General features: G+C 35.1%; 5 protein-coding genes and 1 pseudogene across 5 annotated transcripts; 1 reads left to right on the forward strand and 5 right to left on the reverse strand.

The window, feature by feature from the left end:
• Positions 1 to 9,013: 9,013 nt before the first annotated feature.
• Positions 9,014 to 9,919, reverse strand: LOC133333029 (antigen 5 like allergen Cul n 1-like). Its single transcript, XM_061541364.1, has 3 exons — positions 9,788 to 9,919; positions 9,333 to 9,727; positions 9,014 to 9,269 (listed from the first exon to the last, which is right to left on the reverse strand). The coding sequence occupies exons 1-3, from the start codon at positions 9,917 to 9,919 to the stop codon at positions 9,014 to 9,016; spliced, it is 783 nt and encodes a 260-aa protein (XP_061397348.1).
• Positions 9,920 to 19,840: 9,921 nt separating this feature from the next.
• LOC133333028 (antigen 5 like allergen Cul n 1-like) lies at positions 19,841 to 20,589 on the reverse strand (annotated as a pseudogene).
• Positions 20,590 to 26,873: 6,284 nt separating this feature from the next.
• Positions 26,874 to 27,783, reverse strand: LOC133333030 (antigen 5 like allergen Cul n 1-like). Its single transcript, XM_061541365.1, has 3 exons — positions 27,661 to 27,783; positions 27,201 to 27,595; positions 26,874 to 27,135 (listed from the first exon to the last, which is right to left on the reverse strand). Exons 1-3 carry the CDS (start codon positions 27,781 to 27,783, stop codon positions 26,874 to 26,876), a joined length of 780 nt encoding a protein of 259 aa, XP_061397349.1.
• A 19,123-nt stretch (positions 27,784 to 46,906) lies between these two features.
• Positions 46,907 to 47,809, reverse strand: LOC133333031 (antigen 5 like allergen Cul n 1-like). The gene is made up of 3 exons (XM_061541366.1): positions 47,684 to 47,809; positions 47,232 to 47,626; positions 46,907 to 47,159 (listed from the first exon to the last, which is right to left on the reverse strand). Exons 1-3 carry the CDS (start codon positions 47,807 to 47,809, stop codon positions 46,907 to 46,909), a joined length of 774 nt encoding a protein of 257 aa, XP_061397350.1.
• A 5,176-nt stretch (positions 47,810 to 52,985) lies between these two features.
• LOC133333032 (antigen 5 like allergen Cul n 1-like) lies at positions 52,986 to 53,887 on the reverse strand. Its single transcript, XM_061541367.1, has 3 exons — positions 53,765 to 53,887; positions 53,312 to 53,706; positions 52,986 to 53,241 (listed from the first exon to the last, which is right to left on the reverse strand). Exons 1-3 carry the CDS (start codon positions 53,885 to 53,887, stop codon positions 52,986 to 52,988), a joined length of 774 nt encoding a protein of 257 aa, XP_061397351.1.
• Positions 53,888 to 69,899: 16,012 nt separating this feature from the next.
• Positions 69,900 to 70,670, forward strand: LOC133333033 (antigen 5 like allergen Cul n 1-like; the record flags this gene model as incomplete). The annotated part of the gene is made up of 3 exons (XM_061541368.1): positions 69,900 to 70,019; positions 70,171 to 70,565; positions 70,625 to 70,670. Coding segments are annotated over exons 1-3 (561 nt in total), but the record flags the coding sequence as incomplete, so codon positions are not given.
• Between the last annotated feature and the right edge of the window lie 24 nt (positions 70,671 to 70,694).

Below are 70,694 nucleotides of genomic sequence, written 5' to 3' on the forward strand. Positions count from 1 at the left end.
CCGGAATATACGGAACAAAAATCATTAATCGATTGCCAACCAATCACTATTACTACAGTTCTAAACAAATATAAAATAACCAAAAAGGCTATTATTCCCATATTCAAGGAATTTAAGAAATCTGGGAACTTAACGTTTCTAGTTTTTAGATTCCATAATTATTTTGACGGACTACTCGGGATAGACGCTTTAATACAACTAAAAGCTAACCTAGATTTACACAACTTAACATTAACAACACCGGAGACTACCTTGGTTCTAAAAATAAAACCTAATTTTACTTCAGACAAACACATAATTCCTCCTAATTCAAAAGTCATTATTAAACTCCCCGTAGATATCCAAGACGGTGACATATACATAAACTCTACAATGTTAACACCACACCTACTTGTTTCCGAAGGCCTTTATACTTCCAAAAACTGGTTTAGCGAAGTGGAAATCCAAAATAATTCAAACACAGAACAGATATTATTCCTAGACCAACCCATTAAAGTAACACAATATAAATCGGACGACTTTGTTGAAATAAATAATTGGAATTTGGAGAGTCCTTCAGCATCTTCTTTTAGCACCATTGCAGAATCAATTCGAGTAAACCACTTAAATTCAGAAGAAAAGAAAAAAATTATGAAATTATGCAAACAATATAACGATATTTTTTTTAAAGAAGGCCAAACACTATCTTTCACAAATGAAATAAAACATACTGACAACATACCTATATATACGAAATCCTATAGATATCCATACGTCCATAAAGAAGAAGTACAAAATCAAATACAAAACATGCTAAAACAAGGAATTATTAGGCAAAGTTACTCGCCGTGGAGTTCCCCAGTTTGGGTAGTTCCGAAAAAGAAGGACGCAAGTGGAAAACAAAAATGGCGTCTTGTTATAGATTACAGAAAGTTAAACGAAAAAACCATCTCTGACCGCTACCCTATACCAAACATTACTGAAATTCTTGATAAGCTTGGTAGAAGCTTGTACTTTTCAAAATGTACTTAAAGATCTAGTAGGGAAAAATTGCTTAGTCTATCTCGACGATATAATCATTTATTCAACATCTCTCCAAGAACACCTTAATAACTTAAAAGAAATATTCCAAAGATTACGAAAAGCTAACTTAAAAGTACAACTTGACAAATCTGAATTTTTAAAAAAAGAATTAGCCTTTTTAGGTCACATTGTTTCCACAGAAGGCATTAAACCAAATCCAGACAAAATTGAGGCCATCAAACGATTTCCTATTCCAAAAACTCAAAAGGACATAAAAGCATTTTTAGGATTATTAGGCTACTATAGGAAATTTATAAAAGATTTTGCGAAATTAGTAAAACCACTCACCGTTTGCTTGAAGAAAGGACGATCCGTAGCATTAACTCCACAATATATAAAGACCTTTGAATTATGTAAAGACATCCTGACAAATGACCCAATTCTCCAATATCCTGATTTTACCAAACCATTTATTTTAACAACTGATGCCAGTAATTTCGCCCTAGGCGCGGTACTGTCCCAAGGAACTATAGGTAGTGACAAACCTATATGTTTCGCTTCCCGTACTTTATCAGATACAGAATGTAATTATTCCACAATTGAAAAAGAGTTATTAGCTATTATTTGGGCCACCAAATATTTTAGACCTTACTTGTTTGGTCGAAAGTTTCAAATAGTCACAGATCATAGACCATTAACATGGCTAATGAGTCTTAAAGAACCTAATTCCAAACTCATAAGGTGGCGCCTGAAATTAGAGGAGTTTGACTATACCATCGTATACAAAAAAGGAAAAGCTAACACAAATGCCGACGCATTAAGTAGAGTAAAAATACCAAAGCATGACGATATACAAACCGATCTTAACATAAATGAAATTGCATCAGATCAAGGAACACAAGGTACAACAGTACATTCGGCAGAAGAAAATCTAGATGATGGAATATATATTTCCGAAAAACCTTTGAATGAATTTAACTTGCAGGTTATACTACAAAAATCAGATTCAGGTTCACCAATGACTTTAGAAACAATATTCCGAAACAAACAAAGGAAAACCATTCGACGTCAATATTTCAATGAAGAAATAATGACAAATATTTTTAAAGAATATATAGTGCCAAACAAACTAAATGCTATATATACAGATGACGATATATTTAAAATTGTACAACAAACATATTCCAAACATTTCTCAAGTAATAAATTATTCAAGGTTATACGTTGCACAATAAAATTGACCGACGTAAGACATGACGACGAACAGGAAAACCTCATTAGAGAATACCACATAAACAATAACCATCGAGGAATAAATGAAACATATTCTCATTTAAAAAGACAATATTACTTCCCATTTTTAAAAAATAAAATCGCAAAAACAATTAACCATTGTGAAAAATGCCAGACACTTAAATACAATAGAAGTCCTCCAAAGATTAAATATGAAATACCAGAAACACCCAAAAAACCACTTGACATAATACATATTGATCTTTATTCTATAAACAATTGCCATGTTCTTACAATATTAGATAAGTTTTCCAAATTTGCCGCCGCATACTCGATTCCCAATAGAACAAGTTTAACCGTAACAAAATCATTACAAACATTCCTCAGACAATACGGAATTCCTAAAAAACTAATTTGTGACCAAGGTTCAGAGTTTTCTAGCAACATCTTTAAGGATTTTTGTAGACAATACAATATAGTATTGCACTCGACTTCTTTTCAACAAACAAGTAGCAATGGTCCAGTTGAAAGACTGCATTCTACCATAACAGAAATATATCGTATAATTATGTCTAAACGAAGAGAACTTAGACTAGAACAAGATCACGAAGAAACATTATCAGAAGCGTTGATTACATACAACAACGCTATTCACTCTGCAACTAATCTTACACCTTACGAACTTTTTCATGGACGAACTTATAAATTTGACAGGGATATTCAATTCAATAACGAACATGACTACCTACGTAAACTTAATGAGTTTCAGGAAACTCTTTACCCTTACATTAAAGAAAAACTGGACAGACAGACAGGAACCCGAAAATTTTGAAATTGACGAAGACATTTACAGAAAAGAATGCAGGAGAAATAAAATGACACCAAGATTTTCAAAACACAAAATTCAAAATAACAATAGAGTAACAATAATTACAACAAGAAATCAAAAAATACATAAATCTAGATTAAAAACTAAAAAGAAAATGTAATTATATTTTTAGATTTCCGTTAGTACTGACCCAACTTATAGAAATATTACCTATCAGACCGGACCAAGCGATAGTGCAGGTAAATCTCGGACAAGCAAGAATCATCGAAAATTACAAAAATCTCATTCACATCGTAAATTTAAAAGAATACGAAAGGAATATTGAAGAAATCGATCATGTGTTAGATATATTCCAAAAACGAGGAACGTTAACCGATTCCATTAAGATAACTAATCTCAAACTAAAAGAGTTACACAACAAACTAACAACCCTCACTCCTTCCAAAAGAACAAAGAGAGGACTTATTAATGGACTAGGTACCGTCATAAAATTTATAACCGGAAACATGGACGCTCAGGACGCACAAGAACTAAATAAACAAATAAGAAAATTAGAAACAAATAAACAAAACATCAAAACCACCATTGAAAACCAGCATAACCTAAATACACAAATGATTGAACGGTTTCAAAATTTGACATCCCATATTAATACAGAACAAAGAAAAATCGAATCATATTTAGCACAATTATCACAAGAGACCTCAAACAAAATTCGTAAAGAAGAAAACATCCTACACGAAATGCAATACTTAGAAGAAATAAATTACAATATCGATTTGCTTAGCGACCATTTAACTAACCTAGCCGAAGCTATAGTTTTAGCCAAATTAAATATCATTTCTAAATTGATTCTTGACCAAAATGAAATGAAATTCATTTACGATGTATTTACACAGCAGTCTATTGAGATTATCTCAGACGAACATGTCTATGAACTTCTTGGGCTTCAAGCTTATTACAATCATAGCAGCATAATATTCAACGTTAGAATACCTGTCCTTTCGGAAATGACATACCAATTCAGTCACATTATTCCTTTACCAATTAACTTTACCAAAATAATCGTAACACAACCATACATAGCCCACAACGAAAAGAGTGTTCAGTACTTTACAAAAGCCTGTCCCAGGATTGAAAGCACCTTTTATTGTCGCTCCCCGCTGTATAAAGAAGACGTGAGCAACTCATCCTGTGTTGGAAACCTGCTGAACCACAAACCCCCCAAATGCATATTTAACGATGCCGGACCAGTGGAGTCAATAATACCACTTGAAGAGAATTATATACTTTTTATTAATATTAAACATGCACTAATAAAATCTACTTGCAGTAAAAACCCCCATGAAGTAAAAGGAACTGCACTCCTGCGATACAAGTCCTGCGAAGTCGTCATCAATGGAACTCCTTACTCGGACAACCATAGCATGTTCTGGGAACACACCCACATAGCACCACCAACATACTCCCAAATTGAAGAAGAGGCGACAATAGAAACTTTAAACTTGAGGAAGCTGGAAGAATTTTATGTCGAAAATAAGGAAGCTGTCCTAACTTTGGAAAACGAAACGGAAGACACTATGAAATTTACCCACTTGGCCCTATTAATCCTAGCAGTCATGATGATCATTCTATTCTTCTCAAGGAGAACAACACAAGCAACACCGAACGTCGTCGTTCCGGCCATACCAACCTCCAGTTCTTTATGGCCGTCACTCTACTCTAAGGGGGGAGGAGTTACGTTGGCCAACAACCCCACAGGCTGACGCAACATGCTGATACAACATATATTGGCCATCAACCCCACAGGCTGACGCAACATGCTGATACAACATATATTGTCCACACGCGTTTCACTCAGACATGCTGACACAACACACTCATACACAACAATTACCGTTCACACGCGTTTCACTCAAACATGCTGACACTACACTTCACACTCATACACAACAATTACCGATCATACGCTGACACAACATAATTGACACACGCCACACCAAAACTATATCATATTACACAAATCAATAACGTAATTAAAATAACTGTTTGTCTTTTGCATAAATACATATTTTGTAAATTAATTTGAAGCATTCTTACAAAAAACCGAAAAGAGGACAGAAGTCCCAACAAATCAATTTTTTTATTTGAATCAATGGAAACAAACTCGTAACTCCAATGAAGACCCCTATTGTTTTTGGAAAAGATCGGTTAATATTTAGGGGATGTAATGGACCAAAAACTTTACTTTTGTCGGTTTTTATGGTAGCTCTAGAAGCCGCAATTATTTCCCAAACACCGCGAAGGGGTGGAGAAGGGGATCGAGCCAAAGAATAAGCATGCCTGTTTTGATAAAGATCGGTCAATATTTAGCGGGTCAAATGGACCCTAACTTTGTGTGAAAAATTAAAAAATTTGTATTCTATAGCGTATATATTTACCACTGAAGGACATAGACCCGAGAAGTTGATAGTATATCCAAGAGGCGTGGTTGACCTTTAAATTGATACCAATTATATTGTCGTAGGTACTCGGATGCGGGAGTTATACTTAAATATTTACAGGTGCTTACGTATTCATATATTATTTAGTAACCTATTACCACACTGGAGGGCGGAAATATAGCGCTGATCGCTTTGAAATGTTCCATGAGGTTGCAGTTATGGTCAAGGACAACGCCTAAAATGTTAGGTGATGATCAGATAATATTTTTCGGATGAAGTGGACCGAAAACTTAATTATTTGCACTTTTCGAGTCGAAAGCCGAACATCACAATACAACCCACGGTGAAGGGAATCTGGACAAGTAATTAGAGGTGCTGTACTGATTATTAGTAACATTTGCTGACCTCTAGCCAGTCAAAAGTGTGCAAATATCGCGAAATATTGCCCAATCTCAGAATATAGAACCACAGAAAGTTAGATTTTCATGGAAGTTGTGTAGGGTATCGTATGGTCGGCCCCGTCCGACTATACTGCTCCGCTCACTGGTTTATATTAAAATAGTTATCTGATTTGTTCCGGGGTTGTGCCCTCATTCTATTCTGCCATAATATGGGGGGGGGGGGGGTAGTGGTAGTCGTTACTGGGAATACTCAGTTTTTACCCTACAAAGACGATTAAGCCATCTGTTGTAATCATCCCCCTTCTAAAGATATCGTGGAAATAAACTCAAACCTTACAATAATTTAGGCATCTCCTCCATATAATGATACCTCCTGAGAGAAAGAATTGATATACAAAATTATTGAAAATTTGGTTTAACAAAGCATTTACGGGTCCTTAATTAGGCATAGCCCTCATATGATGATGTCCCCAAATATTCGATACTTCTTACACTATGTAATCAATATTGATCCCTCTTTAGGCATAGCCTATATAACTTTATAATCTAAATTACAATATATAATTACAATATATTACAAAATTACAATAAATTACAATATATATATACTTTATAATCTAAATTACAATATATAATTTGTATTTGGTGTACATTATGGTTAACATAGTCTGTTTGTAGAAATATTTGTATATGTCCACGTTTTGGTATCTTCCCTATATTTTTATTTGAAATACCTGTCAGTATACCTATGGTGGAGGGTATCCAAAGTTCGGTCCGGCCGAACTTAACGCTTTTTCACTTGTTTATTATTATTAAAATTTCCATGATTAGCTTTGTTTACGAATAATTTTCCACACTCTGCCGGACTTTTATTTGAATCATTGGGTATTCATTGAGTATTCTCACATTCATCTCGTGTCTTACATTTAATAAACATCGCTCAAAACATTTATCGTGTTCGCACTATTTATGGAAAATCCCTTATGCATTTTAAATGCGAAGCAAAGTTTTTATGAAGTGTTCATTTTTGTTTTGCATTCATTTACAATCTAATTTATTTTCATAGTTTATTGATCTTTTTTAATTAATCATAAATATGCACTCAGTCACTTATCTAAAACAATTGTGTAAAAATAATTGAGGAAGATTTGTAATAGTCACTTAATCTAATGGAATATAGATATAGAATATATACAATGGAAATATTCCTCATTTTTAAATAGAGGAGAAGCTTGTGCGAAATAAGTGGATATTGTCTTTAGTAAACAGTAAAAGAAACAATTTATTTTTTGCTTCAAAGATAACCTCAAAACCGGTAAGGAAAGAAACAAAGTCGTCTGTATGATACCCCGAACTGAATTCGGAAGTGTATTCAAATATTTAAAATCGAGTCTGGTGGTTACATCGTTATGTAGAAGGATTGTACCAGAAGCAGATGTGGAGGACTTATATCCTTGTTACACCTGTCTGTCCAGTACAGACTATAGGTAACCATACATTTAATGTATTGGCGGAGCAGTCAAGTGTGGAGCCTGTCGAGTTGTAGACTGCATTATTTACCGGATATTAGTCATAGATTTAAATACATTATGAGTTATGTCATTTGTCCTAGATACTGACCAGATGGGAACAGTGCTGGCCAAGCAAATATTTTCTTCAACATTTTCACGGTAAATGAGGATGCCACCATAAGAATAAGGGAAGATCGCCACAGTTCGCCAGAAATCACGATAGTGGTATCGGGTCGAACAAATGACATAAACTGGTAAACGCATCATGTCCCTCTATTAAGAACACCTCCATTAACATCGTCTCTGACTTTATTATATATTTTCTGAACCATGGCGAGATTTCAGAGATTTTTTCAGTCAGCGCCCCAGAGAGCTGCCCAAACTCGGGTAGCTGAAGCGAATTTCTATTGAGTCGTCTCTACTGCTGCCGCTTGGTGTATTCCTGCTGGACGAAAAGCCGATGTAAGAATTTTTTTTTAAGCAAAGGCGTTGGTTTTAGCCCGTGAACGTGTCAAGCTTCGCTATTCGACCACGGAAGGTCTAAAGGTGAGAGAATTTACTCTTGTTGCAAACAAGCCAGATCACCAAATGAAAACTGCCTTGACCACCAGACGAAATCCAACATTGTGACCGGGAGAAGTTAATTGTGTGCTCTTGAACCCTGTGAAGAAAGGCGACAGGTCACATTTAAATATTTTTAAATGTGATAGATCCGAAGAGTTGTAAATCCGGAGTTAAATACTTAGTACATCAGTTGTTAACCACCCACATAGTTCCTAAAGCCTGGAAAGTACTCAAATATTAGTACAAGACTGAATGAGATCGGACTGTACATCTGGACTATTATGGTAACTCTTGAATTGAAGGCCTTAGATATCTTCAACCATGAGGACATTGAGAAAGCCAAGAAGTCACTGATGGACGTCAGTCATATCGGAAATTCAGAAACAGGAAGTCAAAGACCCGTATCGTGAAACAATGAGTTCGCCATAGACATGGAAATATTCGCCAAGAAATCTACTGCCACATTGTTCACACTTGGACGACTGAAGTGTAACTCTCGCTGTGGGAGCTTTATATGGGTTCAAAACATGGACCAATATTGCCAATTTGCTGCGAAGAAGATGTCACGCTCTAAGTACCTTCAATGTCACCTTATATCTCCTTTAATTGCAAACGATGGGTAGATCCTTTACCGGGGATCTATGTCTAAGCATGGACCTATATGAGCATTTTCTGCAAATATATTTTTAGTACAACAGGAGTTCGGACTGCCAAATATCAGTCACTTTTGTTTGGAATAGGCGACTAAATGTGGCTAAACCTTCATATGGTCTATGCCAAATGTCCTGATATAGAAAATTTTGGCACGAAGTGGTTTGCCACCCTCTATAAACATTAATTGAAAAACTATGACTCCATCCATTTCCAAATGCTACTAGAACCTTCATAATACAGAATTTTGGATAGGACTTTGATCTGATAATATTTTTGAAATTTGTTTTTAACCCTCCAGGAACCCGGAATGCCAAGACAAATTTGAAATTGAAGATTTTTATTTGAAATCAATTTTTCTACATTCCACTTAAAATTTTAGAACCATTTATTGACAGCATACTCTTCAGAGGTGGAACACAAATTTGGATACTGGTCATTGGTGCCGGTTGTGCAATCCTCAGCTGCCTTATCACAACGTTTATAAATGGGGAAATTAATCATGTTGGTGGTGGCATAGTTGCAGGTTACCAAATACGCCCTGTATTCTTCATTCTCAACGGAGTAAGTGGCAGCGGCACAACCCACACGAACATTGCGATCAGCTACCATGACGGTGAAATGACCAATTGCTCTGAAACCCAACGCAAAAATATTGTCTCATATAAATAACACACATTCCCTCAGGAATACTTACGGTCCAGTATAGTTCTTGGGATACTTGTTGATATATTCCATTTTACTATCGGCCACTTCACTGTACCAGAAATCAACAGCCTTTTCCAAAAGTCCAGCATTATTAGCTTCACCGTGATAACCCAACCAGGCAATGTTTTGACCGGAATATTTGAAAGCGTCAGTATTGCGGCATTTGTCATGTTTCATATCACACTGGAGGACATTAAGGGCAGCTAGTAGGGCCAATTCATCATCCCATTGAATAGTGGCCATACGGCAAGCAGGATCATGATCGTCATGTTCACCACCAGCAATTAGATTACGTTTGGCATTGTGGGCATTGACCAAGACTTTCTTCAGGTTATCATCGATTTCGACCAACTGGGCATCGGAAGGACAAGCCTCAGATAATTTCTAGATAGAGTATAAAACGTTATAAAATTCTGTGTTTTTCGTAAAATGTTTTCAACTCACCCCATCATGTCCACAGGCAATATGGTTAACTCCTTCCTTGCACAAGGATTTTGAACAATAATCGGTTGCCTTTACCAAGGCTAATGAAGCCACCAAAAGGCCAGCCAACAAAGTCAATGTGAGATGTGCCATTTTTTCAAATATCCAAGCTTGGTTCTATAGTTGAAGCTATGTGCTGAACAACTGATGCCTATCTTCGAGTCGTGTTACATCTTTTATACAGAATTCTATGTAAACATAGAAATTATTACACAACTGACATCTGCCACCTAGGTAGATGATGTAGTCTAACGGACAGTTGATGAATATCAAATAAGTTTTCACTTTTTATTTTCAATTGTAAAATCGAACAAAAGTACAAGTGAATTCATACACGCTATTCGGTACGCCGCGTTGTTAAAAATATAATCTATATGTGGGAGCTATATCTAAATCTGAACCGATTTTAACGAAAATTAACACACATCTCTCTAGACTTAATTCAGTACGCTATGCCAAATTTTGTGCAAATCGAAGCATATATACCTTGGTGCACCATTTACATAAAATCGGAAGAAAATATATATAGGAGATATGTCGAAATCTAAACCGATTTTCCCGAAACTCACCACTCATCATTCTAGACTCAATTCGGTACGCTATGCTAAATTTCGTGCAAATCGAAGGATATAAAGGGACTTTGGTGTACTACTTACCTAAAATCGGATGAAAATTTATATGAGAGCTATATCTAAATCTCAACCGATTTTCACGAAATTTAACACACATCGTTCTAGACTTAATTCAGTACGCTATTCCAAATTTCGTGCAAATCGAAGTATATATAAAGACTTCGGTACACCATTTACATTAAATCGGACGAAAATAAATCGGACGGACATGCATAAATCGACTCAGAAAGTGATTCTATGCATATTCTCAAAAGGAACCATGTGTCTATCTCGTTTCCTTTTGCCTGTTACAAACATATGGACAAAGACATAATACCCTGTACCACAGTGTGGTTAAGGGTATAAGAATCAACCAGGCTTACAATTTATTTACTATATTAAAATAAAATCAATCGAAAAAGGCGAAATGTTCGGCCGGGCCGATTTATACTATACTATAAAAATTATTTGTAAATAAGCTATTGATTTTGAAAAGTGTGCCTGAAATAGGGAATATAAAAATCTACCTATTTTTGAAGCAAGCAAAGACTCTAAATTTTAATAAAATTTAGTTGGATTCTTTCCGAAAAACGCCAAAACGTGGACTCATACTTATACTTTTTGTACAAGTCCATCAAAACCCAAAAACCTTTATATGTAGGCTATACCTAAACAAATACCAATATTGATTACTTCTGGTAGGACTAGTCATCTTGGTTTGAACCCGTTTCTGATTTTACACATCCCAACAGATATCGCATTTTTGAAGGACCGATAACATGAAATAGGATTAACTAATATATGTTAGCTTTATTTAAATGTGAAACAACTTAGATCAATCCATAAAAATGTCACTCCGCAACCTATACTAAATTTTTCATGTGGACAGATGTTTGTTTTAATATCAGATCTTATTCCGTATTTCTTTCGCACAGAAACGTTAATGCTTCTATCCTACTAAATCGAGTACAACTTACTTATTGTATATTTTCTGTAAGTTTACTATTTTCTCGATCCTCCCGATGGACTGATGTAAAAAGTTCTATAATACTGTGTTAACCTTTTTTGTTCCTTTCGGTAATTTAATACTAATGGTAAAATATCTAGTTCGTTTTAGTACTTTTAGTAGTACCCTTATAGTACAAATTACAATTTTGCACAGCGCATCATTTTTTATGCAGATACCTGCCTTTATGGAGAAGATTTCCATTAAAATTGGAGAAATTTAGTATTTCTGGTGCGTTACGTATTACAAAATACTCAATGGAATTGTCGGTATTTTTAGTATCAAATCATTACATCAAAAGGTCGATGCAGTATAATATATTTCCAGTGTGGTTGTAAACATCAGTATTGTTATTGTAGAAAATTTTGAAACTTTAGCATTTAAAATTGCCTACACTTTAGTATTTGTGATGTTCAGCGGCTTGTTTGCATAGTTTCACTTATTTGTATTTGAAGTCTCGCTCGTTTTTCACTACATTGGAAATTTTAACCAAAATTCACATAATCATTCTCTGTAGTATAGATTCATGTGGGATTCGAAACTATATTTCATATAACCGTTAATAATTTTTATTAAAAATTTTTAAAAAATATTTCCATAAAACATTTTATTTCCCATAGTCAAAGAGTAATACTAAAATTCGGATATCTTTCTCTAACCTTTTCTATTTAGTACTTTTAACTAAAAATTAAAAAAAATACTTTTGTTAATTTGTTTAAACAAAATATACATACAAAATTTTAGGACTCTACCTCTACTCGTTCTGTCGTATACAATATTTAGTACTTTAAGTAGAAATGTCAAACAAAATTGCCAAAAGAATTGTTTTTTTTATCCACCCGTACCGCCGTATACAATGTGTTGTACTTTTTAGTACATTTTCGAACTTATTAATGCAAAATATTTATGTATAAATTGTTATTGTCATAGTTCCAGATAATTATTTAACCCTTTGAGCCCCGATTTTTTTTTCCATAATCATAGAACAATTTTCGGTTCACAGATTTAATACAACTATCCTATATATGATATGGGCGAAATTTGACATCGCTATATCCTTGCATTCGGGAGATACAGTACATTATTTCTGAAAAATAAAAGCCCAATATCAAGAAAGTCAAGTGCAGAATCGACGAAAAAAACATTTTAAATTATTTTCTATATTCTGTTTTACAAGAATCAAGCGATTTAAATAATTTGGATTGTATACACAAAATAAGTCCTATACACATTTTTGGCCTCTTCTTTGTATTAAAAGGCTCATAACTTTACCAAAAAGAATGAACATCTACTAGCTGTATAATAAATATAAGCTCTAAAACATTTTGTTGCCTGTGGGCAACATTGGGCCACAAAGGGTTAATAACAGGTTCCTATCTTCATCCATTCTACCGAACATAATATTTAGTACTTGTATTCGATTCGTATTCTATTTGTTTATAATATACAAAATAAAAAAAAAATCCCACACTGTGCAATATTTTGTATTTTTGGTGCCATTTAGTACGAATTTTCAATAAACCAAGCCTGTTATTTGTACTAATAGTTGGACATTTTTGTACTCTAAATTTACATTTATATTTTTTACCATTCACTATGGTACAATATTTAGTACAATTTTGTGCATATCGCTCTATTTGTAATAGTTAAGCTACATACTAAATTTCAGATCTCAGTGACTTTTCCATTATATGTTAATATTCGGTACCATTTTAGTACAAATTTCAAAAATATATTAATATGTATTTGTAATAATTAAATCTATGTGCCGCGTTTCAGATTTTTATTCTAATTCTATTTGCAATAGAGTAAGCTACATACAAAATTTTTGATTTGTATTTCTACCAGTTCCATTGTATTTAATAATTTAGTAATTTTTATTGCAACTTTAGTGCTAAATTCAAAAAAAAAAAAAAAAAAAAAAAAAACATGCATAGTATTGTTTTTGTTATATCTAAAGTTATATGTGAAATTTAAGAAATTTTTAATATATTCTAGTACTAATTTAAAAAAAATATATATGTTGCCCATCATTCTACTTGTAATAGCTTAAGTTACACACCAAATTTTAGATATCTATCCCTACCTGTAGTATAATATTTAGTACTGTTTAGTACATGTAGTACTAATTTCCAAAATTTTTGATTTGTTTATCAACGACAAAGCTGCACACCAAATTTCAGAGTTGTAGTTCGAACCGTTCCGGCGTAATACAGTTTTTAGTACTATTTAGTACCATATTTGTTCTAATTTCCAAAAAAATATTTTTTGCACATCATTTTATTTTTAATGGCTTAAGCTACATACGAAATTTTAGATATCTATCCTTTTCCATCGTAGTATAATATTTAGTACATTTTAGTACCTTTAGTACTAATTTCCATAACTATTTCACAAATTCTGATTTGCTAATCACTGACAAAGCTGCATATCAAATTTCAGAGTTCCACTTCCAACCGTTCCGGAGTAATACAGTTTTAGTACCTTTTAGTACTAATGTACAAAAAATATTTTTGCACAGTATTCTCTTTGTAATAGCTTAAGCTCCATACCAAGTTTCAGATATGAATCTTCACCAATTCCGTTCAAATACAATATTTAGTACTTTTTAGTACATCTAAGTACTAAATTCCAAAATTTTTTCCACACATTCAAGTCCGCTCGCCATAGACAAAGCTACGTGCCAAATTTCAAAGTTCTACATCTAACCGTTCCCACGTAATACAGTTTTTAGTACCTTTTAGTACGAATTTCCAAAAACACCGCCTTATCACACGCCTCCGCACCAAACCCGACCTACATGCCGAATTTGAAGTTTCTAGCTTTAGCCGTTTCGTCTGGGCGTTGATGATCAGTCAGTCACTTAGAACGCAACTCTTTTATATGTATAGATATGTGGAATCTATATCCAAATCTGAACCGCTTTCAACGAAACATGCCACAGGTTAGGTTGGGTCCTTAGCATCATTTACATAACATCGGACGGAAATATATATCTTAACTATATTCAAATCCGAACCAATTTCAATGAAATTTGTCACACGTTAGACTACACTAACTTCAGTACGTTGTGCAAAATTGTGTGCCAATCGTCTTAATTTTTGGACTTTGGTGCGCCATTTTACTTGTAGGAGTTAGAGAGAGATTTAAAACTGAAATGTTTATATGTTTACATGTGGTACGAACTTTTAGTGGTTAGGGTAGTATATCATAGAGTCGGTCAAGCAGGATTTTCATCCATTCTTTAAGAAAACATTATCTATTAATGATTATCGTTTAGTTGTTAGGCAGATGGTTGCATCTATTACAATGTGTAATAAAACGTGCCAAATTGTAATACAAAATACGACTATATATTTAAACAATTGAAACTATAATCGATTATAATTCTAAATAATAGCGTCTATGTTTATTTTACTTTTATATGGGAAATTATATAGGTAAATATCGTCATAACGAATGGGATATTGGAGAAAGACAAATTTTCGCAAACATATTTTACAAAGCAATAACTTTAATGGAAAACTGTCAACATCGTTCCATTTTCTTGGTAAAAATGCATCTCAATCAATTGGTGTATCATCTACATGAAATTGGACAAAATATGGACCGAAAACAAACTTGACAAACATTAGTTATTTGTGAACGAGATCGGACGAATAAACATACAGAAGCTATGTAATATATCCTTCACCACACTGTGGTATAGGGTATTATGTTTTTCTGCATATGTTTGTAACAGGCAAAAGGAAATGAGTTAGGAACATGATTCCGTTGAGAATATGTATAGGCAGGCGGGATCATGCTCATCATTTTCACCACCAGAAATTAGATTACGTTTGGTATTTTGGGCATTGACCAAGACTTTCTTCAGGTTATCATCGATTTCTACCAACTGGGCATCGAAAGGACAAGCCTCGGATAATTTCTAGAGAAAGATAAAAAATTATATATATATATATATATATATGAATGAATTTACATATAGCTCACATATATAGTATCCGATTTTAAGTAATTGGTGCACCAAAGACCCAGGCAGATTGGCGCAACATTATGCACAACTTACTGAAATTGGTATAGCCTAACGTGTGTAAAGTTTTGTTGGAATCGGTTCAGATTTAGATATAGTTCTCATATATAGATTCGTCCGATATTAAGTAAATGGTGCACCATAGACCCAAAGTTAGGCCTATTGGCACAACATTTTGCACAACGTACTGAAGTTAGTATATCCTTACGTGTTTTAAATTTTGCGCAAGGTACTGAAGTAACTATAGCATAACATGTGTCAAGTTTTGTCGAAATCGTTTAAGATTTAGATATAACTCCCATATATATTTCCGGCCGATTTTATCTAAGTGGTGCACTTAATACCCAAAGTTTGTCCGATTGTCATGACATGTTGCATTGCTTAGGTAATTGACTTTAAAATGAACCATTTATGAGTTTTTTGACATCTTAGGGCGAAAGCTTTATGCTTAAATCGGTTCAGATTTCGACATAACTCTTATATATAGTTTTGATTGAGACGAAATTTGTGCGGAGTGCACATAGGGGAAATGTATATATATTAGGCTGGGGAAAAAGAAATTACGCCGATCGTCGAAAATTTCGATAAAATCGAGAAATGATCGAATTTGGTCGGCCGTAACATTGCCCAGGAGCAAAAATAGACCATTAGACCGACAATATGATAGCCTTCACCACTTTGGGTACATACAAGAGATGTTAATATCTAAAATATCCTGTAGATAGAACAGACATAGAATCTTTGGAGGGCCATTGAGAAGTGCTATATAGATAGATATTTGAACCAATTGAAAACCCCCATACCATTCTGAAATCAATCAAAAATTGCATATCAAACGCTGCATGTCAGACTTGGATACTTTGGTGTACCTTTTGTATGAAATCGAGTAAAATTATGTATGGGAGCTATATATAAACACATGAACCTAATTGAGCAACCGTTGCATACACCATTTGTTTTTTGTTATCACTCTAAATGCAATTTAATACCCTCTGCCAAATTTCGTGTAAATCGAACAAATATAACCCCATTCAGTGCGCCATTTACATAAAAGACCTATATCAAAATCTGAACCGATTTCAACAAACCATATCAATTGCATTCGATATGCAAAATTTTGCTCAATCGGACAAATATTGGGAGTTTGGTGCATCATTCACAAAAAAACGAACGAAACTATATATGGACGATATATATAAATCAGAACTGATTTTAACAAAACTGCGCAGCATCACTCTGGATCTAATTCAGTATTCTGTGCAAAATTTTGTTCTAATCGGACAAATATTGAGAGTTTGGTGTATCATTCACAAAAAATCGGACGAATTTATATATGTGAGCTTTATTTACATCTGAACCGATTTGAACAAAACTTCGCAAACATCAATCTGGACCAAATTCAGAACTCTGTGCAGAATTTTGTCCCAATCGAATAAATATTGGAAGTTTGGTCCATCATTCGCCAAAAATCGGACGAAACTATATATGGGAGCTATATCTAAATCTGAACCGATTTCAACATACATAAGTATGGACCTAATTCAGTGCGCTGTGCAAAATTTTGTCCCAATCGGACAAATATTGGAAGTTTGGTGCATCATGTACATAAAATCGGACGAAGATATATATGGAGCCAAGGGTTCGTCCTTGGGCCAAATATAGTGAACTGTACCAAATTTCATCCAAATCGGATCATAATTGCGACCTGTACTTTGTTCACAAAAGGAAATGAAGCAATGAAGATAGCAATTGACAGGAAACGACCAGAATTGGCCAATAGGAGAGGTTTCGTGTTACACCAAGTCAACGCTAGGCCACACACATCTACAGTGACTAGCCAGAAATTTCAGGGGCTTGGTTGGGAAGTTTTAAAGCATCTGCCATACAGTCCGGACTTGGCACCAAGCGGTGCATATTTGGCCCAAATCGGATATTTCTAAGCATGTTGAATAAAGTCCTATAGTTCATATAAAGATAGTGGATTATTTTTTGTCCAACCTAATGCAATATTAAAAGTTGATTATAGCACGTAAAACTCACATTTATTGTCCGATGCATATATAAAATTTTGCCTGCATCATTGTTTTGCTTCTAGCGCTAACTCTGTAGAAAGTAAAGAAAATTCAACCAGATTTGAATGCAGTTTCCGCATGTATTATGACCCATTTTGTTTTTATACCCTTCGCCACACTGTGGTACAGGGTATTATGTCTTCGTGTATATGTTTGTAACAGGCAAAAGGAAAAGAGATAGACACATGGTTTCTTTTGAGAATATGCATAGATCACTTTCTGAGTCGATTTATGCATGTCCGCCCGTCTGTCCGACTGTTGGTGTTAAATTGTAAACAAAGTACAGGTCGCATTTATGATCCGAATTGGATGAAATTTGACACAGCTCAATTGTTTTGCCCAATGACGAACCCTATTGAAATTGGGAAAAATCGGTTCAGATTTAGCAATAGCTCCCACATATATTTTCGTCCGATTTAAGGTAAATGGTGCACCAAAGTCCCTATATACCTTTCGATTTGCACGAAATTTGGCACAGCGTAATGAATAAGGTCACGAATGATGTGTGCAAAGTTTCGCGAAAATCGGATCAGGTTTTGATATACCTCCCATATATATCTTCATCCGATTTAAGGTAAATGGTGCACCAAAGTCCCTATATGTCTTTCAATTTCCACGAAATTTGGCACAACTACTAAATTAAGTCTAGAATGATATGTGCAAAGTTTCGTGAAAATCGGTTCAGATTTAGATATAGCTCCCATATATAGCTTCGCCCGATTATATGTAAATATTCCACTAAAATCCTTGGAAATCTTTTGACTTGCACGAAATTTGGCACAGCGTAATGAATAAGGTCTAGAATGGTGTTTGCCAAGTTTCGTGAAAATCGGTTCAGATTTAGATATAGCTCCCATATATATCTTCGTCCGATTTAAGGTTAATTGTGTACCAAAGTCCCTATATATCTTTCGATTTGCACGAAATTTGGCACAGCGTACAAAATGAAGTATAGAATGATGTGTGCTATGTTTCGTAAAATAACGGTTCAGATTTAGATATAGCTCCCATATATAGCTTCACTCGATTTTAGGTAAATAGTCCACTAAGGTCCCTGGATGTGCACGAAATTTGGCACAGAGTTATGAATATGATCGAGAATGATGTCTGCCAAGTTTCGTGAAAATCGGTTCAGGTTTAAATACAGCTACCATAAATATTTTCATCCGATTTAAGTTAATAGGTGCACCAAAGACCCTATATATCTTTCGATTTGCACGAATTTTGGTATAGGGTACTGAATTAAGTCTAGAATGATGTTGCTAAGCTTCGTGAAAAGATCCATAGCTAGGCCGATTGACACAACGTACTGATGTTATATGAATTAGTCTCTGGCAAGTTTCCCTGAAATCGGTCATATATAGATTTATAACAAAACGCGTCGTCTGTTAGGATACATATGTAAAATATACCGAAAGTGGTGAAAGGTATCATATAGTCGGCCCAGTCCGACTTTACTACTTTCCTTACAGGTTTTTTTTGTTATCGCGTTCACGCACGCAAAAAGTTAAAATATATTTAACTCCGAATCTCAACGCACATCAACTTGAATCGTTAGTGTTATCGTTTCCTTGTGGATGTTTTATTTTCGATCACACATAACGCGACTTAGGAGTTGGCAAATGATTCCAGTATATTTTTTCACATTTCTATGAAACTTCCATATTTCACGTACCTTGTAGAGAAAACAGATTTTTTCGTAATGGGGCAAATATGCACAATGTATGTCTGGATTGATTAACATAGGTTCATATATATGTATAGATCACATAATTAAATGGTCTTCCATAGCACCTGTTTTATCGAAAGGATATTGTAAACATATTACCAAAATCATTAGGTACCTGCCGATATGTCTTGAACATATTAACACCAATTCAGCCAACTTTGGAAAATTTTTAAAGATATTTTCACCACAACAACAACCTTTGACAGAAAACGTAGTTGAGAGGTTGTACATTTCTTGAAATTGGACTTCTGGATGACCTTATATTTGGATCATGGATGATAAATACCTTCAAAGGTTTGTCTAAATCGACGTAGATGTTTATTCTGTTCAAGAAAATGTGTATAGGGTCTCCGACGAATATATTAACGTATTGCATAAATGGTGTCAAATGTAATATATAACCCACTTTATGGTGGTTGGTATAAAAATCAACGCTATGATATCCGTTAACAAATATATATTATAGAACCCACGCGTATGTTTGATTTAAAACCTGTAGTTATACATTTGATATTTAATCGTTTTTATTTCAAATTAAATTTGGGTACATTCTATTTGTAGTTTTAGAACCATTTATTGACAGCATACTCTTCAGAGGCGGAACACAAATTTGGGTACTGGTCATTGGTGCCGGTGGTGCATTCCTCAGCTGCCTTATCACAACGTTTATAAATGGGGAAATTAATCATGTTGGTGGTGGCATAGTTGCAGGTTACCAAATACGCCTTGTATTCTTCATCCTCAACGGAGTAAGTGGCAGCGGCACAGCCTACGCGAACATTGCGATCAGCTACCATGACGGTGAAATGGCCAATTGCTCTAAAAACCAATGAAACAAAATTGTATCATACAACGAACACATATTTCTCCCTGAATACTTACGGTCCAGTATAGTTATTGGGATACTTGTTGATATATTCCATTTTACTATCGGCCACCTCACTGTACCAGAAATCAACAGCCTTTTCCAAAAGTCCAGCATTGTTAGCTTCACCATGATAACCCAACAAGGCAATGTTTTGACCGGAATATTTGAATGCGTCAGTATTGCGGCATCTGTCATGTTTCATATCACACTGGAGGACATTAAGGGCAGCTAGGTGGGCCAATTCATCATCCCATTGAATGGTGGCCATGCGGCAGGCAGGATCATGCTCGTCATGTTCACCATCCAACTCACTCCATCATGACCACAGGCAATATGGTTAACTCCTTCTTTGCACAAGGATTTTGAACAATAATCGGTTGCCTTGACCAAGGCCAATGAAGCCACCAGGAGGCCAGCGAACAAAGTCAATGAGAGACGTGCCATTTTCTTTTTCCGGATTTTCGAATATTCAAGTTTTGTTCTATAGTTGAAGCTGTGTGCTGTTGAACAACTGATGGCTATCATCGAATCGTATTACATCTTTTATACAAAATTCTGTGTAAACATAGAAAATATTACACAACTGACATCTGGCACCTAGGTAGATGATATAGTCTAACGGACAGTTGATGAATATCAAATATGTTTTCACTTTTTATTTTCAATTTTTTAAATCGAACAAAAGTACAAGTGAATTCGGACCAGACGTTATTGTTGTGATAATTATATAATTCGCTAACAGACTTACATTTACTCATAAAAGTGAACACACTTACATACATACATACGTAAAAACGTAATACAAGTCGAAACTTATTTTACTGCTAATAATTTGCATTAGGTGTAACATTTTTTAGATTTTTCAATTTAGTATGTTCTGAATAGGACCGTACCAATCAATTTTTACCAACCAGGCCAAACAGTTTATATACTACATAAAAAACAATTAAAAGGGCAGGAGAAAAAGTAATACCAAACTACAGTCACTTAGGTTGAGCTATGACCTTATTCATATCAAAAAGATGTCTGAAATCATCAAACCCGTTGAATCGTTATATGGGCTGTTTTAACTTGTTTTAAACTTGACCAATATTCGAATAAAAAATATCGAATAAAAGTAAATCGATATATTTGCAATTTTGAACATCCTTGAAGTATTTGAAGCGCAAAATTGCAGAACTATATCGTAAGACGGACCGGCCTAAATCGACATGTGGTTTCAGACGTTTATTTCAGTGTTTTGTCGAATATAGTCGACATTTAAAAGTACTCTTTTTATTTGCGATTTTTCGGTTATCCTATGTAGGGGAGAGGGGGGCACCTTTGAACACTTTACTTTAAAATAACTTTTTTTGTAGAAAATATATTAGTTATGTTTGAAATAATTGTTGGAATGCAAAAAAAAAAAAATGTTTAACGAAAGAAAACTATCACTGAATTCTTCCTGCGCCCTTACAACCAAAAAATTAAAAGTTTACAATTGCAGTGCGAAAACACAGTCACTCATTTAAATTTTGTCGACAACTGAAAAAGCTAGCCAAAATGGTTTACGCAGATAAAGAACAAGATTGGCATATTAAAAAATTTGGTTGCGGGTCGAACAAATTTTAAACCGAGATTTTAAGAGCGCTGTTCAAAGGTGCCCCCTCTCCCCTACCGTTACTATTGATGTTTTTATACTCTTCACCACACTGTGGTACAGGGTATTATGCCTTTGTGCATATGTTTGTAACAGGCAAAAGGAAACGAGATAGACACATGGTTCCTTTTGAGAATATGCATAGAATCACTTTCTGAGTCAATTTACGCATGTCCGTCCGTCTGTATGTTAAATTGTAAACAAAGTACAGGTCTCATTTATGATCCGATTTGCATGAAATCGGACCAGATTTAGATATAGCTCCCATATATATTTTCGTCCGATTTAAGGTAAATGGGTCTCCATAGTCCCTATATATCTTTCGATTTGCACGAAATTTGGCACAGAGTACTGACTTAGGTCCAGAATGATGTGTGCCAAGTTTCGAGAAAATCGATAGATAGTTCCGTCTGATTTAAGGTAAATGGGGCACACAAAATCCCTACATATCATTCGATTTGCATGAAGTTTGGCATAGAGTACTGAATTAGGTGTAGAATGATGTGTACCAAGTTTCTAGAAAATCGGTTCAGATGTAGATATAGCTCCTATATATAGTTTCGTCCGTTTTAAGGTTAATGGGGCTTCAAAGTCCCTATATATCTTTCGATATACACGAAATTTGGCATAGGGTACTTAAGTGGTGAAGGGTATCACATAGTCGGCCCAGCCCGAGTTTACTACTTTCCTTACTGTTTTTTTTTTTTTTTTTTTGCTGAATGACAGACGAAACTGGCCAAGAATTAAAATGAAAATTGCTATTATTTCTAAACTTAAATACAAAATTTTAGATTTTTATTCCGACACTGAATTTTGCGAACACATACCAAAAGAAAAATTAAAAAAAAAATGATTTTGTGGCAAGGTTATAGTTGCTTGCAAAAATGTGTACAGTATCATTTTGTGTATACAGTCTAAATTATTTAAATCGCTTCGTATTCGAAATGCACGAATTGTACCCTCCAAACTATTTTTTATTTTTGTAAAAACGATTGATATTGGACTTTTAATTTTCAGAAAGAAGGTAATGTATATTCCGAATGCAAGGCTGTTGCGACTTCAAATTTTGTTCATATTCTATTTAGGATATTAGCATTACATCTGTGTAGAGAAAACATTTCTATAGTCATAGAAACAAATACGGGGCTCAAAAGGTTAATATACACTCTACCTTATGGTGAAATGTAAGGTTGAACCTAACATAAAATCGGTCGGGACCTATGCATGGCGACTACGTTTAACCCTTTAAGTGTTTTTGTCGAATATATTCGACATTTAGATTTTAGATTTTTATCCCGACAAAAATTGCTGCCATATATCCTTCGGGAACATTAAATGCCAAATTACAGTCTGAGAATGGAAAATTTGTAACCAGGAAATTTGACATATCCAAAATGAGAGGGGTCTAGGCCAAGGCATGGACCTATATCGACCATTAACTGAGACTAAGTTGTTTATCCACCAATAATCCACAAATGCTAAGTAACAACATATAAATTTCAAAGATGTATCTCTATTGCTATTTCAACAGACGGCCATGGTTACATCGACATTACTGTTCGTGAGGACAGTAAGGAATTCTACATTGCAGTTAAGCGCCCCTTACGTGAATATGAGTGAGTTTTTGGCTAAATACAAAACTGAAGACGCACCGATTAAAAGAAAACGTTTTGCTACGATTGAGGAGATAAAGGGGAAATCGGAACAGGAGCTGCAGATCATACCAAAAGCAGTAAGGAAAGATAAAAAGACGGACAGAGCCGGTGAATATACCCTTCACCACTTTGAGTATAGAAAGGAGATACTGCAAAGATTCTATTGTAAGTAATATATCGACATAAACTAAGCGTAACAAACATACTTCTCTAATGATTTTGTCATCATTGGAGGATAAGTGACATAATATCGGAAGAAATTATATATGCGATCAATATAAATATATGAACTATTCAAAACAATCCATACACATTTCAAATTGAAATCTATTTTAATAAAACAAAATTATTGGGCTAAATACATAAGCTGTGCCAAATTATTCGTAACATAAATACGACCAGTACCTTGTTTACAATTTTGCACTGATAGCCAGACATTATACCCTGTACAGTGTGGCTAAAGGTATAAAAAGCGTTTCGAATGTTATAAATGTTATGAGTATAACGTGCATATATTTGATGCTGTGTAGGGTATCATATAGTTAGCCCCGATTGACATTGATTTTTTCCTTACCTATTTGGTGGGTTCTGTCGTTAGGGTTGTTGCGAAGCTATACACAAAATCATTTATTATTTAGTTGTTAGGCAAATGTTTTATCCAACACAATGTTATAATTAAAAGTGTGCACATTGTAATAAAAAATACGACAATAAATTTAAACAATTGGTCATGTGCAGTTAATTTTTACATTATTATAACTATAATGAAATAAAACTGTATAATCGATTATGTTTCCAGATAATAGCGTCTGTGTTTGTCTTATTTGTCAATGGGAAATTAAATATTGAAATATAAATAAACAGAGACGTTACAACGAATGGTATATTGAAGAAAGATATTTCAGGATATAACTCTATAACATTAAGTTTAAATAAAGATTAAAAAAATCTAGCAGTTACGGGACTGTCTATTGACATTTGGTTCATACATTGCTACTAAGCATTTAGAATTTTATATGGGATAAATCTGCCCATGTTTTGTCATAGCCCCCCTATAAAGGGAATAGTTTTTTAACCCATATTCACCAGAATGACCTCTAATTTGCATTTTGGGTTCTTTATATTGACAAATATAAAAGTCCTGCCAAATTTTTACTATTTTGAGCGTCTGTAAAAATCTTAGGACCCATCTTTTGACATAGACCTGTTTAGTGTCCTTTGATACGGTAAAAATATCCTAATGGGGCTTTAAATCCCATGTTTCTTTGAACCAAATCCATTTCAGACAATTTGGACTCGATATACGATATCTGCCGAAGGGTGTAACAATTTCCACTCAAACATTGTTCATCCTAATATTTCTTTCAAGTTCGGAAATGGAAAATATCGGTCCGCTCTTTCTGGTGCATCCTTCACAAAATTATTAAAATTTTTCTGAAAATTAATTTTATAACATAACGCGGACGGACTATCTGATTTGAAATAAACTTTGCACAACATAACGTTTCAACCATTTCTGTATAAAGTTGTAAGAAGGGACTTATCGGTCCACTCCTTCTAGTACTTCCTCCATAAAGGGTAATCATTTTGAAAATAAATATCCAATTTCATCGAAGCATTGAACATCGTTATATGTTTACCTTACCTAGATTATGTCTGAAGATGCATATGAATATCAAATTTCATCGAAATTTTCACATCGTAATATGTTTACCTTACCTAGATTATGTTCAACCAGTAAGGAAAGTAGTAAAGTCGGGCGGAGCCGACTATATGATACCCTTCACCACTTTGGGTATATTCAACAGATAAATCCTAACTGACGTCGCATTTTTAAAGGACCAGTGAAATGAAATTGGATCCATAAACATGTCATTCTGCAATTCATTACGCTGTGCCAAATTTCGTGCAAACCGAAAGATATTAGGGGACTTTGGTACAACATTTACCTTAAACCGGACGAAAATATATATGGGAGCTATATATAAATCTGAACCGATTTTCACGAAACATAACACACATCATTCTAGAACTAACTCATTACGCTGTGCCAAATTTCGTGCTAATCGAAATATTTAAGGGACTTTGGTGCACCATTTACCTTAAATCGGACGAAGATATATATGGGAGCTATATCTAAACCTGAACCGATTTTCAGGAATCTTAACACACATCATACTAGGCCTAATTCATTACGCTGTGCCAAATTTCGTGCAAATTGAAAGATATATAGGGACATTGGTACACCATTTACCTTAAATCGGACGAAGATATATATGGGAGCTATATCTAAACCTGAACCGATTTTCAGGAAACTTAACACATATCATTTTAGACCTAATTCATTACGCTATGCCAAATTTCGTGCAAATCAAAAAATATATAGGGACTTTGGTGCACCATTTACCTTAAATCGGACGAAACTATATATGGGAGCTATATCTAAATCTGAACCGATTTTTCCCAATTTCAATAGGGTTCGTCCTTGGGCCAAATAAGTGACTTGTGCCAAATTGCATCCAAATCATAAGAAAAATACATGGACGGACGGACATGCATAAATCAACTCAGAAAGTGATTCTATGCATATTCTCAAAAGGAACCATGGGTTTATCTTGGTTATTTTTGCCTGTTACAAACATATGCACAAAGACATACCCTGTACCACAGTGTTGTGAAGGGTATAAAAATGGGACACGTCGATTTACTCCTTCTTGTACTTCTCCCACAAAATAGTCAAAATTAGTCAAATAAGAACGAACTATCCGATTGGAAATAAACTTTGCACATCCTAACATATTAACCATGATTGTATAATGTTAAACGATGGGACTCATTGGTCCACTCCTTCTAGCACCCCTTCAAAACTAGATCAAGTCCTAAAAATGGAACCATCATTTAAATGACCTTCTCGTGACCTGTTGCAAGCATTTAATCTTTTGAGGTATTTTTCGACCAATGATCGACACATATTGGGCCATATGCCATTCGTAAGTTGACAAATGTTGATTTTAAGTGCTAAAAGTTGATAGTTTATCTATCACGAAGCCAAGTAAAAAAGTCTAATTGTGTCAAATCGTATTATCTATCACGTAGCCCCCGACCAGGAAATGTCTCTTGCAATAAAGCCCCACATATTCCCACATATTCTCCAAGACGTATTCTTCAATAGTAGAAAACAAAAAAACGGTTATCATAATACCATAATCCTCCGAATTGTTGGTGACAGTCCTTTCATCGTCATTTTCGAAGAAGAAAACTTCAATCACATCTTCGGACAGAAGGACGCACCAAACAGTCACATTGAAAATCGTAGCACTAACTCATGTACCTCTCCCGTATCTTTAAGATGTAAATATCCAAACACATTTTATGAATATCAAGTTTTTATTTTCAATTTTTTTTTAATATTTTTCCTCTTCTATTTCCATCGCTCACGATGGACGCCAATTGTTGACATTGTAAACTTCTTTGAGGGAGCATAAATTGGGAAATTTCGCATTTTTACCGGTTGTACATTTAGCAGCTGGTTTAGCACAACCATTATAAATGGGATTATTTATCATATTTGTTGTTGCATAATTGCAGGCAATTAAAAATGTCTTATAAGAAACTCCAGGCGTAGAATATGTGGAGGCGGCACAGCCCACGGCAATGTTACGTTCACCCATTAAAGCGGTAAAATGGCCAATGGCGCTAAGTAGAAAAAAAAGAAATTTATTCTCTTTGCTTCGAAACTACGAACGTCGATGTTTACTTACGGTCCATTATAATTCGATGGATGTGACTGAAGATGTTCCCATTTGGTATCCTTAAATTCGGAATACCATGCATTAATAGAAGCCCTTGTCAATTCTTGAAAATTCGGTGTACCCGTAAAAGATCTCCAGGCTAAATTTTGTCCCGAAAATTTAAATTTTTGCGTATTGCGACATTTATCGTGAGACATTTTACACTGCCGGACATTGTACGATGCTATTTTAGCCAATTCAGGATTCCATCTCATTGTGGCCATACGACAGGCGGGCTTAAATTTGGCTACCTTGCCACCGGCAATAAAATTACGTTTGTTATTGTGAACGTTGACAATTATGTTTTGCAGTGTTTGTCCGATTTGTACCATAGCTGCATCTTTGGAACAGGTTGAATCGAATTTCTGAAACAAATTGATACTTTCTTTATAGTTTATGTTAAATTGTCGATTTAGATTTTAGTCCATACCCCAGTGTGATTACAGGCGACATGTTGAACTCCAGCCGGACACAATGTTGAATCACAATAGTTAGCTGCTGCCAAACTTAAACATCCGGCAATAGCTAATGTTATTAGAAAATATATTTTCATATTTTATTTCGTGTTTGTTTTACAACTATCGAAATCCGTCTAGTCTTGTGTGCTGAACTTTAGTCCAAGTTGAATTGAAGATTGGTACTTTTTGTACTCGGTTTTGTATACAGTTCCAATTTTTTGTATTTCCGGCACAACTATATTTGCATAGAAGTTTAAAATAATATTTGTGCTCAAATATTTTTGAAATAGTCGTTCTAATATGCTTGAATCGTATTTTTAAGAAGTTCCAAAATAATCTAAACTTTGGTAATGTGTTGTTTCGATATTTATCACGTTTTGCGTATGATATTCGGCACTTGAATAAACAAAAACAATCTTCTGTGTGTCAATATGGACAATTGGCCTATTTCGTATAAATGTTATTTGAAATAAACATAAATAACAGTTGGACACACTTAAGATGATCATTGTCGAAAACAACAAATTGGTCCAACAAAAATGAATGGCAACCACATGTATCCTTAAGGATCATATTTGTACCCTACACAACTATGTTGTCAAGGTATTAAAGCTTTGTGAGGCCCAAGAGCTTGTAAAGTCGCGAAATGTTGGTCCTAGACCCACCTTTTAGTATACCTATCATATCTCGACTAGCTGAGTCGATCCGTCCGTCTGTATATTATATTTTGTAAACAGGATACAGGCCACAGTTATGAACCAAACGTCACGAAATTTTGCAAGTGGGATTGGTTCTGGCCAAAGAAGAAGGCAATGATTCTTTAATATTTAGGGATAGATAGACCCATGGTTGCTTTTGAGAATATGCATAGAATCACTTTCTGAGTCGATTTATGCATGTCCGTCTGTCCGTGTATTTATTAACAATTTTTGTTAACAATTTAATTGGCCCAAGGACGAACCCTTTTGAAATTGGAGAAAATCGGTCCCCGTTTAGGCATAGCTCCCATATAAGTGTACCCCCAAATTTTCGGTATTTTGAGGTTCTTGAGCGCGTTTTTTAACTGAATTCGCTGAAATTTGGTACTTTGAGTTCTTATTGGGTAGCAAATCTCCCTACCGAAAATTATAAATAAAGGTCCATTTTTCGGATAGCCCCCATATAAGGGTTCCCCCAATTTTCGGTATTTTCGGGTTCTTGGGCTCGTTTTATAACTGAATTCTCTGAAATTTTGTACATTGGGTTCTTATTGGGTACCAAAATACTCCACTAAAAATTATAAATATAGGTCCAGTTTTTCTGGTAGTCCCCATATAACGGTACCCCCAAATTTTCGGTATTTTGGGAGTTCTGATCTTATTTTTCGACCGAATTGACTGTAATTTAGTATGTCGAGTTCTCGAGCAAATCTCTCTACTATAAATTATAAATATAGGTAAATTTTTTCGGGTAGCCCCCATATAAGGGTACCCACCATTTTTCGGTATTTTGGGGTTCTTGAACCAAATTCTTCTTATACCCTTCACCACACAGTGGTACAGGGTATTATGTCTTTGTGCATATGTTTGTAACAGGCAAAAGGAAACGAGATAGACACATAGTTCCTTTTGATCATATGCATAGAATAACTTTTTAAGTCGATTTATGCATGTCCGTCTGTCCGTCCATGTATTTTTGTTAACAAAGTACAGGTCGCATATGTCATCCGATTTTAATGAAATTTGGCACAGTTCACTTATTTGGTCCAAGGACGAACCCTATTCAAATTGGGAAAAATCGGTTCAGATTTAGATATAGCTCCCATATATATTTTCGTCCGATTTTTTGTACATGGTGCACCAAAGTCCCTATATATCCTTCGATTTGCACGAAATTTGGCATAGCGTACTGAATTAGACTTAATTCAGTACGATGTGTGTAAAATTTCTAAATTTCGATATGAAGAAATTTGTTATTGGAAAACATTCAAATAGGGAATTTGTAGAGAAGCCTGATGATTTTTTTGAAATCCTGAAGACTGTAAAGACTGGGCTTCGATTGCCAATAGCAGGTCATACCTGAACGTTTTTTTTTTTGGTGCTCACGGAAGACCTGAGAGTCTCTGTTGTCGTTAGAAAAACTGAGGACTTCAGTTGTCTGCAAAAGGCGCTAGGGTCTTCCATTGTCCATTGAAGACCTAAAGAGATTTTTTGTCTACACCAGACTTATATTGCCTAGAGAAGACCTGAAGTTCGTTTACTGCATACAGAAGGGTTGGTATTGCCTACAGAAGACCTACTACTTATAGAGAACATTAAGAAGCTTTAAATTGTTCATTTTTTCTACAGCAGACTTGATGATCAAAAGAGCTTCTATTGCGTATAGTAGACCTGAAGAGCCTCTACAATAAAATGGCTGAAGGTTCTGTTCTGTTTCATAGGAATGGGTTTTGTCACACACTAAGCTGCGGAAGTTCTCTAAAGATATAACCCCTTCAAAGTAGTCTTGAAGGAGTTATTTGATTAGAAGACGTGAAAAGCTAATAACAACTGAAGGGCTTCTATAGCCTTTAAAAGGCCGTAAAGTCCTACATTATCTATAGAATACCTGAAGGGTTTAAATTGTCTAAAGATAACCAGTAAGGGTTCTCTAGAAGACTTGGAAGACTTGTGTTGTCGGAACACCTGAACGACTGATTTTATTAGAAGATGTAAAAACATTTAAAACCGGAAGATTTTCTATTGCCTATAGAACCCTTAAAGAATGGGTAATGGTTCAATAGAAGATGTGGATGGCTTGTGTTGTCGATAAAAGTCCATACCATTTGTATTTGGCGAACTGGAGGAGCTAGAACTCTGAAAATTGGTTTGGTGGTCGTTGATGGAGTGTAACATAGATGTACCAAAGGGTTTTTGCAAATTAGAACTTGAAATTTGGAGTGTTAATTAAGGTACTATATGGTACTATATTTGGTACAAATTTAATCTATTCTAATAAAAGAGTAAAGTGATTGACTGACAGACTGATTTAACGATTCATCAACGCCCAAACGAAACGGCTGAAGATAGAATCTTGAAATTTTGGGTGAGTGTCACTCTTGGTTCAAAGGTGACAGATAAGGCTGGGTTATTATTTGTATTTGGCGAACCAGTAGAGCTAGAAATCTGAAATTTGGATTGAGGACCACTGATGGAGTGTAGAATAGATGTAGCAAAGGAAATTCGAACTATAACAGCCTGTTTTTGTAAAATTCTAAACGAACGAATTCGAGTGACTTACGACCAAACAGTTTGGATTTGGGTGATCCTATAGAGCGGGAACAATGAAATTTGGAGTCAGGAATTTGTGTACTAAATTTGGTACAATTTGAATTGTGAGTGAACCGATAGAGTTGGAATCCTGAAACTTGGATTTGGGATCACTGTGGGGGTGTAGGGTTGGGGTATGTACGAAGTTTTAGAAATTTGTACTAAGTGTACTAATTTTGGTACAATTTAAATTGTGGGTGAAGCGATAGAGTTGGAATCCCAAAATTTTGATTTAGGATCACTGTGGAGGTGTAGGATTGGGGTATGTAGGAGGGTTTGTAAATTGGTACTACTATTTACTAAATTTAGTACGATTTAATTTTTTGGGTGAACCGAAAGAGTTGGAATCTTGAACTTTTGATTTATGAACACTGTGGAGGTGTAGGATTGGGGTATGTAGGAAGATTTGGAAATTGGTACTACTATGTACAAAATTTAGTACAATTTGAATTGTGGGTGATCCGATAGACTTGAAATCCTAAAACTTGAATTTAGTATCATTGTGGGGGTGTAGGATTGGGGTATGTAGGAAGTTTTGGAAATTGGTGTAGTACCAATTTCAAAAACTTCCTACATACTAAATTTGGTACAATTTAAATTGTGGGTAAACCTATAGAGTTGGAATCCTCAAACTTCGATTTAGGATCACTTTGAGGGTGTAGGATTGGGGTATGTAGGAAGTTTTAGAAATTTGTACAACTATGTACTATATTTGGTAAAATTTGAATTATGGGTGAACCAATAGTGGGTGGGTGAATTTTGGCATTGGAGGGTACTTATGGAAATAATGTGTGCTAAATGAAAATTTGTTAAAATTTGGATTTGGGTAAACCTTTAGAGCTCGAATCATGAAATTTGGTACTAAATGGTACTCAAATTAATTTTTGGTCGATATTAATGTGTGGATTATTTTTTTAGACATATGCAGTTTCATCTAAAAATAAAATAATATGTTAATACATTATTAAATATTTCCTACATTCGCTAACGAAGTTGCGGGCGTATGCTAGTTATCAATAAAATACCTAAATCGTTTCTATTTTCTGTATAACACCTGAGGGGTTTCTATTGCCTATAGAATATATATTGGGCTTCTTTTGTCTATAGCAGGCCTGAAGGATCTCTATTGTCACTAGATGATATTGGTATGTAGAAAACCTGAAGGGCTTCCATTGTCAATAGAAAATATATAAAGGGCTAATATTTTTGTATAAAATCTCGGGACTCCGGACTATTGACTTTAGAATATTTATATAACGTATTTTGCCTATAGCAGATCTGATGAATCAATAAATGATCTTAATATGTGGAAGATCCGATGTCTTCCATTTTATGTAAAAGATCTAAAAGGATTATATTATATGTGAAACTGAATGGCTTTTATGGAATGAATACCCTAAGACCTTCTATGGTCTAGAATCACAATTTCTTTTTATACCCTTCACCACACTGTGGTACAGGGTATTATGTCTTTGTGCATATGTTTGTAACAGGCAAAAGGAAACGAGATAGACACATGGTTCCTTTTGAGAATATGCATAGAATCACTTTCTAAGTCGATTTATACATGTCCGTCCGTCCGTCTGTCCGTCTGTCTGTCCATGTTAAATTGTAAACAAAGTACAGGTCGCATTTATTATCCGAATTGGATGAAATTTGGCATAGGTCACTGATTCGGCTCAAGGACGAACCCTATTTGAAATTGGGAAAAATCGGTTCAGATTTAGATATAGCTCCCATATATATTTTTAACCGATTTAATATAAACGGTCCCTATATATCTTTCGATTTGCACGAAATTTGATACAGCCTAATCTTTTAGGTCTAGAATGATGTCTGCCAAGTTTCGTGAAAATCGGTCCAGATTTAGATATAGCTCCCATATATAGTTTCGTCCGATTTCCCAAAGTCCCTATATATCCTTCGATTTGCAGGAAATTTGGCATAACGTAATTTATTGAGCCTAGAATGATGTCTGCCAAGTTTCATGAAAATCGGTCCAGATTTAGATATAGCTCCCATATATTGTTTCGTCCGATGTCATGTAAATGGTGCACCAAATTCGCTTTATATCCTTCGATTTGTACGAAATTTCGCATAACGTACTGAATTGAGCCTAGAGTGATGTCTGCCATGTTTCGTGAAAATCGGTCCAGATTTAGATAAAGCTCCCTTTTATAATAGATTGATTTTAAGTAATTGACGCATCAAGGAACCAATAGGAACAAAACGTTCTGAAATTAGTATAACCTAACCTGTGACAAGTTTGTTTGAAATCGCTTAATATTTGGATAGAGCTTCCATATATATTTTCGCCTGATTTCAAGTAAATTGGGCTTCAAACTCCTCATGTTAGTCACATTGACATCAAATTTTGCACAACGTACAAAATTGAGCATAGAATTACATAGTTGCGTTTTCTAGAAGTACAGACGACATAGCCCAACGGATGACCTATTTATATTTGTTTGAAGTCGATTTACATACTTTATGGATAGATCTAGGTAGATTCACATTTAGATAAATATCACATATTTTATTTCATCCAATTTCATGTTAATAGTCCTGTTTCCTTACTGGTTTTTTTTTTTGGAAAGGAAAATTATTATTTTTTTATTTTCTTACATAAAAAGTTTCTTTAATTAATATATAGTCAGAGATGTTACCATTTATTAACATTGTAAGCTTCTTTGGGAGCGCATAAATTTGGAAATTTCGAATTTTTGCCAGCATTACATTGGACAGCAGGTTTTGCACAACCTCTATAAATGGGCTTATTAATCATATTGGTTGTGGCATAATTGCAAGCAATTAAAAATGTCTTATATTTAACACCCTTGGTAGAATAGGTGGAGGCAGCACAGCCCACGGCAATGTTCCGTTCACCCATCATGGCTGTAAAATGGCCAATTGCTCTATAAATACAAAGAATTATTAAAAACTGTGGGAAAATGATTCATAGATATACGTACGGTCCCTTGTAGGTTGCAGGATATGACTGAATTTGTTGCCATTGGGTGTTTTTAACTTCCGAATACCAAGCATTAATGGCTGCTTTTACGAGTTCTTGTTTATTCGGCGTTCCCGTAAACGATCTCCAGGCTAAATTTTGTCCAGAAAATTTATATTTTTGTGTATTGCGACATTTGTCATGAGACATTTTACACTGGCGTACATTGTACGATGCTACTTTAGCTAATTCAGGAGCCCATCGCATTGTGGCCATACGACAGGCGGGCTTAAATTTGGCCACTTTGCCGCCAGCAATAAAATTACGTTTGTTATTGTGAGCATTGACAATAACGTTTTGCAACGTTTGTCCGATTTGTACCATGGCAGCATCCTTGGAACAGGTTGAATCGAAATTCTGAAAAAATCGGCGTTTTCATTGTAATTATTGTATAAAATAAGTGTTTGAGGTGGCTTACCCCAGTGTGATTACAGGCGACATGTTGAACACCTGCCGGACACAATGATGCGTCACAATAGTTAGCCGCTGCCAAGCTTAACAATTTCGCAATAGCGAATATGAATAGAAAATATATTTTCATTATATTGCAAATATGTATTAAATCCCCACTAGTACTGTTCTAGACCTTACTCGGAGCTTGATTGAATATACGATCTTTTATGTAGAAGTTTTTAATTATTTATTTGCAATTCCTCATCCGGAAGTTAATTTCGTAAAACTATTTTAAGTTTGTTTTTTATTTAAATGTCAAATAATATATGTATGTATGTACCATGGTATATATGTATAAATGAAAACATGTATTTTGGAAAGTAAGCCCAAGGTTGACTATATTCCGCACTTGAATACACAGCTTTAAAAGAAAAGCTGGTCTAGAATTAAAAAAGCTAAAACACATGCAAAACTGTCAGCAGATTTTGCTGACTGAAATATGTTGGCTCTATAGCCTATAACTAATAGTTCTAATGGTGGTAAACTCAGCGATAAAGTTGAGCAGAGGCTATAGTCTGCGAGCGATCAATCCCGAAATGTTTGGAGTTCAACTGGAAATAGTTAAGAAAGCACGGGTGTCAGGGGCTCCTTTGGGTGATTTACTCCAAAAATGCCGGGGAGAGTTTCTGTTCCAAGTAGAGTTGCATTGCAACCATGAGTCCGACACATAGAAAGGCAGGAGTTTTAGATGATGTCCTTCCGCATCCAAGGAGGTGATCACGTCCAAATACGTGTGATCGATTGGAACTATATTTCAGTGTGGGCGTTGGTTGACGCTTTGTTTTAATTGGTTTAGGTAAGACCATATGTTAGGTACCATAAGTATCTCTTTAGGGCTCCAAATTTCGGCATAGTAAATATTTCATTTTATTAATCAGCAAGTTTCTTAGAATTTATTTTTATATATTAGTCCTGATTAGATTAGGCGAGTTTACTTGCGGCAATTCTTGTCGTTCTCTTTTGAACTTGCTTCATGCGTTTATACAAGGCAATTCGGTTTCCAAAATATTTTTCTATTTGTTGTTTTTTCACATTTAAATCTATATAAAATGTCAACAAATACGAAATACACAAAACGAATTGTCAGAAAATTGTCGGTACGAGCAATTTTTTTCATTTCTATTCCCCTTGCCCCTCTCTCCTACAAACAAAGACTTGCCGCAAGTAAACTCGCCTAATCTAAATCAAGACTTATTACAATTATTTTGAGATCCTACCATTTATTAACATTGTACGAATCTTTGGTAGACCATAAGTTAGGATACTTCAGCTTTACATTGGCCAACTGGTTTTGCACAACCTTTATAGATGGGCTTGTTTAACATATTGGTTGTGGCATAATTGCAGGCAAATAGAAATGATTTGTATGTAACACCTTTGGTAGAATAAATGGAGGCAGCACAGCCCACTGCAAAATTACGCTCATCCATTAAAGCTCTAAAGTGGCCAATTGTTCTGAAAATGTATATAACAATTCATACTATTATTACTGATTTTTATACCCTACACAACTATTTTGTCAGGGTATTATAGCTTTGTGCAGCCCCAAAAGTTTGTAACGCCGCGAAATATTGGTCCTAGACCCACCTTTAAGTATACTGATCGTCATATCTCAACTAGCTGAGTCGATCTAGACATGTGTGTTCGTCCGTCCGTCCGTCTGTCCATTATAATTTGTAAACACGATACAGGCCACAGTTATGGACCAATCTTCACCAAATTTTGCATGTATGATGGGTTCTGGCCAATGAAGACCCCTATTGTTATTGGGAAAGATCGGTTAATATTTAGGGGATGAAATGGACCAAATACTAAATTTTTGTCCGTTTTTCTAGTCGCTCCAGAGGCCGCAATAGTGGCCCGAACATCGTGAAATTTTCCATGGAGAAGGGGATCAGACCAAAGAATAAGCATGCCTGTTTTCATAAAGATCGGTCAATATTTAGCGGGTCAAATGGACCCTGACTTTTGTGTGAAAAATTACAAAATTTGTATTCTATAGCATAGATATTTACTCCTGAAGGACATACACCCGAAAAGTTTTTATTATATCCAAGAGGAGTGATTGACCTTTAAATTAATACCAATTATATTGTTGTATGTGCTCGGATGTGGGAGTTACACCTAAATATTTACGGGTATCTCCGTATTCGTATATTATCACTCTACAGAGGGGAATTATAGCGCTGATCGCTTTGAAATGTTCCATGAGGTTTCAGTTATGGTCAAGGACAACGCCTATAATTTTCGGTGATGACCAGATAATAATTAATTTGGAATGAAGTGGACCGAAAACTTAATTTTTTGTGTTATTTTCGAGTCGATCTATAGACCACAAATGAAAGCCGAACATCACAACACATCCCACGGTGAAGGGAATCTGGACAATAGCAGTACTGAATACTCGTAATATTCGAAAAATATGTCAGTGTAAGGACAATTGCTGTACTGAACAATAGCTGTACTGAATACTAGTAATATTCGGGAAATATTTCAGTGTAAGGAAGAGGTGCTGTTTACCTCCAATCGGGTAAGAGGGTGCAAATATCACGAAATATTGCCCAGGCTCGGAATATACATCCGCAGAAAAATTGAGTTCCGTGGTAGTTGTGTAGGGTATCGTATGGTCGGCCCCGTCCGACTATACTGCTCCGCTCACTGGTTCTTATTTGTTATCGCGTTGAATACCCTTGTAGCACTATATCCAATGATATTTTATATTTCTCTGTATCTTTTTTTTCAGCTTTAAACCATATTGTCGCAGACGTACGATGTTTTCCACTTCCCAATAAAAATTAACACCATTAAGTAAATTAATGGAAATTAATTAAAATATATAACAACAATAGAGTGTTTGTTTATAAAACTCTTAGTTTAGTTATGTTTTTGCTTTATTTATTTGTTTTATTAGCATTCCCTACGACAATTACTATTTTAATCAACCCTAAATTTTTCATGAATTTCTCTAAACTAGAGAAATTCAAGAACGCGACAGCAAACCTCTCGGGACTTTGTTCACTTTCTTGATCTTCAGGTTCCATTCTATAATAAAACCAGTAAGGAAAGTAGTAAATTCGGGCGGGTCCGACTATATAATACCCTTCACCACTATGGGTATATTAAAGAAGACCATTAACATGAAATTGGATGAACTAAAATATGTAATACTTATCTAAATGTGAATCGACTAAGATCAATCCATAAACATGCCATTCGTTTGTTACGCTATTCTATGCTAAATTATGTACGTTGTGCAAAATTACATGTCAATCTGAAAAACATGAGGAGTTAATGCACCATTTACTTAAAATCGGACGAAAATATATATGGAAGGTATATGCAAATATGAACCAATTTCTTGTCACTTGTCACAAGTTAATTTATACTAATTTCAGTACGATTTGTTCCTATCAGCCATATATTGGTTCCTTAGTGCGTCAATTACTTAAAATCAATCAATAATATATAAGGGAGCTATATCTAAATCTAGACCGATTTTCACGAAACTTGGCAGACATCGCTCTAGGCTCAATTCAGTACGTCATGCCAAATTTCGTGCAAATCGAAAGATATATAGCCACTTTTGTGCACTATTTACCTTAAATCGGACGAAAATATATATAGGAGCTATATCTAAATCTGAACCGATTTTTCCCAATTTCAATAGGGTTCGTCCTTGAGCCAAATAAATGAGCTGTGCCAAATTTCATCCAATTCGAATCAAAACTGTGACCTGTACTTTGTTTAAAATTTATGACGGACATGCATAAATCAGAAGGTGATTCTATGCATATTCTAAAAAGGAACCATGGGTCTATCTCAATTATTTTTGCTTGTTACAAACATATGCACAAAGACATAATACCCTGTACCACAGTGTGGTGACGGGTATAAATATAAAAATAAATTCAACCAATGACTATATGTACGTATTTGGTTGTTTAAATGGCATTTGTGAATTGATCAACTGCATTACCATTTTTATGAACACACATCGAAAGATAGATAGGGACTTTGCTGTACTATTTACATTAAATCGGTCGAACATATATATGGGAGCTATATCTAAATCTGAACCGATTTTCAAGAAATTTTACACACATCATTCTAGACTTTATTCCGTATGGTATGCCAAATTTCGCGCAAATCGAAAGATATATAGGGACTTTGGTACATCATTTACCTTAAATCGGACGAAAATATGAATTTTCATGTTTTATGCCTTTTTATAGCTAACAGTACGTTTACACTGTACCGGATTTCGTTAACCCAGTGGGTTTCAGTTGTCAATTCCATTGCATACTTGTCATATAAATCCTCATAGAGTAGGTCAACCCTGTAAAAAGTTGTAATGTAAATGCCATGGTACAATTATAAAAGGTAACAGCAAATCCCAGCTGATTTGATTCCAACGTAATACTAGTGTCGATATGAATTTGACAAATTATGTTTTTAAAAATCACCCAACAGGAAAATTGGGAACGCATACAATTTGAAATTGTTCTTTATTAATGTGCTCCCGTATTCAATTTACTCAATCTGCCTGCTGGGAAAGTTTGAGGAAGCAAATCTTTCTTGAAGAAATAACTCGCTATTCCCAGCATTTTCATACGTGTTACACATATATATGGCAATGGCTCAATTAAAGGAAAGATGTGGAAGCGATAGAAATACAAATTTGATAGATTTTCATTCATGTTTTTCAATTTTTATTTTGAGGATTCGAAAATATTTCATTTTCAAAATAAAAATAATTTGATGATAATTTGTTTGTTTGTTTACATTTTTCTGTCAAATGAGTTGACACTAGTAGAACTTACAACAACAAATTTCCATGTGGTTGTTGTATCGTTTTTTGTACAACAACACTTGCTGTTACCTTTTATTATTATACCATGTGTAAATGCAGGCAAAAGGAAACGAGATAGACACAGGGTTCCTTTTGAGAATATGCATAGAATCATTTTCTGAGTCGATTTACGCATGTCCGTCCGTCTGTCCATGTTAAATTGTAAACAAAGTACAGGTCGCATTTATGATCCGAATTGGATGAAATTTGGTATAGGTCACTTATTTGGCCCAAGGACAAACCCTATTGAAATTGAGAAAAATCGTTTCAGATTTATATTTAGCTCCTATATATATTTTCCTCCGATTTAAGATAAATAGGGCACCAAAATCCCTATATATCTTTCGATTTGCACGAAATTTGGCACAGAGTACTGAACTAGGTCCAGAGGGATGTGTGCCAAGTTTCGAGAAAATCGGTGCAGATTTCGATATAGTTTCGTCCGATTTAAGCTAAATGGCGCACCAAAGTCCCTATATATCATTCGATTTGCACGAAATTTGGCACAGCGTACTGAATTAGATCTAGAAAGATGTGTGCTAAGTTTCCTGAAAATCGGCCTAGATTTATATATAGCTCCCATATATATTTTCGTCCGATTTAAGGTAAATCGTGCACCAAAGTCCCTAAATATCTCTCGATTTGCACGAAATTTGGCACAGCGTACTGAATTAAGCCTAGAATGATGTGTGCTAAGTTTCGTGAAAATCGGTTCAGATTTATATAAAGCTCCCTTATATATTTTCGTCCGATTTAATAAGGTAAATTGTGCACCAAAGTCCTTAAATATCTTTCGATTTGCACGAAATTTAATACAGCGTACTGAATTGAGCCTAGAATGATGTGTGCAACGTTTCGTGAAAATCGGTTCAGATTTAGATATAGCTCCCATATATATTTTCGTCCGATTTAAGGTAAATGGCGCACCAAAGACCCTATATATCTTTCGATTTGCACGAAATTTGTCATAGGATACTGAATCTACTCCAGAATGATGTGTCCTATTATCCTAATTTAGATAAATGGTGCACCAAACTCCTAATTTTTGTCCGATTTGCACAACGTATCAATTGTGACAGCCATAGCTTCCATATTTATTTCGAACGGGTGTCTGAAATTAATTTTTTTTTTGCTATAAATCGTTTTCCATAAATTTGTCCATTGGTACGCAGACTACTCTAAATCTGCCCGAATGAAATTAAATTTATCATAGGTTGCAAAAAGACCATACTCATGTTCCTTCGAAGGAACATTGACATACAATTGATATATGGTACAATATATATGTGTACAATATCGGCCCCGTTTACATTGGACAGCTGGTCTTGCACAATCTCTATAGATGGGTTTATCATTCATATTGGTTGTGGCATAATTGCAGGCAACTAAAAACGTTTTATACTTAACACCTTTGGTGGAGTAGGTGGAGGCAGCACAACCCACGGCAATGTTACGTTCACCCATCATGGCAGTAAAATGGCCAATGGCTCTAAAAAAATTCAAACAAAGTTATTAGTAATCGTCCAATTTTTAAAACCTTTATTTAAACTTACGGTCCCTTATAGTTGGGTGGATACGATTGAATTTGCGCCCATTTAGTATTTTTATATTCTGCATACCAGGCATTGACAGCTGCTTGCATTAGCTGAGCTTTATTCGGTTTACCCGTGAATGATTTCCAGAATAAATTTTGTCCCGAAAATCTATACTTTGGTGTGTTGCGACATTTGTCGTGGGCCATTTTACACTGTCGTACATTGTACGATGCGATTTTGGCCAATTGAGGATCCCATCTCATTGAGGCCATACGACAGGCTGGCTTAAAATTGGCCACCTTGCCGCCAGCGATAATGTTACGTTTGTTGTTGTGAGCATTGACTATGATGTTTTTCAATTTGGATCCAATTTGTACCATGGCAGCATCTTTTGGACAAGTCTTAACAAATTTCTGAAAAGGTAGAAAACCTCAGTTTAATTTTAATTGAAAATACGTAGAAGAAATTCCTTTTACCCCATTATTATTACAGGCAATATGTTTCTTGCCGTTAGGACATAAATTTGCCGCACAATAGTTCGCCAAGGCGATACTTAACAAATGCATAGCAATACATAATATTAGAATAGTTCTCGACCTCATGCTGTTCCGAATACTATGTGGAGCTAGTTCTTGCTTGAATTTAACTAAAGTTTTGGAGTCTGAGGCCCATGTTTTTGTACGAAGTTACTTTGTTACAATTTACTCAAGAGCGGGGTTTCTTCCGAAACGGCTGTTTTTGCCTGACAGAATGTTTATTCTTAAATATTACTAATATTTTGTTTTTTTTTTCTAAATTAAGAATCCCAATGATATTTATGTTTTTAATTATTTTGACAATTTTTAAAAATTGTTTATGATATATGATTTGTGAACTCTGTACTCAGCACTTGAATAAACAAGAAAGATCGGTTTCATGAATATTCCTATGTTATGTTCCAATTCTATTAATTAAACACACATATTAAAGATATAAATTAAAAGTCATGCAAACATATTTGTTCGTTCGAGTTGAAAATATTTTGATGACAAACCCGGACGTACAACAGATAATATTTTCGCAATAATGAAAATTTGAATATTTATCATCGAAGATAGTGTATATGGTGCCTTATAGTATGGTAGATACGACTGAATATGTACCCATTTAGTAATTGTATATTCTGCTTTGCATTCCAGAATAAATGTTGTCCCGAAAATGTATTGTTTGGTGTATTTCGACATTTATCCTGGGGTCATTTTACACAGTCTGACATTGCGCGATGCAATTTTTTTAACCTCCCTCCGCAGATTCCATAAAGTGTATATATTCCTGATCACAATAAAACTAAATGTCGATTTAATCATACCCGTCTTCTTGATGTAACGAAATATATGCAAAATTGGTAGTTTCTGTTCCGGCCCTTTAAAGTATTCTCATCACCCGATGAAATAGTGAGCTAATATGTACCGCGAGGCGTCGGGTTAGTTGCCTACTATGAAAAAGCTAAGAAAAAGAAAACCAAACCCCCCCTAATGTTGACAACCCCCTCAAACGTATAAAGGATCACGATCTGCGAATCTGCACTTGGAATGTGCGCATGTTGTACAGATGTACTCAAGAAGTACAAAGCCGATATTATTGCATTACAGGAAATGCGATGGAAAGGGTCAGGCGTAAGTAAATCAGACGATTACGCCATGTATTATAGCTGCCATGAAACGTGAATTTGGCTGCGGTTTTATGGTTAACAGGAGAATAAAAGACCTCGTCTCCAGATTCACTCCAGTAGATGAACGAATTGTTATAATCAGTATAAAAGCGAAGATTTTCTACATTTCCGACCGAAGATAAAGATGAACAGACCAAAGACATATTTTACGAGCGCCTAGAAACAGCATATGACCGTTGCCCTGGCCATGACATTAAAATTCTGCTAGGAGATTTTAATGCAAAAATCGGAAGGGAAAATATCTTTGGCTCCACCGTAGGAAAATTCAGCCTTCATGAGGAAACATCCGACAACGGCATGAGGCTGATCGACTTCGCGGCAGCAAAAACATGGTAGTTAGCAGCACCAGATTCAAGCATCTCGATATATACAAGGCCACCTGGATCTCTCCTGATCAAGCAACGAGAAATCAAATTGATTATGTTGTAATAGACGGAAGGCAATCATCCAGTGTTTTAGACGTCCGATCGATCCGAAGAGCGAATATCGGATTCGGACCATTACCTTGTGGCAGCCAAGGTACGCACTCGACTTAATGTAGCAACAAAGGTGCGATCTAATGTAACACAGAAACTAGATGTCGAAAAGCTGCAAACACAACAGGTAGCCGAGGCCTACTCCGCTCAACTTACCCATCTGCTTGAAGGAAGCACTTATTGTCCCGATAATAGTATAGAAACACAATGGCAAAGAATTGCCCACTCCCTACAAACTGCAGCAAAAGCAACAAAAACCACCATCAAAATAACGTGGTACGATCAGGAGTGTTGTAATGCTACTGATGTGAAAAAAGCAGCGTATAGGGCAACCCTGCAGACAGTAGCCACACGTAACGTTATGGAGAATTATCGGGAGAAAAGGAGAGAGGAGAAACGTGTTTTCAGAAAAAAGAAGAAAGAACAAGAAAAACGTGAGCGTGAGCAAATCGAGATCTACAGGTGTCAGAATGAAGTCCGGAAATTTTACCAACGAGTAAAACACCAAACCGAAGGTTTTGGTGCAGGCACATCCTCTTGTAGAGATGAAGAAGGAAACCTGGTGACAGATACAGACAGCGTGTTGAGGATCTGGAAGGAGCATTTTGAAAAGCTTCTGGTATCAAATAGTGGCGTTGAAGAAGATACCCCAGAACCAATAAGAGATGATGGTATAGAGTGTATACCACCTAGCCAAGATGAGGTCATAAAAGCAATCAATCGGCCCAAAAACAACAAAGCAGCAGGAACCGATGGGTTACCAGCCGAACTATTCAGGACTGGTGGCCAGATGCTGGTCAGGAGCATGCACCAGCTGTTTAGTACAGTTTGGCTAGATGAATGCATGCCCAATGATTGGAACCTCAGCATCCTGTGTCCCATGCACAAAAAAGGAGACAAGACGATATGTGCCAACTATAGAGGAATAAGTCTCCTTCCCATCGCATATAAAATGCTATCCAGTGTGCTGTGTGAACGATTGAAGTCAATGGTCAATGACATCATTGGACCATTCCAATGCGGCTTCAGACCTGGCAAATCTACCGTTGACCAGATGTTCACGCGCCAAATCCTGGAAAAGATCCACGAAAAAACACATCGACACATACCACCTATTTGTCGACTATAAAGCCGCATTCGTTCAGAGGTGTTTAAAGCCATGTCTACGTTCGGCTATGCAGGATAACTTTAAGTGGCACAAGATCTGCAGTTAAAGTAGGAAAGGACCTATCGGAGCCCTTCAATACCGAACGAGGATTCAGACAAGGTGACAGTTTGTCATGTGATCTTTTTAACATCCTGCTGGAAAAGGTCATACGAGACGCAAAGGTCATCGCCTACGCCGATGACATCGATATAATGGGTCGAACATTGCGAGCGGTAACAGCCACCTTTGAACAAATTGAAAAGGAGTCTGTTAAAGTAGGTCTGGCAGTAAATGGCGAGAAGACCAAGCTGATGGTATCAACGCGCAAGACGTCCTGTAGACTCGGACCAACTGTGGAACTTGAGAACTTCAGCTTCGAGTTAGTTAAAGACTTTATATACCTTGGTACCGCCATAAGTAAAACGAATGACATCAGTTTTGAAATTCGGAGAAGGATTGTGATGGCCAACCGATGCTACTATGGTCTGAGCAAATAACTCAAAAGCAAGGCCATCTCCCGCCAGACCAAACTCACACTTTACAAGACGCTGATACTACCCGTGCTCTTATATGGATCAGAAGCTACCTCATCTGCTTGCGCAAGTACCGCAAGCATATGAGGGAGCTCTTGGGGTGTTTGAAAGAAATTTCACCGAAAGATCTACGGGCCGATCTGCGTCGACGGTGAATATCGGCGTCGAATGAACCACGAGCCACGATAATTTATACGCGGACATCGACATAGTCAGTCGTATTGAGCTGCAGCGACTACGGTGCCTAGGCCATCTTGTGCGGATGAATGAAGATGCCCCAGCTCAAAAGGCATATAAAAATGAGCCTACTGATGGTTCCCGTAGAAGGGGAAGGCCACGAATCAGATGAAAAGACCAAGTAGAAAACAACATCTTAGAACGTGGTCTTCCAAATTGGTGGACTTGCGCACAAGACCGACGCGCTTGGAAATCTTTTTATACCCTTCACCACACTGTGGTATAGGGTATTATGTCTTTGTGCATATGTTTTTAACAGGCAAAAGGAAACGAGATAGACACATGGTTCCTTTTGAGAATATGCATAGAATCACTTTCTAAGTCGATTTATGCACGTCCGTCCGTCTGTCTGTCTGTCCATGTTAAATTGTAAACAAAGTACAGGTCGCATTTATTATTCGAATTGGATGAAATTTGTCACAGCTCATTCATTTGACACAAGGACGAACCCTATTGAAATTGGGAATAATCGGTTCAGATTTAGATATAGCTCCCATATATATTTTCGTCCGATTTAAGGTAAATGGTGCACCAAAGTCCCTAAATAACTTTCGATTTTAACGAGATTTGGCACAGCGGACTGCATTAAGCTTAGAATGATGTGTGCTAAGTTTCGTGAAAATTGGTTCAGATTCAGATATAGCTCCCATATATATTTCCACCAAAGTCCCTAAATATCTTTCGATTTGCACGAAATTTGACACAGCGTACTGAATTAAGCCTAGAATGATGTGTCCTAAGTTTCATGAAAATCGGTTCAGATTTAGATATAGCTGCCATATATATTTTCGTCCGATTTTATGTAAATAGTGCACCAAAGTCCCTAAATATCTTTCGATTTGTACGAAATTTGGCACAGCGTACTGAATTAAGTCTAGAATGATGTATGTTAAGTTTCATGAAAAGTCATTTATATATAATACACATTTTCGTCCGATTTTATGTAAATGGTGCACCAAAGATTTGCACGAAATTTGACACAGCGTACTGAATTAAGCCTAGAATGATGTGTCCTAAGTTTCATGAAAATCGGTTCAGATTTAGATATATATATATATTTTCGTCCGATTTTATGCAAATAGTGCACCAAAGCCCCTAAATATCTTTCGATGTGCACGAAATTTGGTATAGCGTACTGAATTAAGCCTAGAATGATGTGTCCTAAGTTTCATGAAAATCGGTTCAGATTTAGTTATAGCTCCCATATACATTTTCGTCCGATTTTATGCAAATAGTGCACCAAAGTCCCTTAATATCTTTCGATTTGCACGAAATTTGACACAGCGTACTGAATTAGGTCTAGAATGATGTGTGAATTATCGGTTCAGATTTAGATATAGCTTCTATATCTGACCAAATGAAAAATTTAATATCGACTGCAGAATGACATGTTTATAGATCCAATTTCATTTTACTTGTCCTTTAGGATTCATTTGTTGAGTATACCCAAGGTGGTGAAGGGTGTCATATAGTCGGCCCCGTCCGACTTTACTACTTTCCTTACTGGTTTAAGCTCGGCTTATGGAACAACCGTTCTGTAACAAGGCAGCTAAGTAAGTATATTTAGTAACACTGGTTGTAACAGCTCGAGCACGTTTCGTGTTTTGTTTCACTGTCAGAAATCTTCAGTTTGGTCTACAATTTAACTATGAATTTGCGAATTGCGAACTGTGTTCATAAATTTCATCGTACGCTTCTTCCATTTCGAGGACGGACCTTATTTTTGGCGCAATGGCTACGTTATTAAGCAGAATTTTCGAATTTGAAGTGAAGATTGACAAGAAGCATTTAAAGAGCTATCAATACATATTTCTAGTTGTAAATCGATTTAGAATCTTATTCTGATCAAATATATATGTATATATATGTATATATTTTAAGAATTTCTCGAGATGTTGCAACTCAAATATCTTGCTACATATTGTTATATATTTAAATTTTGTTTATTTTTTGCTTTTTTACAGATTTTCGATCTTAAATTTACCAGGTGTTAACATCATATTCTTCCTTGAGGCCACACAGAGCTGGAAAATTTGTATTTCTACCAACCACACATTTTTCCGTTGCAGTAGTACAAGATGTGTAAACAGGGCTGCCAATGACATTTGTCGTGGCATAGTTACAGGCAACCAAAAATCGTTTAAACGTCTCACCCTCGACGGTGTATGTGGCGGCAGCACAACCAACGGCTATATTACGTTCACCCACCATTGCTGTAAAATGGCCAATTGGACTATAAGGGAAGCATAATAAAAAAGTATATCACATATAATTTATATTTTTTAATTGAATTGTAGAAACCTACGGTCCAGCATAATTATCCGGATAAGCATCAATATGATCCATACTGGCATTCTCCACTTCTGCGTACCAATCATCGATGGCCTCTGAAATCAATTCAGTTTTTTTCATATCTCCCACAAAGGATCTCCATGCCAAATTTTGCCCAGCATACTTGTATTTTACCGTTGTAAAACATTCGTCGTGTTCCATTTCGCATTTGCGAACATTTAACGCTGCCAATTTGGCCAATTCTTGATTCCATTTCATTGTGGCCATACGACAGGCGGGTTTAAAATTTGGAACAGCTCCACTAGCGATTTCATGACGTTTCCGATTGTGTGCCTTCAAAATGATTTGAATCAGTTTGTCGCCAATGACAACCATGGCGGCATTCTTGGGGCAGGTACTGGAGAAGTTCTTTAACAAAACATATATGTAAATATAAATTAAAATAAAAAGAATCCAATTACTTACCCCACTATGTTCACATGCAACATGTTTAATACCATCAGGACAGAATGTGGTATCGCAATAATCAGTTTGGCCGGCAGCCAAGGCCACTATGGTGGTTACAAATAAAATCAAAGTCACTTTCAACATTTTTTTCTAGTGTTCTTCTATGTTGTTTGTAAGGAACATAACAATTCTGAATGGATTTTTCAAGGTTGTAAAATGGTTTATATACGTTTGGCCCCCAATTGTTGACTTCCGCATGAAAATATTTAACAACATGTTGTCGTAAAATTTCCATAAATTTTTTATTTATGTAAACTAAATACAAATTAAAAACAACATATGTTTTTGGTAGCCTATATTTAGAACATACAAACAATTTCAGATGTTCTCCTGAAACCGTAGCTAGTTTTGTAACCATTCTTCTTTAAATAAAAAGTTATATGACGTATTTTGAAATGAAGAAAAAACAATAATATTTACTGAATTAAAAACAAGTAAAACCTGTAAGAAGGTCAAGAAGGTCCCTACAAAATTTCAAGTGAAAATCTCAAGAACTCTTGAAGATATAGCCGATTTATTGTGTCAGCATCAAGTGACGGCTTAAGGGCTTCTCAAACTTTAAACGCGTTTTTCTCTTTTGTGAATGGCGGGCAAGATAACTCAAAAACTAATAACCCAATCGATTCCAAATTTTTACACGTTTCTCTGTGAGTGTATAGCTATCGTATGAACTAGGATAAAGCCAATCGGTGAAGATCTTCCTTATTTTTTAACTTGGTTTTTGGTCAAAAATCGGCGATTTTCCAAAACTATATTTTCAAAGGTCCGCTATTTTGTCAATAATCCTAGTTCATACGAGAACCAGACATGTACTCTTTCTAACACCGTTGGAATTTTCGGATTCCGATGTTCCAGTGAGTAGCTAACATGCCCGCCATCAAAAATAAGGACTTCTCTTTAATTACAAAAAACAACAACAAAACAATAACAATTTATTTTTGTAAATTATTTTTTTCTTTTTTAAATCTTTAAATATATATGTGCAAAGTTACAAACCTAAACAAGCATTGGTATTGAAAATTGAAAATCTTGAAAAATTAAAATCGTGAATTGTGTGGGGGGGGGGGGGGGGGGGGGGGGGGGGGGTTTAGTATCGCGAAAATCGGTTCAGATATATATGGGAGCATGTATATCCGATTTAAGAAAATTGATTACCAAAGTCCCTATATATCTTTCGATTAGCACGAAGTTTGGCATAACGTACTGAATTCCGTCTATAATAATGTGTGCTAAGTTTCGTAATAATCGGTACAGATTTATATATAGCTCCCATATATAGATTCGTCCGATTTTAGGTAAATGGTTCACCAAAGTTCCTGGAAATCTTTTCATTTGCACGAATTTTGGACTAGCGTATTGATTTAAGTCTAGAATAACGTGTGCTAAGTTTCGTGGAAATCAGTTCAGATTTAGTTGTAGCTCCCATATATATTTTAGACCGATTTTATGTAAATCGGCCTAGCTGTGGATCTTTTCACGAAGCTTAGCAACATCATTCTAGACTTAACTCAGTACCCTATACAAAAATTCGTGCAAATCGAAAGATATATAGGGACTTTGGTGCAACAATTACATAAAATCGGACGAAAATATATATGGGAGCTACATCTAAATCTGAACCAATTTTTATGAAACTTAGCACACGTCATTCTAGCGTTTATTCAGTACGCTATGACAAATTTAGTGTAAATCGAATGATTTTCAGAGATTTTGGTGCACCAATTTCCAAAAATCGGATGAACATATATATGGGAGTTATATCTAAATCTGAACCGATTTTCACGAAACTTTGCACACATCGTTCTAGACATAATTCATTACGCTATGCCAAATTTCGTGCAAATCGAACAATATATACACCATTTTCAGAAAATATATATGGGATCATATATCTAAATCGACCGATTTTTCCCAATTTCAAAAATGCTCCTTGGGCCAGATAAGTGACCTATTCCAAATTTCATACAAATCGGATCATAAATGCGATGTATTGCTCACAAAAATACATGGACAGACAGAGGACGGACATGCATAAATGGAATTAAAAAGTTTTATGCATATTCTAAAAAGGCACCATGTGTTTTTTTCCTTTTCCTGTTACAAACATATACAATATATATGGTGAAGGGTATAAAGATTCAAGCTGTATTGAATGAAACATTTTAAATAAAGAATTATTATTATATCGAAATATGAACGGATTTTCACCATTGTCAATAGTAACCGTTCTTGGACCAAATAAATGAGCTGTGTCAAATTTCATATCATTTGGATCATAAATGTGACCTTTACTTTGTTTACAATTTTGTGCAATCGACTGAGAAATCAGTGTGGTGAGCAGTATAATGAACAATATTGGCCTAGCGGTGCATGTAATTTTAAGGACTTTAATGAGTTTGACCATTTTTTAACCGAATGAATCTGAACTGGTCCAGGGTTTGAGTATTTGTGGCAGCTTAATAACGATCTTGCCAGATCGTATACCATTCTCTACATTGTACACATGTTTGTAACAGGCAGAAGGAAACGAGAGAGGCACCTGGTTCCTGTTGACAATATCCATAGAATCACTTTCTGAGTCGATTTATGCATGTCCGTCCGCCAGTCCATGTTAAATTGTAAACAAAGTGCAGATCGCATTTATGATCCGAATTGATTGAAATTTGGCACAGGTCCCTAATTTGGCCCAAGGACGAACCCTTGAAAATGGAGAATATCGGTTTAAATTTAGATATAGCCCTCCGTATATAATTTCGTCTGATTTGATGTAAATGCTACAACAAACTGCCAATGTTGATACGATTTAGATGAAACATTACACAGCGTACTTAAATTAGTATATAGATTTATATTTCATATATACCGATTTTAGGTAAATAAGCCGAGTCTGGAATGATATATAGATATGCTGTCCGATTTAAAGTAAAAATTTCACCAATAAGCCTATATTTGGTCCATTTTCACGAAATTGTGCAAAGCGCGTTCAATTAAGTGTAGAATTTTGTGTATTAAGTTTTCCTGAAATCGTTTCAGATTTATATACAGCTCCCAAATTTATTTTCGTCACATTTTTAGTAAATGATGCAGCAAAGTGCCAAAATATGGCCGATTGGCAAAACAGCTGTGGCCAGTTTTGTGGAAATCGGTTTATATTTAGATATAGCTTCCATATATATTTTCGACCGATTTTAAGTAATTGATGCACCAAAGACCCAAAATATGTCCACAACATTTTTCAAAACGTACAGATGTTAGTATAGGCCCAGGTGTATCAACTTTGAAATCGGTTCATATTATATATATATATTATATATATATATTTTGTGTTGGCTTCCTACTCAGGATTCTCGTCTTGGTTTTATATTAGTTTTCAGATTCGAAATATCTGTTAAAGTCTTCTTCTGTCTCTTCATCGAAAGTTGGACTCAGATCTATATTTGCCTGTTGGCCACTTGATGTTGGTCCATATTTTAACATAGGTCTCGTATAAAGTCCTGCCTCATTTTCAATGTTCTATATAGGATCATATTAGAGATGTAGCCCCGTAAAAGGATAGAGAATAATTTCCGGTATTTTTAATTTTTAGTGCCATTTTTCACCGAATTGGTACATTTTTGGCATTTTGTTCCTTTGGGGAGTGAAAAACTTATTATACTCTACACAACTATCTTGTCAGGGTATTATAGCTTTGTGCAGCTCCAAGAATTTGTAACACGGGTAAATATTGGTCATAGACCGATTGTCATATCTCGACTAGCTGAATCGATCTAGACATGTCTGTCCATTATATTTTGTAAACACGATACAGGCCACAGTTACGGGCCAATCATGATGAAAATTTGCATGCAGGATTCTGAACAAAAAGACCCCTATTTGCCAAAAGGCAACCTATTCCTATTAAAAATTTACCATGATGCCCACATCAAATTTGGTAATTAATCTTCTTAGGACATGAACAACCCACTAGCAAACAATTTACCATGACAAATTTCCAAACTTATCCACGTTTTCACTGGTTAATTATACCCTACACAACTATGTTGTCAGGGTATTATAGCTTTGTGCAGCCACAAGAGTTTGTAACGCCGCGAAATATTGGTCCTAGACCCACTTTTAAGTATACCGATCGTCATATCTCGACTAGCTGAGTCGATCTAGACATGTCTGTCCATTATATTTTGTAAACACGATACAGGCCACAGTTATGGACCAATCTTCACGAAATTTTGCATGTAGGATGGGTTCTGCACAATGAAGACCCTTATTTTTTTTTGGTAAAGATCGGTTAACATTTAGGGGATGAAATGGACCAAATACTTATTTTTTATCGTTTTTTCTGGTCGTTCTAGAGGCCGCAATTATGACCCAAGCATCGCGAATTTTATACATAGAGAAGGGGATTGGGCCAAAGAATAAGCATGCCTGTTTTGATAAGGATCGGTCAATATTTAGCGGGTCAACTGGACCCTGACTTTTGTGTGAAAAATTACAAAATTTGTATTCTATGGCGTATAGGTACACACCTGAAGGACATGGACCCAAAAAGTTGTTGGTATATCCAAGGGCAGTGGTTGGCCTTTAAATTGATACCAATTATATGGTCGTATGTACTCAGATGTGGGAGTTACACTTAAACATTTACAGTTGCTTATGTATTCAGATATTATTTAGTAACCCTCTACCACACTAGAGGGCGGAAATGATCGATTTAAAATGTTCCATGAAGTTCCAGTTATGGTCAAGGATAACGCCTATAATTTTCGGTGACGATCAGATAATTATATTGTGATGAAGTGGACCGAAAACTTAATTTTTGTGTTTTTTCGAGTCGATCTATAGGCTCCAATGGGAATAAGAAGATCACAACACAAGGGATGGGAATCTGGACAAGTAATTAGAAGGGCTGTACTGAACATTAATAATAATTGTCGGCGTCTAATTGGTCCAGATGGTTCAAATATCGCGAAATATTGCCCAAGCTCCGAATATAAATCCACAGAAAGTTAGTTTCTTCTCCGGCTCACTGCTCACTGATTGATCTATACTATTCTCACCGGCTTCATTGTTACAGGGTATTCAGCATTAATAATTTGTTGACAAACAAAACCTTTTCGGAGTGACGCACGATTTCCGGTTGTATTGATCATTTAATATTTTCCGTTTGTAAATAATTTCATTTTGTATAAAACGGTTATTCGACTCAATCAAAACTATATTTATTTGTATTTATGTTTTTACAGAAATTAATCAGTGTCTGTAATTAAAACCATGTATTAACTTTATATCCTTCCGCTATAGAACATAAATTGGGATATTGAGGATTTTTGCCGGTGACACAGCCACTTGCCGCCAAACTACAATTAGCATAAATGGGGAAATCAATCATATTGGTGGTGGCATAATTACAAGCAATTAAAAATATTTTAAAAGAAACTCCCACTTTGGAATATTGTGCTGCTGCACAGCCAACACGAACATTGCGATCTGCCATCATTACCGTGAAGTGGCCAACAGTTCTGCAAACAAATTAGAATTAGAAAATTAAAATACAAACTAATTTTTCTCCACATTAATATTTTTGCTTACTTTCCATTGTAATTTGCGGGATATTTCTGTATAAAATCCATATTACTATATTTCACTTCATCGTACCATACATTCATGGCCTTTTCGAACATTCTGGTTACATTTGCTTTGCCATAATAGCCAATAGTTATTAGATTTTGTCCCGAATATAAAAATGTATTTGTATTACGACATTTATCATGTTGCATCGTGCATTTGCGAACATTGAGTTCAGCCATTGAGGCTAGTTCGGTATTCCATTGCATTGTTGCCATACGACATGCTGACAGGTGGTTGGCATCACCTCCGCCCGCAATGAAATTTCTTTTTTCATTGTGTCCACTAACAATTACGTCCTGTATTGTGGGTGTTATTACGGAAATGGTAGCATCTGCTGGACAGTTAGTGGAAAATGTCTGTAAGAAGTTTTGATAATTACAAATTTGAATACGGTTTATTTTTTGTTTTATGTACCCCATTATTATTACACGCAATGTGCGTAAGGCCTTTTCGACACAACCGAGGAGAGCAATAGTCTACCGCTGTAGCAATGCCAATAAAAGCTGTTAAAATTAGCAGCTTTGTTAGTAATTTCATTACAAAATTTTTAGTGCTAATTGTTCAGAATTTTTAAATAAGTTCTTAATTAATTACCACAAAGTACGATTAACTCAATTTAGGCCAAAAACGTTCTGATAGCAACTGAGTATTTTTAGATACAAACATTTGTTACTCATTGGTGGGTAGTAAGTATTCAACTTATCAGATAACTGTAGACAACGATGAAAAACGTGTTGTCTTATGTGGCGTATGTGCTATATGACGGAGATAAATCAGTATATAGAATTTGCGTTAAGACGGACGAAAATATACATATGCTTTTTATTATTTATTTTGGTCTGATTTGGAATAGAACTCAATTCACGTCTTCAAATACTCAATATGGTATGTTTTGCCAAATTTCGTAGTGGAGTAGTAAAGTCGGACGGGGTCGACCATATAATACCTTACACAACTACCACTGAATTATAGGTTCTTATTGATCAATATTCCGATTAAGGGCAATATTTCGTTATATTATTGATTAGAGGTCAACAGCTCCTCGGCGACAACTTCTCCGACTCATGTTTCCCTTAGTAAAAATACTCCATAAGATCCAAATTTTGTTATTTTACACAAAAAAGTTTTGGTTTATTGACCCGCTAAATATTGGTTAGATCGCCTTCTCCATGGGAAATTTGTGATGTTCGGCTAGCCAGAACAAAGTCCATTTAATCATCGAAATATCTTCTGATCATCATCGAAAATTATAGGCGTCGTCCTAAACCATAACCGGAACCTGATGAAAAATTTCCTAACTTGAAATGTAATTGTAATACTAAACAATTTCAGAACACAAAGCTTTAAATATTTACATATAACTCATCCATTGTAGTACATATGTACATCAACATAATTGGTATCAATTTAAAGGTCAACCATTCCCCTTGGTTATACTATCAACATATGGGGTTTATGTCCTTCAGGGGTAAATATATATATATATATAGAATACCAATTGTGTCATTTGTCACACAGAAATCTAGGTTCATTTTACCACCTAAATATTGACCGATCTTCATCAGACATTCATGCTTCTTCCATGGTCCGACCCCTTCCTTATTTAAAATTTCGTGATGTTCAGGTCATTGTTGCAGACAAAAATAAAGTTTTTCATTTCATCCCCTAAATATTATCCGATCATTACCAAAAATAACAAGTGAAAAATAGTTAAGTTCGGCCGGGCCGAACTTTGGATACCCGGGCCGAACTTTGGATATACTGATATGTAATAGAAATGAAAATATAGGGAACATACCAAAAAATGGATGTATACCGACATTTCGAAAACGGATTATGTAATCTATAATGTAAACCTTAATACAAATTTCAGAAATGTTTAATGGATAATTATACCCTCAGCCTTATGGCGAATGAAAATGTGCCTCATCGAAATATTGGTTCTAGACCCCATGTTTCTTTGGATCAAATCCAAACTTTGCCCATCTTATTATTTCTTCCAAACCTAGTTCAAATTCGAAGATGGGGAATATCGGTCCACTCCTTCTGAAACCTCCACACAGGGGCTAGGTTAAAATGCGGCTATAGTTCATTATCGAACCTTACGTTCTAATACCTCCAGGTCTTCCTTGCTAACCTCAGAAGGTGAAATGATTACTACAGAGACTTAGAACCAAACTCAAAACTCGGAACAAATCAAATAACTATTTTAATATAAAAACGGGGTTATATGGGGTCTACCCCAAAAAGGGGCGAATATTAATAATTTTTGGTAAGGAGTAGTCGTATATGGTAACAAAATACGACTACAAAATACCAAATTGCAGCAAATTCGGTTGAAAAACGCGCTCAAAAACCACAAAATTCCAAAAATTGAGGGTACCTTTATTGGGGGCTATCCGAAAAAATGTTTCTATATTCCTAATTTTTTGTGGAGAGATTTGGGACCTATTAAGAACTCAAAATACTAAATTAGAGCTAATTCGGCGATCAAAACCCCCAAAATACTGCCAAGCAGGATGTACCGTTATATGGGGGCTACCAGAAAAAGTGGACCTATATTTATAATTTTTTGTGGATACATTAAGTATCCTATAAGAACCCAATGTTGTAAATTTCAGCGAATTCGGTTGAAAAACGCGCTCAAGAACCCCAAAATACCGAAAATTTGGGGGTACCCTTATATGGGAGCTATGCCTAAACGTGGACCGATAAAGCCCATCATCGAACTTGACCTATATCGTCATAGAAGTTTACGCTGATCAAGAATATATATACTTTATAGGGTCGGAAATGATTATTTCGATGAGTTACAAACGGTAAAACAAAATTAATATACCCTCCATACTATGGTGGAGGGTATAAAAAATAGGGACCTTCTTTGATCCAAAAAGAACCTACATGCTAAATTTCGTGACGATTGGTTCATAACTGTGGTCTGTATATACAATTAGATATAGCTCTCATTCGTCTGATTTTACGTAAATGGAGCACCAAACTCCCAAGGTTTGTCCGATTGCGACAATATTTTGCACAACATACTGAATTATTTACAAATTGAAGCCTTTATTTTTATTATTTTTTTTTAATCGTTTTAGATGTAGATAAAGTTCCTATATATATTGTCGTCGGTTTTTATGCAAATGGTGTGCCAAACTCCCAAGGCTTGTCCGACTGCGAAGAAATATGTTCATATGTCCATATATGTTTGTCCGATTTTAGGTAAATTGTGCACCAAACTCCTAATGTTTGTCAGATTGACACGAATATTAAGCCTAGAATACCGTTTTTGTGTTTTGTAAAAATTGGTGCAGTTGCAGACATAGCTTCTATATATGTATATATTCGACTGACTTTATGATAATTGTGCACGAAATAATAAACAGGTGTCTGATTGAGCCAAATGGGATCTAACAAAAACAAACCTTTTTTTACAGTCTGCCTGCAGTATCGATTGTATGAATGGAAGATGTGTCCGGGGACATGTCACATGAATTGCAGTACACTTTCACGCAAGGCATTAGTGTTCTGTAGCACAATGACAGTTTTTTTTGGCTACCTTCATCACTTATTTTTATAAATCTATATATATAAAACAGAAAAAAAATTGTTTGTTTGTGTGTATGTTCCCGATAGACGCAAAAACCGCAGAACAGATGTTAATGAGATTTACACAGAATGTCATGACATGCCCTGAAAGTAACATAGGCTAGATAAACTTCAAAAATTCCGCGTGGTTGCAGAGTTATAGCATCAATAGTAAACATACCTCAAAATTCCGGAACATGTAATATGCGTATATCTTAAGAACGGCTAGAGATACCGTCTTTTAAATTTGTCAGAATAACGTTGATGTAAATACACATCATCCATACAAAAATGAGCGCGACACATTAGGGGGAAATGCAATAAAAAAGAGAATAAAAAAGTTTTCTTTGAAAAGTCAAAAACCGCTGAATAGATTTTACTGTGATTTTTACAGTACCTGATGCTACCCAATAGAAAGAATACTGGCTAGATAAAATCCTAAAATTCCGCGTGGATGTCGAGTTATACCATCAAAAGTATTCTCAACTCTGAAATAATATAGACATTATATACTTATATCTTAAGAAGGATTACAGATTCCCACTTCAAAATTTGCCTGAGTAAATTGGTTACAAATACGCATTGTCCCTATAAAAATTGGCGTGAAACAATGGGGAATTTAATTTCTCTATACATAGAAAAAAATAATGCTTTTGGTTGTAGACACAAAAATCGCTGAATTGACTTGGCAGAAATTTTGGCAGTCAGTCATAAAAATCCAATCTTAAATTACCAGGAAGTAAAAATTGGTCCAAATCAGAAATTTTCGACTCATAATTTTTTTCCATATTATGTTATTATCAGTAATGATTAAAAACCACCAGTTCAGTAATTCCGCGAACGTCTGTTGTTATCTCTCCATTATCTTCACATCTATATATATAAAAATGAATTGCTGTTCGTTAGTCTCGCTAAAACTCGAGAACGGCTGAACGGATTTTTCTTATCTTAGTCTTAAAATATTCGTAGAGCTTCAGGGAAGGTTTAAAAGGTGAGAAAAATTTAAAAATCGCGAAAAATTTGCAAAAGAGAAAAAATATTATGAAAAACAATGTTATGAAAAAATAAATATTCATTTGTCAAATATTGAAAATTTTCAAAATATTTTATTTTATTCAATTGGCATTGTAACGAAACTTTTTTTCTGAGAATGCAAAACAATAATTGAGATGAATTCGCGATCATTGTATGTACACGTTTTCCATAAAATTCACGTACATTTTGGAACAAATGCAAGGATGAAAATCTGAAGATTCAGAAAGAGTTCTGATTCTAAGACACGTGCCCTAGATTATTCTTCTTGAAAATAATAATAATAAGAACACAGTATCGAAAAAGGTGGATTACTATTACATGGGGGATATTTGAAACCTTGGGCGAACATAACATGGCAGCCAAATACCGAATATTAAGGGATGCCGTTAGATTCGGATATCCGAATACTTGAGTCAATATGGAAAATTCTAATTAGGGAGAATTTCTGCCCAATAAGTATCCCTAATATTAGGTTTGGGAAAAAGAAATCCATTAGACCGGTGGAACGATCGAATTTTACAGGCATGTTAGCAGTCGTAACATCGTCCAGGAGCTAAAAATTAAACCATTCACACAAAGCTGGATTCAAAAATAAGCTCAATGGTTGGGTGCCTCACCAATACCAATACCGCAATTTCAGAGCACTATCTTAAAGATTATTTAATATTGGGCTATCGTTATGTGAATTATACATCAGCAATATTGCTATGCAAGACAACGTTTGCCGGGCCGGCAATGTTAAATGTTGAAGTGTTCGTGGATGTTCAGGGAAGGTTTAAAAGGTGAGAAAAATTTGAAAATCGCGAAAAATTTGCAAAAAATATTTTAAAGCATATTTGCATTTCCGCGAATTTAGTATCGAGCTATATGGAAAGCACCACGTCGTAGTTCTTATTTTGAGGTATTTTGAGCGAAAATTGGTAGCGTATCATTCCTTTAAGCATACATTTGTCATTTATTAAAATTTTTCAAAATATTTAATTTTTTTTAAATTGGATTGACATTGTATTGAAACATTTTTTTTGGGAGAATACAAAAAATAATTGAGAAGTATATTATTGAATGCACACGCGATCATTGTATTTACACGTTTTCCATAGAATACAGGTACATATTGGGACCAATGCAAGGATGGAAAATCAGAAGACATTCTGAATCGAGTTCATGGCCATTCAGGATATTCGGATTCTAAGATCCATGCCCTAGATTAATATGTTTGAAAATAATAATATGAACATGTTGTTCCTTAAAGTAAATGAAATGTTGATATGCAACGGGAAATATGAAATCAGGTGGTTAAATGCCTAATCGTTTTTCAATATCTTTGAACTTATAAACAGACCACGTCGCATATATCCCATACCAAAAATGTGTATCACAGAGAAAACTAATCTAAGTTCAGCTGTAAAGAGAACAACCGACAAAAAACCAGCAAAATTAGAAAAATAGCATAATATCTAATTTGATGGTTGTACCAAAACCTCCATCCGATGTTACCTATTCGTATTGAACATGCCAACTACCGATCACACTCAGATTGGAAAACGGGAGTAAGAACCTTTAGATATAGTGCATAACTTCTGGGATGATGTTATGCCAAATTATAGCCAACTCTATGAGAAGATTAGGTCAATGTATTGAAAATGGGGCGAGACCTGTATGTATTGCTATATCAAAACTTGGACCTAAATAGGTAATTTTTCGCAGAAATGTGTCTCACCTCCAATATCCCGGAATGACATATTTTAGCTACTACAATGGGAATGGAGATATATACATTTTTGGTAGGAATATTTGACAGCATATGAGAAATTATTGGGGTTACCATTATATGGGTGCTCCCCGGAAACTTGGATCAATATTGATAATTCTTTGTAAGGACATTTTGTACTCACTGATCATTTAAAATATAAAATTACACCTAATTTGGTTGAAACACGTGTCCAAACAAAATACAGAGGAGTGGACCAATATTGACAATTTTAAGTAGGGTTCATGCTACCAAATAAAACAACCAATTACAGCGGATTAGGTTGAAAAACGTGCCCAAAACTCCAAAAATGTGGAGTGCCATTATATGGAGGCTTTTCCGAAGCTTGCACAATTTTTTAAGGAACATTTTCTACTCAATGATCATCCAATATATAAAATTAAATGAAGGGATTACCTGGATACTTGCCAATATTGATAATTTTAAGTACAGATATTCTGTTGTAAACCGTGCCCAAGATCTTCAAAATATGGAATGTTTATTGCTACCGTTATATGGGCAGTACTCTGAAATATGTGCCAATATTGATAATATTTGGTACGGATATTTTCTGTTCAATTACAACCCATTCTGTTGAAAAATCGTCAAAACTTCTCATATTGCGAGGTACGGTTATATGGCTACCCTAAATAGTGAACCTAGGAGTAGTAGCAATGTATGTGCAAATTTCAGAGCACTATCTCAAATCGTGGAGGGTAGAAAAAGCTAACATATTATTGGCCTATCGTTATGTGAATAATACATCAACAATATTGCTATGCAAGACAACGTTTGCCGGGCCCGCTAGTATTTTAATAAAATTAATGTAAAATGAAAATTATTGACATTACAATTTTTATATTTTTTTCATTTTGGAAAAAAATCAGTTAAGGAACTTTTGTTATGTTTTGAATCTCAGTAATTCTACAACCATTGGGGAAAATAAATATGAATTCAATAAAAGTATGAATCAGCAATAATTGGGAGATATCCAGCAGCGAAATTCTGATCGTGTATTAAAAGTTATAAAAATCTGAAATCTGTAGTGGGTTATCACCATAGCTGAACTGAAAACAAAATGTGTCCATTACATATTAAGTTTAGTGCATCAAACTGATATGACAAAAACTATTGTTTATAGAGGAAACGACTAACTCAATTGCCACAAATTCTATCTTCGGACTTGATCTTGGTTTTCTTAAAAATACTAAGGTATGTACAGATAAGTCCAAGACTAAATCTAGGCTCGGTAAAAATATTATAATGTGATAATGCATTCTTTTGAAAACCTTAACAGGAATTATACAGCAATCGGAGCAAGGAAGGGATCCCAGCCACATAATGGGGAATCAGATGAGAATACAGACATAAAGGTTGGGGTTAATGGGAATGAATGATTGTGTTGGTCTTTGGTCGATTAATGAAAAACATGTAAATATTGTAGAACATATATTAGTGTATAATCCTATTGAGATAAGTCAATCCAAATTTGTTTTTAATATAACCACTGTTAATCAATGATTATTTAAAAATGTATTTGTAATCTATTGAATCGAAAAACGTATACATTAACCAGCTGCTACGATATAATTACTTATATTACACTAAGAAATATCTATAGCCGAGCAGTAATCTTCGAATTTGGCTACTATAAAACCTATATCATAGCTTTTAACCGCTTTTAACTGCATACAAATAGTTTTCTACCTGAACTTTCCCATATTAATCACTTTAGTAGGGGCAGCGAAACACCACGGGTTCAGCTAGTAACTAATAAATATGTAATAATTGATTGTAGAACCAATAATAGACCAACATATTTCTATTGTGTTTAGTGTTCTTCGAAAATAATTTATATTCCCTCCCACCTATGTTGCATACATATATTTGTTTTTGTTGTTATCGGATTGCATGAACAACAACAGCATCGTTATCTTCAGTGCGGAATTACGTATTTAATAACATGTACATTTATCTACCGAAGATTATACCATAAGAGTAAAATGTTATCATCCACTAAACATGTGGTTTAACTCGAAATAAGTTAGGTAAGGTTCAAACCTAGGGATGACTCATTGGCCTGTCTTATGACATTTGAAAACTAACATTTTTAGATATTATTCTTAAAAAAGATTATTTGGCAGCTCCATTGATGTTTAGCTTTACAATGATAGCCAGCGTGTCATAGGATTTTTCGGTCAATTAGGACCATAAAATACAAAAACAGATACTGCGCGGGAAGAAACCTGCCAGATAATACCGAATTTAATAATTACCAAGATAAATCTAAATAATGAAAGTACCTAAAATGATGAAATATGGCTCTATACCGACTCACAGTGGGAAAAAATACCGATATAGCGCGCAGAAAATAAAAAAATGAAGTTGAAGAAAACTTTAAAACATTAATGCAGTTTTAAAGTAGAGTGTTACGAGTACTTAAGTCCGTATAAAGTAATCCGAATTAATAAGCTAGAACGGAATAACGGTACATTTAAAATAGAAATTTTTTCCAATGTTAAAAATGGTATTTTTTGCTATAAAATTGCGATGGTCGTGTGCATTCTGTGAATATATTTCTATAAAATGTTGTCCATTTTTGATATATAGTATTGGTATTTAATTAAATGGTATAGTTATATAACCCATAAGTAATTTAAATTTATGTGTTTCGGGCTAAATATATGTAAGGCCCGTTTTTTTAAATTCCTTCAATTAAAATAGGGGTTTAGTATGGAGTGCAGTCGAGTTCAGCGTTGATTTTTGTTTTATTTTTCTTGTGTGTCTGTCTAGAACATCATACTAAATTTTTTCCTGCGACTTCCTGCGACTCTCGGATCGGCTGTAAGAGTCTTCTAAAATACCGCAGGTAAAGGGTCCACTTTATGAACCCTGAAAAATATCATTGGTGTAATATACACGGTTTTACCTACATTTATGGTTTTCGCTATAAGCACATAACACCAAAAGTAATGAATGATTACAACAAAATTTCGTTATTAACACCAAACATCAACTGTGTACCTTACATGCGAGGATTCGATGTTTAGAATGTATATTGCACATTTCATACCGACTGGTTTTGAAAAAGTTGAAAATTAATAGCTCCGATCGGCCACTTTTCGAAGAAAGGAGGAACGTATCATTAATGATTTTAAGGAAGAAATACACATTATTGTTGACACACCTAAGTCAGTACAACAACAAACGATGGTAATACTGCTAGGCATTTTTTTACCCATCCTGGCTTGGCATCGTCGATAACTGGTGTTGATGAAAAATTAATTAAAAATTTTAGTATCATCCTTTCAACCATGGCCTGTGGATATGCTATTAACGCAGAGTCATTTAAAAAACTTACTGAGGAAACATTTATTCTTTTCGTGGAATTATATTCTTGGTTCCATATGCCTTCATGTATACACAAAATATTAGTGCATGGAGCTGATATAATTAAATGTCCAGCTTTGCCCATAGGAATGTTGTCTGAAGAAGCCATGGAATCCAGAAATAAGGACTTTCGGAACTACACGGAACTGTACACCAGAAAAATTAGTCGTTAGGAAACAATGAGGGATATTTTCAATAGGTTGCTATTTTCTTCTGATCCAAAAATATCAAGTTTGTCTCGTAGTACATCTCTTAACCATCGATATAGTGAGCCACTACGTGAAGAAGTCCTTAAGCTACTGGAGGATCCAATGCTACCAACTAATTCAGATCAAAACTCGGATTCTGAATGTGATTAGTATTTAATAAGTAACGCCTAAATTTTGTAAAATATATATAGTTTAATGTTTTAGATATGTAATATTAACAATAATAAAGATAATAATAGATAATAAAGATTATTGCAGATATAGTAATGGAGGAGTTATTGGACGCTTCAATGGAGAAATTGACAAATAAACCAAAATTAGTTACGAAATATGTAGACGATATACTTTGCATAGTGAAAAGAACAGAGATCGAGAATACATTAAATATCCTGAACTCCTTTGACAAACATGTGCAATTTACGCACGAATTGGAAGAAAACGAAAAATTGCCTTATCTTGACGCAATAATAATCCGACAGGGCCAAAAACTAACAATAGATTGGTACCAAAAGCCCACCGCATCTGGACGATTAATAAACTTTTACTCTAAGCACCCTAGACGAATAAAAATAAATACGGCCACAAACTTCATCAACAGAGTACTTGATATTAGCGACGAACAATTCCACCAAAAGAACAAAGAAAGGATACGTAATATACTGAGGAAAAATGATTTCCCACAGAGAACTATTGACGAATTACTAAAAACATCCAATCACAAGAACGGAAAGAAGAAAGATGAGGAAAAAGCATACAAAACATTGACTTATATACCTGGACTGTCTGAGAGATTACGTAATTCCAATATATATGACAAGAACAATTATCAATTAGCCTTAAAATCGAAGAATACCGTCAATAGCCTGTTCAGCAAAATAAAATCAAAAATTAAAAAGGAAGACAAATGCAATGTAGTGTATAAGATAAAATGTAATGGGGACAAATCCAACGTATGCCAAAAGGTATATGTTGGTACAACAAAAACTAAACTCAAGACTAGACTTTCTGGACATAAGTCAGATCAAAATTCAGACAAACCTTTAGAGCAAAAAACGGCGCTTGCTGCACATTGCACAAAAACTGGACATACACCGAATTTTAAAGACGTGGACATATTGACACAAGAAAATAATTATAAACGACGATTCACATTAGAAATGTTAAACATAATTAATGTACCTAACGATAGAAGAATGAATTATAAGACTGACACGGACCACTGTGCACATATTTATAGAAACATAGTTCATAAGCACAGACGAGAAAAAAGAAAAACTTAGTTTAGCATAGACGGTGATGAAAATCGGTTGCTTTTCTCATAAAAGTAAGATCTGTGCAAGACAATTAAGTCTATATCTTTAAAATATTTGTATGTTTTGTAGTATTTCCCTGAAGATGACTGCCGAAGACAGTCGAAATATTGGAAAATAAAAATAAACAAAAAAGAAAAACATAAACAACGAGTTTTTCAATTGACCTAGAGCCAAAACAAAAATCCACAAGGAATAATAAAGATATATATAATAACAATAGTGTTTGCCCTTAACCCACTTTTTACCCTCCAAATGCTTCGGAATTTTTAAAAGAAGCTTCCATTTTGGGAGTACTATTAGATATAACGAAAAATTTTGCTTATTATAAAATGTTTCAAATGCTTCAAAATAGTAATTTTCACCTAAGAATTTAAGTTTTTTCTAAAAAAATCGGCGCTTAATTGGTTAATAAAAAAATTGCCAAATTTTTTCATAAAATAATTAAAATTGTCCATCTAAATCTATTCTTATCCAAAATATCGACAAACATACAGTAAAACATCTACTTTTATTTTCTGCGCGCTAGATCTGCATTTTTTCCCACTGTGCGACTGTTTCATGTGGATAAGTTTCATACCCACAAAGAATTCGGAATGCCAATTACATTGTGCAAACAAAGGGGGTGTAAAGTCCTTGGATAGTTAATAAAGAGCCCAGAAGAAGAAATTCGTCACAGGTCAAGTTATTGAGATGTAGAAAATTTTACTCGAAACTCGAAAGTTGTTTATATCTTTGTTTGAGGCGATTTCAGGTTATTTTTGATATGTATTCAATTAAATCGAATGAGTTATATCTTTGTAAAACATATCCTCTATCTATGTCGAGTCCTTGTGCGACACAAGGTCGAATGTCGGGGACCCATTTAGCAATGTTTATCTGTTAAAATCACGATAGAGGTCGTAATATTTAAGAAAATTCTTTTAAATTGGTCACTGACATTGATATTACTCCCAGGATGTTTGGTATTGCGAATGGGGTATATCGGTTCACGTATAGTTCCATGTAACGCTACTGCTCAGATTTCGCATTTTTTAATCAAAAAGTCCTTATTTAGTATTGCGGGGTTTTGGAGGATGGCATACATCTGCACAGAATATGTTCGTTATTGCTTTATGTTTTTTCCTATCCCCATATTTCAATTTTCCCGAAAAGGACTAAATTTGGTATTTAGTGGTTGGCACAAAATTATCATTAAAGATCCATGTTTTGAAATATCCCCGATATAATAATAGTTCTTCCCAGCAAATGTTTTAAAGATATGTTGAATTACGCAACATGCTGGAGGGTATAAAATGGAGTTAAGGTCGAATTTGACCACGTTTTTTTTGGTTCTTCCTTATTTTTATACCCTCCACCGTAAGATGTAGTGTTTCGTATTGCAAATGGAATACATCGATAACGTTTTCGAACCAACTTGGATATAATTTTGTATTTCTGAGTTCTCATTGTATATCTTTTTTTCATTTTCCAAAAATATTCGGAATTCGAACTCATTACCTGTACTTTTGCGTACCAACTCTTCTTGGCACTGAAACTTCTACATCATAGAAATAAATCCAAATTAAAACTTACCATTTTCCCCTATTTTTCCAACGATTCTACTCTATGTTTTATAGTTTCGTTAAATATTTGTACGCAATTATGCTGCTCAACCCAGCATAATATAATCGTAGTCGTATGAAGGATTTATTTGCTTCTAGAAATATTCCACATAAAATAGCAGGCATTTTTAGACTTTCTATGAAATGAGCAAATTTCCAAAATTGTAGAAAATATACTTTGAATTTCTCGAAATCTTCGAAGCTGCATTTAAAGTTTATTTTTAAATGCAAAAAGAACAATGAATGTATACCGCAGAAAAGAATTTTTATTTAATAATGGTCTGCACTTCATTATAATTGCCTGACTTGTTAGACGCGCCAAACTGATTATTGTGTTTATTATGATGGTCGAAAAATCCTTTCCTGTTAATCCTTCTAATTCCACGTAGCAAGGGAAACCTTATTTGACTTGTTTAGTTACCTTGTCAAAAACCTTATACTTATATAGTTTCATCCACTAAACCCGACACTTTTCACTTCTTCAACAATAGGCTTCTGGATGTATTCTCCAATTATTTCTATTAACTCGTTCTGTATTAACTCGTTCTCAGGTATGTGGCTTAGAAAAAGTTCGGAGAGTACACCCAGAAGTGTGTACTCTCCAAACTTTTTCTAAGTTTAGGGCTAACGACAGTATTTAGGAGGCTTTACTTCTCTCAAATTGACCCCGCTATTAGATATTTTGAGAATTTCAATCATGTTTTTCTCACAAGAGGAAATTTGGGTTTTTTTAGATAGGGTCCCCAAAGACAAGTAATAGGCATTTGTACGTTACTTTTCACTTTTCCAGATCCTTGCTTATAAATATATAACAAGTGAGCGGAGCAGTATAGTCGGACGGGGCAGACTATATGATACCCCACACAACTACCACGAAAAGCAAACATTCTGCGGTTCTATTTTCTGAGCCTGGGCAATATATCGTGATACTTGCACCCTTTTTACCGATTATAGATCAACAACTCCACTTTGATTTTCCAAACATTTTTTTCTTGAAGTGAATTTTTACGCCATAAAATAAAAAATTTGTCACTTTAGCTTTTGGTTGATTTGACCCTTAGGAATATTGACCGATCATCACCCACCATCAACCCCTTCACCTTGTAAAATATGTGATGTTCTGCATATAATAATTGCCTCTAAAGCAACTAGAAAATCAGACAAATTTAAAGTTTTCTGTTCATTGCACCCCCTGAATGAAATCTCGACTTCACAGAAAACTATAGGCGTCGTCCTTGACCATAATCGGAACTTCATGTACAATTTCAAAGCGATCAGCGCGACATTTCCGTCCTCTAATGGAGTAATAGTAATACAATGCACATAGTCACATTTACCTAGTTACGTATAACTCCCACATCAGAGTACATACAGCTATATAATTCATAATATCAATGTGAAGGTCAACAATGATATCAATGTGAAGGTCAACAACTCATCTTGGATATACTATCAACTATATATATATGTCCTTCAGGACCAATCTTTATCAAAACAGGCATGTTTATTCCTTGGCCCGATCCCCTTCTCCATGTAAAATGTCATGATGTTCGGACCATAACTGCGGCCTCTGGAGTGACCAGAAAAACCGACAAAAATTAAGTGTTTGGTCCATTTCATCCCCTGAATATTAACCGATCTTTACCAAAAACAATAGGGGTCTTCAATGGGCCGAATTCATACTACTTACAAAATTTGGTGAAGATTGGTCCATAACTGTGGCCTGTATCGTGTTTACAAATTATAATGGACAGACGGACGAACGGACGGACACACATGTTTAGATCGACTCAGCTAGTCGAGATATGACGATCGGTATACTTAAAGGTGGGTCTAGGACCAATATTTCGCGGAATTACAAACTCTTGGGGCTGCACAAAGCTATAATACCCTGACAAAATAGTTGTGTAGGGTATAAAAACAATAAGGAAAGTAGTAAAGGTATAATTAACAGATGTATCCTAACAGACGTCACTGTGGTACAGGGTAATATGTCTTTTTGCACATGAAGAGGAAACGAGATAGACACATGGTTCCTTTTGAGAATATGCATAGAATCACTTTTTAAGTCGATTTATGCATCTCCGTCCGTCGGTCTATCCGTCTGTTTTTTGCATAGTGTACTGAATTGAGTCTAGAATGATGAGTGGTGGGTTTCGGGAAAATCGGTTCAGGTTTCGATATAGCTCCCATATATATGTTCGTCCGATTTTATGTAAATGGTGCACTAAAGTCCCTATATACCCTTCGATTTGCACGAAATTTGGCATAGCGTACTGAATTAAGTCTAGAACGAAGTATGTTAAATTTGAAAATCGGTTCAGATTTAGATATAGACATAATTAGATATATATATATATATAATTCGATTTGCACGAAATGAATTGAGTCTAGAATGATGAGTGGTGAGTTTCAGGAAATTCGGTTCAGATTTCGATATAGCTTCCATATATATTTTCGTCCGATTTTATGTAAATGGTACACCAAAGTCCCTATATATCCTGAGTCTGGAATAATATGTGTTAAGTTTCTGAAAAATGGGTTCAGGTTTCGATATAGCTCCCACATATACATATATTTTCGTCCGATTTGACATAATTGATGCACCAACCTTCTAATGTTTTCCGATTAACACGAAATTTTGCACAACTTATCAAATTGAGACTTGAATAATGTTATTGCGTTTTGTTGAAATTGATGCAGATGCTGCCATAACTTCCATATGTATTTCGAACGGGTGTCTGATTGAAATAATTTTTTTTTACAGTGTGGCAACCGAATAGCGTATTTCTAGTTTGCTACAAATAGTCGAAACAGACCAATCTAAATCTACCCGAATGAAATTAAATTTATCATAGGTTGCTGAGAGACATGATTATGTTCTTTCCAAGGATCATTGACAAGCAATTGTAAGGATACATTGTACACATGTATCCTATCCATAGTGTTGAAGGGTATCATATAGTCGGCCCAGTCCGACTTTACTGCTTTCCTTACTGGTTTTTAAACGAGGAACTTAAATATGTCGTGCGGAAATTGCAGCGGTACCGTTATATGGGAGCTACACCAAAACGTAGGCCGATGCAAACTAAACGATATTTTTTATGGACACGATTCAGCTTTCGTGGGGGTACAAATGCTTATAATATCCTCACTACTGTAGGGATATACATTTGGGTCAGAACTTATCGAGGTCTACTTATCAAATTTGAAGCAAAATTTATCTCTTGCCAATCCCATAACTCGTTTTTTGGAAAATAATTAGATCGGTGGATACACCTTTCATACACCCAACGATTTCGAAATAATATTAAAGTTATAAAATTAAAATTTTGGTTATCATTAAATGTGTAATGTTACATATAGTGTAAATATTTATCTTTCTATGAAAATATAAACAGACAAAAATCACGCTTTGGATAGCTAAGATAAGCCTTCGTAACATTTATTTACAATAATAAAACATAGGGTAACAAATTGGTTTTGGGAAACACCTGAATTTGTAATATTTACATGCTATTATCAGCATAAGTTGTAATGACCTTGATATAAAACAAAGATATTTGACAGTCTTTTAGTATTTAAGAAGAGCATTTCTGACAGATAACTATAAGTTCATCACCATCCAGAGTGTGAATTACAAACAGCCTTTATAGCAAGAAAATGAATAAGTTAATCATAGTTTTAATTGTCGGCACCTGCATTGCCTCTGCTTTGGCCACCGATTATTGTTCAGCCAAGTTATGTAGTAAAGGCGTAACACATGTTGCCTGTGGGAAGAAGGTGAGTTGGAATAAATGCTCCTAGGATATTTTATCAAAGATTGTGTGGTTTAAGCAACTTATAAAACCTGATTTTATATATCCGAAAAAGTCAAATTTAACATTGGCGCGAAGCATTATCCTTATAATAATGACCAATTTTTCAATTGTAGGAATTTTTCGACACCTGTCCATCCAATGCTGCCTTTGTAAAAATCGATGACACTTTGAAAGAAGAAATTGTCCGAGCGCACAATGAAAAACGTAATCTGGTTGCCGGAGGTGGAGTAAATGGTCTGGAACCTGCTTGTCGTATGGCCACCATGGAATGGGATGATGAATTGGCTGCTGTTGCTGCCTACAATGTTCTCAAATGTAAAATGGCTCATGACAAGTGTCGCAATACAGAAACCTTTAGATATGCTGGTCAGAATTTGGCTTGGCGTTCATTCTGGGGCCAGCAAAGTTATAGCACACTTTTCCAAAAATCCTTTGACATGTGGTATAATGAAGTTAAGGATGTTAAAATGGAATATCTCAATGAGTTCCCTAAGGGCTACAAGGGACCGTAAGTTGAAGGCATAATTTACATATTGAAAATTATTTATTTTAAATTCATGTTTTTAGTCAAATTGGTCACTTCACTGTTATGATGGCCGATCGCAATATCCGTGTGGGTTGTGCCGCTGCCACTTAT

This window comes from Musca vetustissima, unplaced genomic scaffold (assembly GCF_032173495.1).
Source record: "Musca vetustissima isolate MV318-11 ecotype Yass unplaced genomic scaffold, APGP_CSIRO_Mvet_v1 utg8901, whole genome shotgun sequence".
NCBI classification, from domain to species: domain Eukaryota; kingdom Metazoa; phylum Arthropoda; class Insecta; order Diptera; family Muscidae; genus Musca; species Musca vetustissima.

Bases quoted from the DNA above. Each gene is read 5' to 3' on its own strand.
- LOC133333029 (XM_061541364.1), bottom strand. From the start codon at position 9,919: ATGGCACATCTCACATTGACTTTGTTGGCTGGCCTTTTGGTGGCTTCA. The intron at 9,728-9,787 runs GTGAGTTGAAAA...TACTCTATCTAG, and splicing joins TTGCCTGTGGACATGATGGG to AAATTATCTGAGGCTTGTCC. The intron at 9,270-9,332 runs GTAAGTATTCCT...GTTGGGTTTCAG, and splicing joins CCCAAGAACTATACTGGACC to AGCAATTGGTCATTTCACCG.
- LOC133333030 (XM_061541365.1), bottom strand. From the start codon at position 27,783: ATGAAAATATATTTTCTAATAACATTAGCTATTGCCGGATGTTTAAGT. The intron at 27,596-27,660 runs GTATGGACTAAA...AATTTGTTTCAG, and splicing joins TCGCCTGTAATCACACTGGG to AAATTCGATTCAACCTGTTC. The intron at 27,136-27,200 runs GTAAGTAAACAT...TTTTCTACTTAG, and splicing joins CCATCGAATTATAATGGACC to CGCCATTGGCCATTTTACCG.
- LOC133333031 (XM_061541366.1), bottom strand. From the start codon at position 47,809: ATGTTGAAAGTGACTTTGATTTTATTTGTAACCACCATAGTGGCCTTG. The intron at 47,627-47,683 runs GTAAGTAATTGG...GTTTTGTTAAAG, and splicing joins TTGCATGTGAACATAGTGGG to AACTTCTCCAGTACCTGCCC. The intron at 47,160-47,231 runs GTAGGTTTCTAC...CTTCCCTTATAG, and splicing joins CCGGATAATTATGCTGGACC to TCCAATTGGCCATTTTACAG.
- LOC133333032 (XM_061541367.1), bottom strand. From the start codon at position 53,887: ATGAAATTACTAACAAAGCTGCTAATTTTAACAGCTTTTATTGGCATT. The intron at 53,707-53,764 runs GTACATAAAACA...AACTTCTTACAG, and splicing joins TTGCGTGTAATAATAATGGG to ACATTTTCCACTAACTGTCC. The intron at 53,242-53,311 runs GTAAGCAAAAAT...ATTTGTTTGCAG, and splicing joins CCCGCAAATTACAATGGAAA to AACTGTTGGCCACTTCACGG.